The sequence below is a fragment of the Zea mays genome, chromosome 8, assembly GCF_902167145.1.
Source record: "Zea mays cultivar B73 chromosome 8, Zm-B73-REFERENCE-NAM-5.0, whole genome shotgun sequence".
Lineage (NCBI taxonomy): Eukaryota > Viridiplantae > Streptophyta > Magnoliopsida > Poales > Poaceae > Zea > Zea mays.
Window position 1 is genome coordinate 179228783 of NC_050103.1, and position 70959 is coordinate 179299741.

The window sequence follows — 70959 nt, forward strand, 5'->3', positions numbered from 1 at the left end:
TGCTAGTAGACCGGATATTATGCTTAGCGTATGCATGTGTGCTAGATTTCAATCCGATCCTAAGGAGTGTCACTTAGTGGCAGTGAAGCGAATACTTAGATATTTAGTCGCTACGCCTTGCTTCGGGATCTGGTATCCTAAGGGGTCTAACTTTGACTTAATTGGATACTCAGATTCCGACTATGCTGGATGTAAGGTCGATAGGAAGAGTACAACAGGGACGTGCCAATTCTTAGGAAGGTCCCTGGTGTCGTGGAACTCTAAGAAACAAACTTCTGTTGCCCTATCCACCGCTGAGGCCGAGTATGTTGCCGCAGGACAGTGTTGTGCGCAACTACTTTGGATGAGGCAAACCCTCCGGGACTTTGGCTACAATCTGAGCAAAGTCCCACTCCTATGTGATAATGAAAGTGCTATCCGAATAGCGGAAAATCCTGTTGAGCACAGCCGCACAAAGCACATTGACATCCGACATCACTTTTTGAGAGACCACCAGCAAAAGGGAGATATCGAAGTGTTTCATGTTAGCACCGAGAACCAGCTAGCCGATATCTTTACCAAGCCTCTAGATGAGAAGACCTTTTGCAGGCTGCGTAGTGAGCTAAATGTCTTAGATTCGCGGAACGTGGATTGAATTGTAGCATACATGTGTTTATGCCCTTGATCATGTTCATTCTGCATTTTGTTGCTTATTGTGGTGCTCAAGTTGTACAAGCACTCCCCGGACCTCACAAGTCCTTATGCAAGTGATGCACATATTTAGGGGGAGATGTGTTACAACTTGACCCTTTGAGACTAACCATGTGCTTGAGTTTGCTTGATTTAGTCTTGAAGGAGGATTGAAAGGGAAAAGGTGGACTTGGACCATGCAAGACTTCCACTGCACTCCGATGAGCGGGTAACTTATTCCAAGTTCATCTTTATGATCTTATTGCCTTTTACTCTTAGTTGAAGATTTTGGTGAGGCAATGGGGTTAAAGGGCCAAAATTGATCCCGTTTTGGTGCTTGATGCCAAAGGGGGAGAAAATAAGGCCAAAGCAATAGATGGATCAGCTACCACTTGAGAGATTTTGAAAATAGTAGAATAGAGCTTTTGGTTTGTCAAAACTCTTTTATTGTCTCTCTTGTCAAAAGTTGGCTTCTTGTGGGGAGAAATGTTGATTATGGGAAAAAGGGGAGTTTTTGAAATCTTGAATCAATTTCTCTTGTAATGACTCTCTTCATGTTTTAACAAGTATGTTTGACTTAGAGATAGAAATTTGAGTTTGATTTGCAAAAACAAACCAAGTGTTGGCAAAGGATGATCCATATATGTCAAAATTGAATCAAAACAATTTTGAGTTCTTATTTGAATTGATTTTGTACTTGTTCTACTTGCTTTATGTTGTGTTGGCATAAATCACCAAAAAAGGGGAGATTGAAAGGGAAATGAGCCCTTGGGCCATTTCTAAGTATTTTGGTGATTTAGTGTCCAACACAAGTGCCTAAGTGTAAAATGGTGGACAAAGTACGAATTAAGGATAACGATATGTTTCTCAGACTTAGTACATTGTTTTATGGACTAATGTATTGTGTCTAAGTGCTGGAAACAGGAAAAATCCAATTGGAAATTGTCTTGGCTCGAGCAGCCAAGACTCTTCTCAGTCTGGGAGCACCGGACTGTCCGGTGGTGCACCGGACAGTGTCTCTCTTTTATTGTCTCCCTTGTCAAAAGTTGGCTTCTTGTGGGGAGAAATGTTGATTATGGGAAAAAGGGGAGTTTTTGAAATCTTGAATCAATTTCTCTTGTAATGACTCTCTTCATGTTTTAACAAGTATGTTTGACTTAGAGATAGAAATTTGAGTTTGATTTGCAAAAACAAACCAAGTGTTGGCAAAGGATGATCCATATATGTCAAAATTGAATCAAAACAATTTTGAGTTCTTATTTGAATTGATTTTGTACTTGTTCTACTTGCTTTATGTTGTGTTGGCATAAATCACCAAAAAAGGGGAGATTGAAAGGGAAATGAGCCCTTAGGCCATTTCTAAGTATTTTGGTGATTTAGTGTCCAACACAAGTGCCTAAGTGTAAAATGGTGGACAAAGTACGAATCAAGGATAACGGTATGTTTCTCAGACTTAGTACATTGTTTTATGGACTAATGTATTGTGTCTAAGTGCTGGAAACAGGAAAAATCCAATTGGAAATTGTCTTGGCTCGAGCAGCCAAGACTCTTCTCAGTCTGGGAGCACCGGACTGTCCGGTGGTGCACCGGACAGTGTCCGGTGCGCCAGGCTGGCTCGAGCGAACTGGCCGCTCTCGGGAATTCATCGGCGACGTACGGCTATAATTCACCGGACTGTCCGGTGTGCACCGGACTGTCCGGTGAGCCAACGGTCGGCCGGGCCAACGGTCGGCCATGCGATCTGCGCGGGACACGTGGCCGAGCCAACGGCTAGAAGGGGGCACCGGACATGTCCGGTGTGCCAACGGCTCTCAGGCTGGCAACGGTCGACTGCGCCACTTTTGGAAGGAAATCGGGCACCGGACAGTGTCCAGTGTGCACCGGACTGTCCGGTGCGCCAGGCGACAGAAGGCAAGAATTGCCTTCCCGGATTGCTCTCAACGGCTCCTAGCTGCCTTGGGGCTATAAAAGGGACCCCTAGGCGCATGAAGGAGCACACCAAGCATTCCTTGAGCACTCTTGATCACTCACACTCCGTTCTTGCGCACTTGTTCGACATTCTAGTGATTTGAGCTCCGTTCTAGTGTGCTAGTATTTTGAGCTTAAGTCTGGGTCTTGTGTGTGCGTATTTGCTGTGATCTTTGTGTCTTGTGTGAGTTGCTAATCCCTTCCTTACTCCGTGCTTCTTTGTGAACTTCAAGTGTAAGGGCGAGAGACTCCAAGTTGTGGAGATTACTCGCAAACGGGATTAAGAAAAGCAAAGCAAAACACCGTGGTATTCAAGTGGGTCTTTGGACCGCTTGAGAGGGGTTGATTGCAACCCTCGTCCGTTGGGACGCCACAACATAGAGTAGGCAAGCGTTGGTCTTGGCCGAACCACGGGATAAACCATTGTGCCATCTCTGTGATTGATATCTTTGTGGTTATTGTGTTTTGTTGAGATTCCTCTCTAGCTATTTGGTGATTATTGTGCTAACACTTAACCAAGTTTTGTGGCTTAAGTTTTAAGTTTTACAGGATCACCTATTCACCCCCCCCCCTCTAGGTGCTCTCAACAAGAACTTTGGGTACCCAAACACAAGTCTTTGATCCCTTGTGTTTGCCCCCAACATACTTGGCAACTACCTTGCCGGATTTGTCAGTTAAAACATAAGATGCATCAAAAATTTTAAATGAAATGTTATGATCATTTGATGCACTAGGAGTTTTCTTCTTAGGCAATTTAGCATGGGTTGATTGCCTAGAGCTAGATGTCTCACCCTTATACATAAAAGCATGATTTGGGCCGGAGTGAGACTTCCTAGAGTGAATTCTCCTAATTTTGCTCTCGGGATAACCGGCAGGGTAAAAAATGTAACCCTCGTTATCCTGAGGCATGGGAGCCTTGCCCTTTACAAAATTAGACAATCTTTTAGGAGGGGCATTAAGTTTGACATTGTCCCCCTTTTGGAAGCCAATGCCATCCTTTATGCCAGGGCGTCTCCCACTATAGAGCATGCTTCTAACAAATTTAAATTTTTCATTTTCTAAGTCATGCTCACTAATCCTAGCATTAAGTTGAGCTATGTGATCATTTTGTTTCTTAATTAAGGCTAGGTGATCATGGATAGCATCAACATTAATATCTCTACATCTAGTACAAATGGAAGTATGTTCAACGATAGATGTAGAGGGTTTGCAAGATTTTAATTCTACAACCTTAGCATGCAATATATCATTTTTACTTCTAAGGTCGGAAATAGAAACATTGCAAACATCTAATTCTTTAGCCTTAGCAAGCAATTTTTTATTTTCAATCCTAAGGCTAGCAAGAGAAATATTCAATTCTTCAATCTTAGCAAGCAAATCAACATTATCATTTCTAAGATTGGGAATTGAAACATCACAAGCATTTGAATCAGCCTTAGCAATTAAACTATCATTCTCATTTCTAAGGTTGTCAATAGTCACATTTTTCTACTTTTAGAGCGTAAGCATTTTTAACCTTAACATGCTTCTTATTTTCTTTAATAAGGAAGTCCTCTTGGGTGTCCAAGAGATCATCCTTCTCATGAATAGCACTAATCAATTCATTTAATTTTTAATTTTGTTGCATGTTTAGGTTGGCAAAAAGAATGCGTAAGTTATCCTCCTCATTGCTAGCATTATCCTCATCACTAGAGGTTTCATATTTAGTGGAGGATCTTGATTTTACCTTCTTCCTTTTGTCGTCCTTTGCCATGAGGCACTTGTGGCCGACGTTGGGGAAGAGAAGACCCTTGGTGACAGTGATGTTTGCGGCGTCCTCGTCGGAGGAGGAGTCGGTGGAGCTTTCATCGGAGTCCCACTCCCGGCAAACATGGGCATCGCCGCCCTTCTTCTTGTAGTATCTCTTCTTCTCCTTTCTTCTCCCCTTCTTGTCGTCGCCCCTGTCACTATCACTAGATAATGGACATTTTGCAATAAAATAACTGGGCTTACCACATTTGCAGCAAACTTTCTTGGAGCGGGATTTGTAGTCCTTCCCCCTCCTTTGCTTGAGGATTTGGCGGAAGCTCTTGATGATGAGCGTCATCTCCTCATTGTCGAGCTTTGAGGCGTCGATTGGTTGTCTACTTGATGTAGACTCTTCCTTCTTTTCCTCCGTCGCTTTGAATGTGACCGGTTGTGCTTCGGACGTGGAGGGGCCATCAAGCTCGTTGATCTTCTTTGAGCCTTTGATCATCAATTCAAAGCTCACAAAATTCCCTATTACCTCCTCGTGAGACATTAGTGTATATCTAGGATTTCCTCGAATTAATTGAACTTGCGTAGGGTTAAGAAAAACGAGGGATCTTAGAATAACCTTAACCATCTCATGGTCATCCCATTTCTTACTCCCGAGGTTGCGCACTTGGTTCACCAAGGTCTTGAGCCGGTTGTACATGTCTTGTGGCTCCTCCCCTTGGTGAAGTCGGAATCGACCGAGCTCCCCCTCGATCGTTTCCCGCTTGGTGATTTTGGTCACCTCGTCTCCTTCGTGCGCGGTCTTTAGCGTATCCCAAATCTCCTTAGCACTTTTCAACCCTTGCACCTTATTATACTCCTCTCGACTTAGAGAGGCGAGGAGTATAGTTGTGGCTTGGGAGTTGAAGTGTTGGATTTGGGCCACTCCGTCCTCATCATAATCTTCATCCCCTACGGATAGTACCTGTACACCAAACTCAATAACATCCCATATACTTTTGTGGAGTGATGTTAGGTGATATCGTATCAAATCACTCCACCTAACATAATCTTCACCATCAAATGTTGGTGGTTTGCCTAATGGGACGGAAAGTAAAGGTGTATGTTTAGGAATGCGAGGATAGCGTAGGGGATCTTACTAAACTTCTTGCGCTCATGGCGCTTAGAAGTTACGGACGACGTGTCGGAGCCGGAGGTGGATGGCGACGAGGAGTCGGTCTCGTAGTAGACCACCTTCCTCATCTTCTTCTTCTTGTCACCGCTCCGACGCGACTTGTGTGAAGGGGATTCCTTTTCCTTCCCCTTCCCTTTGTTGTAAGACTCTCCCGATGGAGCCTTCCCGTGGCTTGTAGCGGGCTTTTCGCCGGTCACCATCTCCTTCTTGGCGTGATCTCCCGACATCACTTCGAGCGGTTAGGCTCTAATGAAGCACCGGGCTCTGATACCAATTAAAAGTCGCCTAGAGGGGGGTGAATAGGGCGAATCTGAAATTTACAAACTTAATCACAACTACAAGCCGGGTTAGCGTTAGAAATAAATGCGAGTCCGAAAGAGGGCGCAAAACAAATCGTAAGCGAATAAGCGGTGCTGCCGGTGCGGGCTTTGCTCCTCCGATGAGGTCTTGAGCTCGTTCATCGGCGGTGATGTAGAGGTCGGCTTCCCAGAATAGCTGCTCAGAGGTGGTCGGCACCTTCTGTAGTATGGCTCGGACGAAGGCCGAGTCATTGGATCCCCGGTAGAAGTCCTCGATCACTGCTGCTTCCGCGACCTTGGGGATACGATTTCTCATGGTCTGAAATCTTTTGAGATACGACCGGAGAGTTTCGTCCCCTCGGCGCTTGATGTATTTGAGGTCTCATGGTTGCGCTGGTTTGTCGGAGAGAGATTGGAAGTTGGCGGTGAAGCGCTGACTGAAGTCGCTCTAGTCGTCGATGCAATGTCGGGGTAGGTGTCGCAGCCATTGCAGCGCGTCATGCCCAAGGACAATAGGCAAGTACGCGGTCATCACATCTTCGGTTGCCCCAGCGGCTCGGGAGGCAGTGGTGTAGACGGCCAGCCAGCCTCCCGGATCCTGCTTGGGTTCATATTTGTCAACGTTGGAGACCTTGAAGTTAGGGAGCCACTGAATGGCCCTGAGGCATGGAGTAAGCGCCAATACTCCACACGCATCCTCTTGTCGTCGATGATGATGTCTGTCCCGGGGAGGGGAGTGGTTGTCGTGGTGTCTCGACTGTTCCTGGGTGGTGCCACTAGTCGAAGCCGTTGCCGACTCAGTCCTGGTGGCCTGACTCCGTGTCGGGATGTCGTGATCCCCGTCATACTCTTCTCGGCGACGGATCTCGTTCTCGTGTCGTCGTTCGCGCGAAGCATTGATGGAGCTCCGTGCGTCTCGCCGACTGTTGATGGTGTGTTGTAGATCGCTCGGTGGGTGGTAGAAGGTGGTTGGCTTCTCGAGTGAACAGCCGCCGATAGCCCTCGGCGTCTAGAGTCCGGGGGAGGCCATCGGCTATCCGAGCCAATACCCCACCGACTTCACTCGGTGTGTTCATGGCTCGGGCGAAGTCGGGGTTCAGGTTGCGTCCGAAGAGTGGATTCTCCCGACGTTGCCTTATTTCCTGCTCAGCATGTTCTTGAGCCTGCCGACGGTCACGTCGTCGAGAGTTCCTTCTTTCTCTGTGGACCCGTTCTTTCGGAGTTTCTCCCACTTCTGAGACCTCGTTTCGTGATACGGGCTGCGCCGGATCCCGTTCTCCAGCCTCGTGATGTCACCGAATATTTCGGCGTCGGTTCCTCCGTCGGCGAGATTCCCGATGAAGAGGTTCTTCTCCTAGTGCAGTCGGTTCATCGTCGGAGATATGATTCAATTCTGTTCTTCCCCCGATGAAGAGGATGTCGGGGTAGAATGGAACAGTTGTCGCGATGGTCTTCTTTCTGCTCTCCTTTGAGGACGGAGACACAGAAAGAGCAGCTTGATGATCTTTGGCCTTATTCGCTTCCTTTTTCCTTGTGATCCGTGTCCATTTTTCCGTCGGAGAGGTGGACATTGGAGTTCTCCGGGTAGACGGACCCTCGGCTCCTAGCTTGCTGAAGGTGGTCTTTTCTTGGAGCGCTGGAGGTTGCGCTTTTTCCTGCTTCGCTCCGATTTTCTCGGAGATCTTTGAGGAAGACTTTCTCTCCGGTGGATCCGCGATGCGATGTAGAGTTCCCTCTTCATCTGCTACGGATGAAATAGTTACGAAGCAGAACACGGACCGGGGCGGAGAATGATCTTGTGCTGCAAGGTGACGGCCATTGAGCTAGCTTGGATCGGTGACACACCCCCTACCTGGCGCGCCAGCTGTCGGTGTTTTGGGTCCGACCGCGCACCCGGGGTTGCCCCTCAAGGTGCTTTTTGGAGTAGGACGGTGTTACCGACTGTAGGTCGATGGTTTGTGCTAATGCACGAGAGGTAGTGGACAGTTTTATATAGGTTCGGGTCGCTTGGAGATGCGTAACACCCTACGTCCTGGTGTGAGTATTTTATGTGGTGGGTTACAAGGAGGCTCTCTAGTGTTGGAAGTGTAGAGAGCCGGGTGGATGGCTAAGTAGTGGGATGGATAGATGTCTTTGAAGGGGTGCCCCCTAGGCCTTATATACTCGACCGTGGGGCGTTACATGTGGATATGATAACAACGTGTGCCTAAGTAATAGTGAACCGACTGAGTCTATCTTCCTATAATCCTGCCGACCTATCTCCGCTCTGTTCCGATACGCGGGGCCCCTGCGCGGGGAGGTCGGGTCACTGTTGCGATCATTACTCAAATTCGTCGGGCCATCTGGGCTTGCGTCGATCCGATCTTGTGTTGATCCATTTCACTAAGCGTTCTTCCCCAGGCCCACGAAGGAATGACCTCGCGAATTATTGGGCCCACGGAACTTTCGTGAGGTCTTTTATCCTTCTGGTGGACTCGGGGGATATCCGTCCTCCACAGCACCGAACCATCTACAACGAACTCGACGCTCTAAGTCTTGAAGACAAAATCATTGGACCTCGGTTCGATGGTGCACTAGACCTCGGTCTAACGATTGCTTCAGCTCCAATAGTAGACCGCAACAGCTAGCTGACGTGGCATAGGGTCCGGACGTCCGGTGGCGCACCGAAGCGGTCCGGTGCCAGCCTAGATGGAAGGTCCAAATCAACATCCTAGAGATAGCGACACTGGTGGAGGTCTGGTGCTCCCTCGTAGAGTAGAATTTCAACAATTCTTCCAATGACTCTATTGGCTATTTGGGGCTATAAATATCTCCTTCAGCCATGTCGAGTACCTAAGCATCCCTAGAGCAAAGGAACACTCCTATACACTTGCACACATTTGGTTCATTCTAGAGAGATCTGAGCACTCATTTGTGTAAAACTAGACATCCTAGCAATTGTGTGCTCCTGAGATCTGTTTTTTGATGTTGTGTGATGCATTCATACTTTTATTAGGCCTTATGGGGTATTTAGATTCTCCAACTCTATGTCATATCAAATATTTTGAATAATAGTTAGAAATATTAAATATAGTCTAATTATAAAACTAACTACACGGATGAATACAAATACATTAAACCTAATTAGTCAATGATTTTCTCATGTGATACTACAGTAAATATTTACTAATTATTAATTAATTACGTTTAATAAATTTGTCTTATCATTTAGTCTTCGTCTATATACTTAGTTTTATAATTATATTATATTTAATATTAATAATATTATTTTAAACATTCGATGCGACATTAGTATTAGCTAGACTGGAGGTAATATCACTATAGTTCCATTATTTATTAACGTCATATCAGCATGGCAAGTTAGTGACATGCTCACGCATCCTCACTCCGCTACCGTACCGCTGCTAGCTACAAAAAAGCCTACAATGCGTCAATGCGGCCGCCGCGATTCCGCGAATGGCAGGCTACCGCAACGCCTCGTTGCCTGCCGCACACGTCCAATGATTCAAGTGGATCGACAACCGGACAAGCCCGGGCACGTGTCCGGACAGCACGCTGGGAGGTGGCTCCGCTCCACCACTGTTCTTCAGCTTGGTCCGGGCCCTCTGTTTGTATAGGGTCAATCTGTCTTAATGGTTGACCAAGTCAATCAACAGCAGTGGGCTAGAGCCTACTACTACAACTGACTTGGTCGGGCCACTGAACAAATCACGCCCGAACCAGCCAGCTTTTAGTGAAAAATCCAACATAATATATGTCAGTTTTTTCGCTTGGTTTTAATCTATATCAGCTTTAGCATTTTGTCTCTATAAACTAGAGGTACAACTAACTTTAATCTAAAGCGAACAATTATCAATGATGGAACCACTGTAACATCCTTTGGAACGTAAGAATTTTATAGAAATTATATAAAAATTTCACAAAATCAGTTTATTTTCTCATGAAAACATAGGAACAGGAAAAAAAATCCCACGTTCTAAAAGGAGGCCTATACTATGTCGTAAACACAATTGCCATTTCTCACCCTTCACCTTGATTCATCATTCACGCCAGTACGCCACGCCTCCGCGTTCCACGTTCCTTCTCGTCTCTACGTCACCGTAACCTCCTCCACCCATCCCCGTTCTCACGCGGCTCGCTCAGGGCTCGAGCGTCTCCCCATCGGAACCCTAATCCTCTCTTTCCCTACTCGCGGAAGCCAACTCCACCGGCAGGGGAAGCGGAAGGGAAGCACCTCGGCCCCGGCAAGATGGTGCTCGCACAGCTGGGCGGGAGCATCTCCCGCGCCCTGGCGCAGATGAGCAACGCCACGGTGATCGATGAGAAGGTGCTCAACGAGTGCCTCAACGAGATCTCGCGCGCGCTCCTACAGGCCGATGTCCAGTTCAAGATGGTCCGCGACATGCAGGCTAACATCAAGCGCATCGTCAACCTCGAGGCGCTTGCCGCAGGCACCAACAAGCGCCGCATCATGCAGCAGGTAAGGGGCGTACTCGTTTGTCGCCTCATCTGCCCAATCCGCGCCCAATTCGTCAAGAGCTTCGAGGGATTTCTGTGTAATTCGGGGTTAACCTGTGCATCTCGTTGATTGCGTTAATTGATATCAGTTTTTGTTGCTGTAGGCTGTCTTCACGGAACTCTGCACCATGTTAGATCCCGGGAAGCCTTCTTTCACTCCCAAAAAGGGCAAGCCAAGCGTAGTCATGTTCGTTGGTCTGCAAGGTCAGTCTTCGTGTCGCTACATTATGTCTGATGCTATGGTAGTTGCACGTTTGCTCGTGTGACGTTTGGCAAATGGTTTTATTTGTTCAAGAAGATCATGAGTTGTTAAAACTTGTTTTTATTACGATCTAGCATAATTAGATTGTTTTGGACTTTGTGGATTCGTTTTTTTACAATAAACTGGCCACTGTCCTGCACCGATATTAATTTAAATGAAACCGTTCAAATCATTTTACAGCTCATAATGATGTCGACAGTGAGATTAGTTACCTCCAGTAATCCAACTCATAAACTTCAATTACTTAACCTCTTACATATATTAGTATTTTTTTCTTGAAGACACAAGAGAGCTGCGCATAATTATATTATAAGAAAGAAAAAAGGATGAAGGGGCATTACAAACAAACAAACCACACACACCCAGATCAGTGTGCCTTTGTACAAAGAGAACACCACGACCAAATCTCAAACTACACTTGGTACAAGCCACAAGGGCTGTGAGGTAAGAAATTCCTTGAAGCCAGCCAGCATTCATAGATGAATCTCCCTACTAGCAAGTAACAAAGCTCTTGCGATGTTTGGAGATGCCCCATGGGACACACACTGATTACGGTGACACAAGTCCAATCACCAAGAATGACGAGGGTTAATTACATTGTTAATTCCCCAGTTTTGCTCATGCTTGTGTGGGGTTCATACTGTATCAAGGTCGTAAATGCCTGATGGCTACTCCCGATAGGGCCAACATACTTAGAAAATTGCACACTTTGTTATCTAATTATTGATTCTGTTATCCTATATTGGGTAATGTTTTTTGTCCAGCAAGTTTTTTCTGTAAGTTGTATTTTTTGAATGTTTTTTGCTTTCTAGAATATAGCATAGATAGTTCATTACTTATAAGAAGTTACGTGCACATCTCTTTTTAATATTAGACAATTTCTTTGAGTACACACCTAAAATCCAGGGTTTAGTTGAACATATGGGCTGTTTGAATTTTGAAAAACAGAAAGATGGATGCTACGGATCTATGTGTGAGATATAATGATAAAGCATCACATATCTTTATTTTCTCTAAAGCTTCATTGCACAGCAAGTGGTGCTGGGAGCATATCTCATGTAGTTGTAGTAGACCTATCTAATACCTATGGCACACACAAAGATTAGCCAGATACTAAATTTAACCATGATGGGACAATTCCTGTTTTTATCCCTTGTGTGTTTGGCATTCTTCTCACAAGATAACGTCATTTTTTTTCAGGTTCTGGTAAAACTACTACTTGTACAAAATATGCTTATTATCATCAGAAGAAAGGATTCAAACCAGCACTGGTTTGTGCTGATACATTTAGGGCTGGTGCTTTTGATCAGTTAAAGCAAAATGCAACGAAGGCCAAGATTCCCTTTTATGGAAGGTGCTATAACTCTCGTCGTTAGTTTGTTATTCATGTTCTTATTTCTGTATCTAACAGTCACTTTGCAGCTACATGGAATCTGATCCAGTGAAAATTGCTGTTGAGGGTGTGGAGAGGTTCAAGAAAGAAAACTGTGATCTCATCATTGTGGACACAAGTGGAAGGCACAAACAAGAAGCAGCACTCTTTGAAGAAATGCGGCAAGTTTCGGAAGCAACAGTATGTGCACTTGAAATCACAAATAAATTCCAGATTTCAGCAATATTTTGAGCAGTAGCAGACCCAGGATTTCAACCTGGGGTAGTCCTAGCCAAAATTTGTATATGCAATATGGTAAAATTCACAAAAATAAAGGTAACCAAACAATTATTCAGTAGCTTGTCACATGTTTTGTGTTTCTCACCTATTCTTCGCTAGACAATGCAAAGAGTACTCTTTTGACACTTGATGTCGCCACCAATATCCAATAAGATCAATGCCAATTTAAGGATTAAGAACAGCCAACCATAAAATCCATGTTTCTTTGTTTCAACAAGTTTAACGGAGAGCTCACAGATTTCACATATATACAATGCCTAAGCCCAATTTTACAATCCAATGTCCAAATCTTAACTTTATTAGATTTGGATAGTCAGTAGGATAGAGAAATAAAAATAGTATGGGATAGAAAGGGGTGGGTTATGGATTGGGGAACAAGACTTGTAAACTAATCCATTGTTCGGCAACAGTTAGCTGAGTTGGGACTTTATGTGGGGCCACTTGCTTATAAATAAAAAATAGACAAAGCACTCTGCCATTTCCTCCCCTTTCACTCCAAAGACACCTTTCCTAATCCTACACGACCCTATCCATCCATCAAAGCTAGTATATGGCTGCTGCAGCTCTGTTCTCCATGGTTGGAGCTGGATGCAAGGATCTCTGCCGGATTCCTTAAGGGCAGCGCATGGTTAGGCACCAAATCCCCAGCGCATCCTTAAGAGAATGGGATTTGGAAGGTATTCAGAAGCACTCACCCCCCCCCCCCCCCCCCCCCCCCGCGGAGCAGCGCATGGTGACGACTGACTCAGGATTGTGTGACCAGCCAGTTGCTTGCCATGCCTGGAGCGCTGTGTGCACGGCCACACGGGGTGGTGGGGTGCTGCTCATTGTCTCAGCGACCATACAGGGGCTGTGGTGGCATCTGGCAGGGGGATTCGCTAGAGGCCGTGTGCGCTCACTCATTACCGGGGAGCCCAAATTCCCTGCGGACGCAGGGGTCACCGTTGTGGCCTCGGCGAGTCTGTGCGGTTTTGCAGCCAGGCATGTTGGCAGGAGATGCATTGGTGCCTCCGACTGGGCCGTTGCAGAGTGGGCAGTTGATCGGCTTGTTAGTGATGGGGGACCAGGTTTCAGGGGTTTTCTCGTCCGTGATCATGTTTCGGTCTCTTCTTAATATAATACCGGGAGAGCGGTCTTTCCCTCCCTGGCCGAGTTTTTTTAGTTGAGCCAATTTTTTATGAGCTGCAGAGTACTAAAAATGTCTGGGCCAGATTTCAGGGTAGTCCTACCTAACTGTACTACGCTCTGGGCATGCCCCTGTTTTGAAGAAATCTAATGAAAATTTACTGCCATTCTTGTATTTTTCTTTCAGAAACCAGACCTGGTGATTTTTGTGATGGACAGTAGTATTGGTCAGGCTGCATTTGATCAAGCACAGGCATTTAAACAAAGTGTTTCTGTTGGTGCTGTGATTATTACAAAAATGGATGGTCACGCAAAAGGCGGTGGTGCCCTTAGCGCGTTAGTATTCTCTCTTTTGGTGCATTATGGCCTTGGTTTAGTTTCCTGTTTCATAGCTTACAAAAATTGCTTCCAAAGAACCTGAAGTAGATGCTCTCCATTGGAATATTTCTTGGCTTCGCTATGGTCCAGATTCATTTTTCACAAGATAATTCCACATTATTTTGTTCTAGGAAATGATGTAATGAGCACTCAATTTTGTTCATTCATTATTTAATTTTTAGCAAGTATTGGAGCTAGATGGGATTATGGGATAGTGTTGTGTTACTCTTAAAACAGCTTCTGCATTCACATTTCAGGATAAATGTACTTCATCCTGGACTTCTGTGCGGACAGCACTATCTTGTCTATGATGTCTTTAATTTCTGCTGTCTGCAACATTTTTGTTCCTTCATATGTGTGTGTTTAGGATACCTTTCACTGAACAACTTACTTAAGCAACTCATAACACTTCAGAGCCTATTAGCAGCTTAACATATCTTGTATCCTTTGTTCTTTCCAGGGTCGCAGCAACAAAAAGTCCTGTTATATTCATTGGAACTGGCGAGCACATTGACGAGTTTGAAGTTTTTGATGTGAAGCCATTTGTTAGTCGCCTGTTAGGTCAGTGGAAATATAAATAAGGCATGCTTTTACTTGTTTATATGTGTGTGACATTCCACTAACCTTGCTTTGTTTGATTCACAGGAATGGGAGATTGGGCAGGCTTTATGGACAAGATTCATGAAGTCGTACCTACGGATCAACAACCTGAGCTTCTGCAGAAACTGTCTGAAGGAAGCTTTACTCTCAGGCTTATGTATGAGCAGTTCCAAAACATTCTGAAAATGGGTCCTATTGGACAGGTTAACTACTTCAGTCCTTGAAATTTCTTTGAACATCTTGTCAAAACGAACATGAATCATCCATTAACATCACGGGTCAGGATTTTAGTCCTTGAAATAAAAAATGATTTTGGTTTATTTGCAGGTCTTCTCTATGTTGCCTGGGTTTAGCGCCGAACTAATGCCAAAAGGACATGAGAAGGAAAGCCAGGCTAAGATTAAGCGCTACATGACAATGATGGATTCCATGACTGATGCAGGTAATTTGTGGTGCAAGAACCATCCTATATATAAATTTATTTACTTGAGTAGTGTGCTACAATTGTATTTTTCACCCTTGAGTTTTCGTCCCAGAGCTTGACAGCACAAATCCTAAGCTGATGACTGAATCACGGATCATTCGGATTGCACGGGGGTCTGGTCGTCCTGTCAGGGATGTCATCGACATGCTGGAAGAGTATAAGCGGCTTGCTAAAATCTGGGGCAAGATGAAGGGTCTCAAGATCCCAAAGAAAGGGGAGATGAGTGCACTGTCCCGCAACATGAATGTTCAGCACATGAGCAAGGTCCTTCCTCCGCAGATGCTTAAACAGATTGGTGGCATGGGCGGTCTGCAGTCTCTGATGAAACAGATGGGATCGAAGGAGATGAGCGGAATGTTTGGAGGCATGGGTGGCGAGCGGTAATTTTACGTCCTGTTTTTGGTGGATCGTCGCTGTGAACTTGTGATGCTAAATTGAGAGGGTTTAGTGCTGCGGTCTGATCATCGTCAGAGGTTTCCATGAAGATCAGCCTGCGCCATGTTATGGAACAGGCTTGCTGTAGCTCCCCATGCCTGAAATTTAATTTATATGATTATGAACAGTACATTTGTCCTCGAAAAAATGTATAAGATATAATATTTGACAAATGGAATATGCTTATGTAGTCTTCCAGTCTTGTTATGCCGTTGGGTTGGCAAGGATGCGCCATGAAGCTTCGTGCCAGGGCGAGCCTGTTTGAATTGTGCGCTTTGTGTTGGGTGGAAGTTTTAAATTAAACTGATCGGCTGCAAAGCAACCAACTGATGCCTGATCGAATTAGCGCTCCAGAATTTCGACACATATAATTATAATCATATGACTTTTTTGTCATATAATTATAGTTATTGATCACATAAATGGTCATTATATGGGCGCGCATACGATCTGAATGTTTATTTCGTCGAACACGCTGATGACCGACTTGAGACGTTCATGCATGCGTGCCTGTAGCCCTGTACTCGGAGCTGTCTGCCTGGTACGCCCCTCGCTCCCGATCGAGGACTAGACCAGCACCGGTGGGCGTTCGCGTCGCGACGTGCACGCTACGACGCAGCAGCTTCTCTTTCTCGTCCTGTGAAAAGCCCTCGATCGTGGCCTGCGTGCGCCAGCGACCGATCCCGATCGTCGTGACTTTGTGACAAGGTCCAGGTCAATTTAAGCCCGAGCGCGCGTGTGTGTGTGAGCGTACGATGCTCGAAAGGGCATGCAATAGCGGCCGTCGCGGGGGTGGACTGGTGCTTTACCTGATTACCTCCCGGATGGGATGCGGGGCGGAGGGGAAGCTGCGCAGGACCGGGCGTATAGACACGACTGTGCCGTTTGTTCGTATATCGGTAACGTAATGAATAACCGGTAACGTTAATTCATGTTTGTTTAAGTTCAATCGTAATTGATACCACACTACAAATAAATACCGTCTTATTCAAATTTGTTATCTTCGGTATTCGAGCGTGAATCGTTATCATTACCATTTACGTTACATTTTTGTGAATCAAATAGCACTATAGACGTAAAGTGTGTTTGGTTTACATATACTAATTTTCCTTTATTTTATTCTATTTTAGTCGCTAAATTATTAAATATGAAAACTAAAACTTTTCATATTTATTAATTTAGCGACTAAAATGAAATAAAATGAAGAGACTAAAAATTAGTCTCTAAAAATAAAACATCACTGTAGTGTGGTGAATGAAGTATAATACGTCCTCCGTCTTAAAATAGTAGTCGTTTTAACACTTGATTTTAAATTCTATATTCAAATAAATGATAATGAATCTAGACATATATAAAACACACACATCAAGTATTACATTAATCTATTAATTATCTAAAACAAAATTTTAATTTAGGACAGAGGGGGTAAAAGACAATGGTAAGTGTGGTAATGGATCTCGATCCAAACGTTTCTTCATATTATTTTTGAGCCTTTAGTTAATTTTAGTTCAAAATTAAATAGGATGAGAGATTGATTCTAATTCGTTTCGATATTTAAATTTTATAGCGTAAAATTTAAAGTTCATTATCACCCCTAGACAATGAAGTTCCTGAGATTTTAGATGCCCGGTACAAAATTTAAAATAGACGCCCTTGTTAATATTATATATAAATTTATCAATAAAAACTCAATATGATCTATTAAAATTATAAACTTAATAAGTTATTTATGCTCCCGCGAGGTGTCTTCTATCGCCATCTCAGCTGCCGTGGTGTTTTTAGTTTAAAAAAAGCAACTTTATTCTAAATGAGTTGATTTATCATGGGTTTATCATATGAATTTTGATAGAAAACTATATTTCTTAAGCCAGTAATTGTTAATGAGGTAATATCGGAGCAATCCATTCAATTTCACTAACCAAATAATAAATAATAAATAAATAAAAAGTTCATATAGCACTTGTTCTTTTAACCATACACACTATACGCTCATTATATATACAAATAGAGTAATCTTACACTATTGGTATTATTTGTGCGTATAAGATGGGCCTTATGGTCCGAGAAGTCCGGGATCGGCACTGATAATAGATAGGAGTGCACGGATGAACATATGGCACAAGTTGAATTATTGTAGAAAACTATAAAAATAAAACGAAATTGATGGTAGTCGTCACGTCGCAATCCAATGCTCCGCCTCTTACCTCCTGCACCTCGGTCAACTGTGATCTCCTACACCTTTATGACGATGGTATGTGTGGCCGAATGTAAATTGGGTTTTTAGGCTGTTTGCTTCAAAACAGTACGTTTGGATTAAAGTTAATGAACAACTTGTTTATATGCTAGTATCTGCTATAAAAGATTCGAGAAACCTGAGCTCTTAAATTAAAAGTAGAGAAAACACTATAGAGGTCTCTCTCATTTGAGCGTTTTGATTTAGAATGCTCTAACTTAAGAGTGTGTTTGGTTTTGAGAAATAAGATGATCTATCTTCTTTCAACTCTTTAATTTTTTTTATTTTTGGTTATAGAATAGAATGGCTTTTAATCCATCACTATCTTATCCTTCACACGCTAATAATTAATGTAGGAGGAATATAATGGTTGTATCAAAATTCATGGTGCACCAACTATGAAGTGGTTTCAGGAACCAAATGCACAATAAATTTAACGGGAGAGAAGCGTCGTTTAACCTGCTAATTGCCAGTTTTCCAACAAAATAAAGGCAAAAGAAACTCATCCAAAAAGACAAAAGAGAAAAAGAACTAAACAAAACAGAACAAGTCACTAAGTCAGACACGCGAGGATGCACGGCCAAAATGGCGGTGGAGAGCGCCCAAACCCTCGAACCCAGCAAAGTGCCACACGGCCGAAGCGACCATCCTCGTCACGACGCGCCCTGACTCCAATAAGTGCTACCCGCCCACCCCATCCATTCCCTCGGGGCCTCGTCCCAAGAGTCCAGACTCCCCAATGCTCCGCCACCAAACTAGCGTCCACCGACGGAAGGAACACGGCAGGCAATCCTGCACTGCAACAACGACACCACCTCGAGGCCTCCACCGAAAAGACCATCTCGGCCCCCGGTCTGGATCTACAACCTCCCCAGAGGCGCCCCTGGATTCTGGACCCGGAACTGGCTAGTTTCGCCATTTCGTAGTCCGATCAAAACCTCCCCAAACCCAACGCACCGGCTAGTCGCTCCGCTCGCACGTCGCGCCCGACGCCCCGACCTCGGCTGCTCGTCCAGTCGTCCTTCGTTTCCCTTCCCTTCCCTTCCCTTCCGCCAGAAGTCTCCACGCTCCCTTTCTCCCGTTTAAAACCTTCGCTTGGTCTCGACTCTACTTGGCCGGCCATTTCTTCGTCTCGCCCAATCCTCGCTCACCTCAAATCCTAGGGCCCCGCTTCTCCTACTCGGGAGGCTCAGATCCAATGGGCGCGGCGCCGTCGACGCCGACGTTGGACGTGGCACCGTTGACGCCGAGGTTGGGCGCGGCAGGCGCGCCACCGTCGCCCAGCGCGGCGGAGCAGATGTTCGCGGCGCTGGTCGGCGAAAAGGCCTACCCAATCTCCTCCGAGTTCTGGAACCAGCTGCTCGAGCTGCCCCTCACCCTGCAGTGGCCGCGCGACCGCGTGCTGCAGGCGTGCCACGCCTTTGGTGAGTGTGGCCTCCTCGAGATCCACGCCCCACGTGAGGAATCGCGGCTGTGCTAATTGCTTCCTTGTGCTGTCGCGTCAGACGATTTTAGTCCCGCTTCCTTCGAGTGTTTTGATCCGTGGGGCAATGCGGATCATGATCATATGTTTTGCGTGTACGGGGATCGTGGCCTGCGCCGCGCGGTGGGTTCAGGCCTCTGAGGCGAACTGCTAGATTGGTCAGTGTGTTTACGACATGTTTGCTATGGTGATTGTGTCGTTGGGAGTTTTTTAGGTGTCGATTTCTGCGGATTTTGAGGTTTTTGTGTTTATTATGATGGGATCCTGCGGCGCTTAGTCGCCGTTCTGGTGATGCATGCGGGCTTGTTCATAATTCGCGAGGCATGTTCCCAATTACTACGAGTCTAGCCTGACTGGCCTTGATTTTGTTGCAATTTCTGGCATATTGGCATGTTTTGATCGGGTTGGTAATTTCTGAGTTTCCGTGCGCCTGGCTGACCTGTTTTGTTTTTACTTGAACTAGTTCAGCGAGTACACTGTGCATCCCCCGTTTTTGGTATGATGACCGCTTGAGCAGAAGGGAAGTGATGATCAAACGTGAACATTAGGTGCTAGCTCCAATTTGGATATTTGATGGAAACACTGTGATTTACTGTATAATTGGTGGTTGGTTTTAGAGTTCATGGTGTCAACTGTCAAATGCTTGTGCCTTGAACCACCTGGGACCAGCTATTGTACTTCATGTTCCCAGTAATTAGTGACATTGCTGATGTGCCAATGCAATGACGATACACTGTTTCATTCTCCCAATTTAGTTAGCTTAATGCTCTGAAGATTCTGTCTGCTTTAACATTTACATGATTAGATTTTCAAATATATTTAACTCGTAGTTATTTATGCTTATGGGTCTTCATTATGTGCATTTGCAGCCGAGAATAACTACAAAACAAAGCATCTTGCAAAGATTTTGATCCATTTGGTTTGTTGCTTGCAAGAGTGCACCTCAACAACTTCTGTATCTTCTGTCGTATATCAGAGGGCAATCAACGCGGCATACATATCATCCATATTTCTCAAGTTCATCATTGAAAATGCAAAAACTGACAGTTGGCAAGAGCTATGCCTTGACATTGACAGGAGTGAGAAGGGGTTGGAAAAAATTCCAGCAGGTAATCGATTATCCACATCCACTAAGATTCTCTGTCTCTGGTCTATTGCAAAGCGTGTTTCTTCTGTAAACTGTAATATCTATATTGCTATACGAGTGAATTGGCCAAAATTCTTATGATCTTTGATGTTCCCTTGATCCTTGAAGAAAACACGGTGGAGTATTTTCTGATGAGAGGTGTGCTGGACTATATTGGTAGTGTGGATGTAAGGTATCTTATTCATCACTTGTATATATTAATGTTTCCTGTTTCCATGTATGGTTTATTTATATTTGATCTAACTGCTATTTGTACTGTATTAAGTCCGGAGTTATGCTACCTACATCATGAACTCCTGAACTTGATGCTAGTTCTTATGTCAACTCAGTTGTGTTCTGGACCATCTCCAGAGCCAAAGGATGTGCATCCTTTCATTGATGCAGCTATGCTTCAGGTTAAAGCTGAAACTAGCTGTGCATCATATATGATAATTTATTCCTGACATTCTTGGGATAAAATTTGAAGTGTATCTCCATGCGGCCTGTTTCATCTGCAGGACAGCTCCATCGTGGCTTCAGTGGTGCAAAAATTGTTGCTCAATTTTGTTACACGTCCAAAAATTCCTCTAAATGCTTCGCACCCTGTTTTCTCTGATGATGGTAGGCCTGGTGTTCTCCAACGAGTTGGCTCAGCAGCTGGTAATGTGGATCCGTTTCTTCAACAATATTGTCTCTAAGAATCTGAGTTACTATATTATCTTCATAATGTGTGTCATGTCAATGCCCTAAGGAATATGGCGCCTTCTAAGTTCAGACTAAATATATTTAGAATATATCAACAGTCTTTCATTTTTTTGTACTCATGATGGTTTTGGTTGATGCTCCTCTTATGCTCTACAAGAATTATATTGTGCAACCCTTGTTCCTAATTTGCAACACTTTGCTAATTAGGAGTTATAATGTTCACATTAGGTCAGATGACGTTAGAATACATACATTTTTTTTTACTATTAGTCTATTACGGGATAGCTTAGATTGAAAGTTCTTGCATCATTTGAGCCATTGGGCCATTCTTATAATCCTTAGTCTCTACTGAGGGACTCCCTTATCTTGTTCTGCAGCAAACTTTGTCTTGTTGCCATATTACTACCTCGTAAGCTCAACTCCTGAGGGTGCGACAAGTCAATTGGCAGATAACAGTTTACTTGTTCTTCTTATCATGATCCACTACCGAAAGTGCATTTCAACTAATGAGTCCATTCCAACCAACAATGTATACACGATGGACTCAAATACCAATGACAAGGATGCTCCAGTTTTTCATGATAACCCTTACTGCAAGGCATTAAACAGTGCTAAGGACATACAATGTAAGATGTGACAGTACTATAGAGAAACCGTTGCACTAATATAGATCTCTAATAATTACAGAAATGAATTATTTTGCAGATGATCGTGCTGATGTTGAAGGAAATGCTCAAGATCGACCTGTTGTCAGGTTGTCTTTTGCATCGTTGTTTGATGCTTTTGGAAGGTAGGTAACAGTCACCTACTGATCCTTAAGATACTGCACATATTTTAATTCATTAGCTGCATGTCAAATTTGGAAATATGTGTGTTCGTTCTAAAATTTTAATGCAGTGTTCCATTTTTTCTTGAAAAACAGAACACATGGATTATAAGTCATATCAAATATTGATCTTCTGTTAGAATTTTGTCACAAGTTGTGGTGGTTAAAAATGAATATATACTTCCTCTCAGTTAATATGTTACATTTATATTTTGGTGTGTTTCAGGGCTTGTCTAGGGTCTATTATAATTTGGATCAATCATAAATGTTTTTTTATCATATTCCATTATACTCAATTTATCTTCTACTAGAAAAATCTTCTTACAGTATTCTTCATTAGTTTCTATTATCCTTATTCCTTACAGGTGCTTAAATGATGAGAGCTCGGTTCTGTTGCTCTATTCTTTGGTCTATGGGAACTGCGACTTTCAGGAATATGTCCTGGTTAGAACAGACTTGGACACTTTGGTACGTTTTGTTGACCTTATATTGAACTGTTGCTGGAGTGAATGAACATTTAGGTCTGAATGGAATATGATTTGGATTAATAAAACATCTGCACCTTTTAAATACTTTTTGCAGTGACTCTATATTATCATTTATTATGATTATGATTTTTTTGACAAAGGGTCGAAGCCCTATTTCATTAGGAAATAGGAAAAGTAGTTCATTAAAGGCACACGGCCACTTCAGAAGGACCTGCCAACAGACTACCCTAACTATTGGCAAAAGTAGTTAATGATATTTTATTTTGTTAATAAGACCCACTTATGTGTTGATATCACTCAGCATAAAAAGGTTAAAAATCTGATTGTTTTTTATGTAATCACATAATAACTGTATATATAGATTCTTATTGATGCATGTTAATTTCTTATGTCAATCATTTGAATAGCTGATGCCTATCTTGGAAATGCTCTACAATGCATCAAGGAAGACTTCAAATCAGATTTACATGCTGTTGATTATTCTCCTTATCCTCAGTCAAGATTCAACCTTCAATGCTAGTGTGCACCAATTGGTAAGCCAACTAGTTAATTTCTTAATTTGTTTATTTGTAAAACTGTTAATAATATAACGTGCAACTCCAGGTGCTTCCTGCAGTTCCTTGGTACCATGAGCGCCTGATGCATCAAACGTCACTGGGATCTTTGATGGTTGTAATACTAATTCGGACCATTAAGTACAACCTCTCCAAGCTAAAGGTAGGTATCAGAATCTTTGTTGTTCTGTACAGGAAAGTTGAAACTAGGTCTTTGGTCTACCAATTGGAAGTTTCCTTTTGAACTTCCCTACTATTTGCTGCTACAGTTTTTATTTTGCGTGCAACACTATTTGTAGTACTAACTGTTTAATGATAAGCTTGTATACACTTGCAGGATGTCTACCTTCACACAAACTGTCTTGCTATTTTAGCAAACATGGCTCCTCATGTGCATAGGCTGAGTGCTTATGCATCACAAAGGCTAGTTAGTCTCTTCGACATGCTTTCTCGCAAGTATGCTAGCCTTTACTCTTTCCCTAGATTTATTTACTTTACGTTAGTCCTAACTTCAAGTTGAACCTAAAGTAATCTTGCTTGTTTCTATGTACCATGCAATATAGGTATGCCAAACTAGCTGAGCTAAAAAACGACAAGTCTCTGAAAGTTATATATGATCAGATGGAAGCAGACATAGCAGATGATATGGTAGTCTAGATTTATTTTGTTCCATGATGCCTTCTTCATCATTGCATGTGTTTCTCTTCTTTTTCTAAATAATTATTTATTTTTGCAGTCTATAGAGCTTCACATATATACAGATTTCTTAAGAATTGTTCTGGAGATAATTATTGCCATCCTTACATATGCATTGCCCAGAAATCCTGAGGTATGTATTGGCCTGCAGTTCAGTTTACTGGACAGGAGGACTAGCACTGCTAACATTTTTCTACAGGTTGTGTATGCTGTATTGCATCGACAAGAGGTGTTTGAGCCATTTAAAAACCATCCACGTTTCAGTGAACTGCTTGAGAACATATACACAGTATGTTACCGATTATCTCTCGTGATCTTTCAGAAGTACACAATTCTATTTTCCAGATTCTCATCACATTGTATGCTACGAGTGTTTGATAGGTATTGGATTTCTTCAATAGCCGAATGGACATGCAACAATTAGATGGGGAATGGTCTGTGGATAAGGTGCTTGAAGTCATCAACAAAACTTGCCGTTCATGGCGTGGAGAAGGGATGAAGGTAGTAGTTTCATCTTCTTTTACTTCTGGGCTTAAATTTATGTATTTATGATGGCAAGGTCTTCTGGCAATAATATTGGCTGACAATATACAATTCATTATTTTTCAGATGTTTACCCAGTTACGGTTTACATATGAGCAAGAAAGCCACCCTGAGGAGTTCTTCATCCCATATGCATGGCGCCTTGTCCTATCACGGGGGTAATCATTTGCTGTTATATAGATGATTCACAGTTTTTTACTCCCTCCGTTTATAAATATGACACTGTTGACTTTTTTAAAAACTTTGATCATTCGTCTTATTCAAAAAAATAATGAGTTATCATTTATTTTTTTTGTGATTTGTTTTATCACTTAAGGTAGTTTATGCTTGCCTTAAAATTTTACATTTTTTAATATTTTTTTCCAAAAAAATCAGCGGTGTCATATATTTATGAACAGAGGTAGTAGATAGATCTTTAGCAAGCCTTCTTTAATTTTTCCCCGGTGGTACCACCCCACACTTGGGCAAGTGGAAATACTCCTTTGCCAATGTAGAGATATCTTGATGTTATATATATGTATTGCATCTTACCTTACAAGGATCTCATAAGCTTTTCACATGTAAATTAGGCACGGTAATGGCCAACTCAATTAGACACTTAAGAGCAGTGATTTTTCATGCCCACACGTCACGCTCTATTTCCAAATTCAACTCGCTCTGATTTGTCATGACTATTTTGTGTATTCACAACTCACAGATTCTCCTTCAATCCCGATGCCATAAATCTCTTCCCTGTGGAGATTCACCTTGAAGTGAGTTGCTCTCTTCTTTGCTGAGTTGACGCTTTTAATATCAGTCAGATGTATGCTTTGATCTAAAATGCAGCACCCAGAACATCAAATGAATAGTCAATTATGATGCTTGCTTCTTTTATTTAGTCTGCATGCATCTGTTTTATCAAATATTATATGCGATCTTTTCTCACTAACATTTTTCTTTTTCTGCAAAAATGATTCTCCCAGGAGGCACCGGCCGGTGGACAAAAGGTTTAATATGAATGGTCCGAACCAGAGTTCTGACAAGAACATAAAGGCATATTTTTGTTTCATTGTGGCAAAGAGCACGATGTAAATAGGCCGCATATACCATATACCAGGTAGTCAAATGTACACATTCTTTTGTATTAAATCATTATATGTGTAAGACGAAAGGGGGTGGACGGATTGCGCAAGGGTGCAGAGATTGTGCTAGTTATAGGGGGGAGATTACTATGTAGGGTATATGCAATTCTTTCGTAAGTTATCGTTGTATTGTACCCTTAGTTCAAAAGGCTTGTAACCACTTATTTATTGAAAAGTTGTAGAGTCTGCGATCTAAGGGCATGTACAGTGGAGAGACACCAAAACGGTTCTCCAAGCACAGGAGACAACTAAGAGACTCTATTGTACAATGGAGTGTCTATAAACGTAGTCTATTAATAAATACAGAATTAAATGTATTTGTATAGCATCAGATCGATAGAACAGACGACAAATTCGTACAGTGGGAAGTGAGGCGTCTGTTGTTACTTGGTTTACGAGCCAGAGGCGTCTCTTCACGGAGAGACGGCTCTAAGATTATTTTGTAAATAACCCCCTAAAACACCTTAAGAGCCCCCACATTAAACACCATTGTACATGCCCTAATCTTTCTTCGTAAGCCCAACGCACCAGCATGGGGTACTAATCTTTTATATTTTTAGTTTTGTTTAAATTTTTATTAGAGAAGAGAAGCTAAATCTTATATATAGAGGATGGAGAACCTCTTCTAAATACGGTGCTTTAAAGAACGTTGTTAGAGCGTGTTAGAGTGTATAAAGGAGAGAATCTTACGTAATTAGAGAATTCATGAAATTTTAGAGGTCATTGTTGTTGGATTCGGTCTAACTATTTGTCACGTCAGTGTATTAGTCGGCTTTGGGCTGTCGTGCCTAGGTATGGCCCTATAGCTCCTTAGAGCAACTCCAATAGTTATGTAAATTTTAGCTCTATAAATCACAGATTTAAGAAGTTGCTAAATGGCTTTTGGAGTAAAAAAATATGAGTTCTCCAATAGTTCTCTAAATATAGGTTGTAATTTTGTTTTGTATCTATCCACATAAAAAATAAGTCACAAAAACTATATAATGCAGTCAATATTTTTGTTTAGTGAGTTGTTAAATGGTTGCCAAATGTAGAGAGAAAATGAGGTTAGATGACAAGTTGTTAAATTTAGAAAGTTCATTTAGAAAACTGTTGGAGAATAGTTTTCATGTTAACTAACTAAATTATTGATTTAGAAAGTCTTTTAGAGAACTACTGGAGTTGCTCTTAGGCTATCTTAGATTCTTATGCCATCTCTAGTAACTTTCCTACTGTATCTTCTATGTTTATTCTCTATTTCAAACTTTATTCTAGATATATATTTCAAACTTTATTATATATATATATATATATATATATATATATATATATATATATATATATATAGTGTTGCGTCTCCTAATTTATAGGCTGAAAAGATAGTCTTAGAGACAGTGGTGGATTCATTCAGAAACAAACTAAGGGGGTGTTTGGGAACAAAGTTTTTCTGCAGTATTGAAGCAATAATGTAGTACTGAGCAATATTGTGGTATTATATACTTTGAGGTGTTTGACAACTCGTCTGAAATCTCTGTATACTAAACTGTAGTATTGTAAATACTGCACTTGTTTTGCAGTTTTGGAAACTTTGGTCTCAGCCAAAGTTTTTCTCTGTAAATAGAGTGCCAGCTGGGTCCCGCTCTGGCTGATTGGTCTCAACCAAAGTTTTTCCCAAACACCTTTATGTATTGGATACAGTTGTATTCGAAAACTGAAGCATTGTAAACTGTAGTAATGTCATGACTAAAGTATACTTTAGTATTTGAAAAACTGCAGTTTGAAAAAACTGTGTTCCCAAACAGGGCCTAAGTGAGGAGCTGATTTTTAGTGACAAGTGATGGAGGTAACATAAGCTAGTATGTGACTTATTCTTTCTTTCTTCTTTCTCCTCCCTTTCTAGGCGTGTATTCTCTGACGTAGATTGCACGACCCCGATGTCAGAGGATCCACTGTCTTCTTTCTACCCTTTTATCTCTTTCTCTAATGGGGTGGGGGCTTATTTTTCTTTTTTCCTCTTCTTTTTTTTCTATTTTCCTCTACTCTTCACCTCTATATATACAATGGAGCTTCATGGCATAGATTTCCCTAGTGCACAGGGTAAAATACAATTTTATTAATAACTATTTAAAATTTACCATGTATTTCTTTTTAAATTGTATAATTTCCTTTACGTTTGATAGGCCAGGATTCTTTTTGAGGTAGCTTGGCCCTTGCTTATATGCTATGTAGCTTGTATTACATCCAATGTCTCCGGTTCATTAAATATTCATCTATGTCCATAAAAATACATTGAGCTGTGTAATACCGATCTATATTAGCCGCGCCGACTCGGACCAGCATTACGGTCTTTGCTCGCAGCTCAAGCGCGACCCTACGATCATGCTGTGCCGTGCTCGGCTCCAGCCCGTTTAGTCAACTATACTGGCAGGCTTTCAGCAGTTGTTGCAGAGGTTTCTACTCTATCTGATAGACTAATTATCTGATAGGCTCTATCTGATAAAAGCTAGTACTCGGGTGTGTTTGAATGCACTAAAACTAATAATTAGCTGCTAATATTAGTTATATACATCCAAACAGCCCAACTAAAAGTGTAACTAATAATTAGCTATATCCCAAATATCCATTAGTTCCCTAGCTATCTCACACCGGCTAAAACCAGCTAACCAATCCCCTGTTTCTCCATACTGACCGGACCGCGAGAGGCATCACGGCGCACCTCCACACCGATGCCGAGCCCCGTAGGGTGGAGCGGCTAACCTGAAAAAAATGGTTGAAATCTATTGAACGGCAGCTGAAACGAAGGACGGCTTCGGCTAACCTGAAACCTTCTAGCTATAATCCAAACAGCACCAAACTAATAGTTAGCAGCTAATAATTAGTCAACTATTTTTGTTAGCAACTTATTAGCCAACTAACTATTAGTTATAGTGCATTCAAACATCCCCAAAGTATCAATTGGAGATTGTGCCATAGCGTGGAAGACCATACATGTTTGGACACCATACAGGTTCTAGCGCGCGAAATAAAGCAAAAGCTGCCGACAGAATTATTACGAAAGATAAGCAGTTGCAGACTGTTTTCAACCGGTGTCCTCCAACAGATGTGCCCCTCCACGTCGTCCATGTATGGACATGGCTTTTGGCCTTCCTTCTTTTCGGTGTCTCCTCCTTTTGTGTAAGGCTGGTGGCAATAGGGGCTAGAAGAGAGGCGAGAAGGGCCCTCTACCACCCCGCGCGAGGCGATAGACAGGCGAGAGGGAGAGAGAGGGCGACGACACTCACGCCCGGCGAGAGCGGGCGATATCGCCCCGCTCTCGCCCGCGTTGGCGCGCGCGTCTGGGCGAGAGGGAGGCGAGAGGGGGGCGACGCACTGACGGGGCGAGAGTGCGGTGGCGCGACGTGATTGGTCCACGTGTGCCACGTGGACTAGCCGTTTTTTACCGTTTGGAGTCCAAAAAATTCGAAAAAAATTGCAAAAAATCACAAATTTCATTCCCAATCCATCTATAAATATCCCTACATGTTGGAGGTCATAATTAGATTTATGTAATTTTCTATTAATTGTTATGTAATTTTTTAATTGTCATGTACTTTTCTTTTAATTATTATACACTTTGTAATTTTAAATTCAATAAAAAATATTATGTTGTGTGATTTGTAAGCGTTGAAACAAATCTGTGTGAATTATTTAATCCTGAAATAGAAAAGCTGATGTGGCTGTGGGCTGAGGCTATAGCCTGCTACAGCCTGTGCACTGGAGCAGCAGAGGCGAGAGTGGAGGCGAGAGCTGACGTGACGGGGGTGAGAGAGAGGCTGTGCACTGGACTCAGCCTAAGTACCATTACAATAAAGAATAAAGAACACGGTTCTCATTTTCATTCTCGTACACAATTTTACTTTCACACGTTATCAGCTCGGATGAATAACTGTTTCCCTAAAATACTTTGAGGGACCGTTTGGATCATCCCTTTATTTTAAAGAAATTAAAATCTATTTAATAAATTAGGCTTTTAGAATTTGACATTCCACAATTTTCCAAATTTTAGATATAAACTTATCTCAAATTTATAGGATGAGTGAAAATTGATTTTATGTACTATTAGTCTATATTTCTACACTGCAATTTATAACATACTTTTCGTGTCACTCTTCTATTATAGAAATATAGCACATAAACATCTTCCTTATATATGCCTAAATTAATATCGTTAGAATTAATATTATTAGAATGAAATTCGATTCCATGAATCCAAACGAGGCGTAACGGTAATTTTCGTTTGTAATCATCGCATTCAAGAGCAGTCACGCATCTCACATATGCGCACCGCTCTCAGTTACTGCCGCCTTCGTCCAAAAAAAATCCCTAAAATATGGTTGCAAGCCAATAAAAACACATTATCTATCGAGACGCTCAAACATCAGTAATCAGCATAATACGTTCTTCATTGGCTTGGCTCAACAAGCCGATTCAGGTTTTGTATACTAGAGGGTAGAGGCGCTCCATTTCATTGGTTTGTACGAGTAACAAATCTGCTGGGTCGGTCAACATGCACCCCGAGATACTTGTCCAGGACATTCTGGAATATCTGCATTAGGGAAGAGAACAATATCGTAAAACATGTTAAGTATGTTTCACACTGAAAGTTCTGCAAAAGGCTTCGTCAGATGGTTTCAATTTCAATATAAGATCACCAAATATTTCAGCACAAGCAGCTCAGCAAGGGCTAGTTTGCTTCAAAATCTCCATTGATAGGTCAGAAGCACAGATTGATCATATTGTTATTTAAGCTAGTAATTAGCGTGTCAATGAGTAAAGATTGTGACTTAGGGGATGTTTGAATACACTAGAGCTAATAGTTAGCTAAGAATTGCTAGTGGAATTAGCTAGCTAACTATTAGCTAAGTTGCTAAAAATAGCTAATAGCTAAACTGTTAGCTAGAGTGTTCGGATGTCTTCGGCTAATTTTAGTAGCTAACTATTAGCTCTAGTGGGCCTGTTTGGATCCACGGTACTGAAGTTTAGCACTACACTTTTAGTAAACTTTAACACTTAGAGATCCAAACATGAATGCTAAAAGGTGCTAAAAGATACTAGAAATAAAGTGCTAAACTTTAGCACCTATTAGCACAATGGTGATGAAGTTTAGCACGTGGGATCCAAACGAGCCTTATGTTTGAATGCACTATAGTTAATGGTTAGCTACTGCAAAAGGACCTCTAGCTAAGTTGATTAAATGATCTGAGTAGCACTACTTAGGTTCTGGGTTCGAATCTCCGTGGGAGCGAATTTCAGGTTGTGGTTAAAAAAATCCCCTTGTCTTTCTCACGCCAAAGCACAGGTCTAAGTCTCGCCCCCCGGTCGCGGTCGTTCTCATATGGGCTACGGTGCCATTGTGTATGAGTGGAACAGGAATTTGAGGGTTTTCTTGACCTGTGTGAGAATGTCTTCTACTTAATACCATACCCGGGCTGTCTTACCCCACAAGTCCAATTTTTTTAATAGTTAGCTACTAAAATTAGCTAAAGACATTTAAATAGTCTAGATAATCGTTTCCCGACTACTGATTCTTTTTTGAGCTTTATTTTTCGATCAAGTTGATCTGCAAAAGTGGTACTTTCGGAAGGAGGACAGTCAAGGAAAGATCAAGCTATGGATGGAGGAGCTGAGCTCTACTCTAGAGAAGGTCTGGAAATGATGCTATTAACTATTTTTAGCAAATTAGCTAATAGTTAGCTAGCTAATTCCGCTAGCATTTTTTAGCCAATTAATGCATTCAAACACCCCCTTAATGATATGTATTGAAATGGAAATATTTTACAAATGTGCAAGTACCTGAAAAGAAAACAATTCCTTCCCGTTCAGAAGCGCATCCATTGCAGCGTACTGGTCGTCAAACACGCTATAGAATATCTTGTAGAACTCAGACCTGCATCAAGCCATTCAACAGTTTAGTAGACTTTAAATGTGGTCCAAATTACGATTGACAGGAGAGTACTGACTGTTCTTCTTTTGTTGTTTGTTGATCCATCTCATCAAACTTCCTAGTCAGTATCTCTGCTCCTACCCCAAGCATGTTGAGAATCAAATTTTCTAACGTCCTTGGGAAAGTATGCTGAAAACCATAGAAGTTTAGGAGTGCTCCGCTTAACAACAAAATATCGTTGCAGCGTGCAGTCGTGCACAGATTGGATTCGGAAAAATAAAAGAAATGCAACAATATCAATCGATTGTTTTTAACTTTGTAATGCATACCACCATTGCAAGCAGCATAGTCCGCAATTCAAGTGGTTCAACTGGCAAAATGATTTTTGCAACAGGATCTTTGTCCAAGAGGGATGAATCGTCTGCAGCAGCACTCGTATCTGTGTCATCTCTTTGGTTGGAGGATTTATTCTGGGATGTGGCTTCTATTTTGTCCATTTGGCTAACCGCTTCAGCACCATCATGGACCAGTGAGATGAGTTCATAGAGTGCTTGCAGAGTGGAGGGTTCCAGAGTTCGTAGTGGTGAATCTTTTTGCAAATTGAATAGCTGGAAACCTGATAAACATAAATTATAAATTGATAAATTGTTTGCTGTCATCAAAAGGGAATAGGATACAAAGAAACATAATAAAAACAAATACAAATGTAGCCGTTAAATCAATTCTGAATAAAAAAGTTGCAAAAAAAAATGTATGCTGATACCAAAGTATAAAGCTACCACAACACTGTAGAAGTTATTGCATCAATGAATAAATTAAAATAATTCATAGGATGAAAATCTTAAGCAGTTTCAGGTGGCTTGCAGTATTGACCTGTCAATGTTTTGGCCATATGCTGAATATCCGTGCAATCTTTCAAATGACCAAAAGGACTCTTCTGCGCCATTATGCTCTGTCTCACGAGAAATGGACAAGGTAAAACAAAATTATTGATTAGTAGAAATGTGACCACATTTCACTTTTAGGAAATAGAAATCAAGACCCAAATATATGAAACAAAAAATCACAAGGTGCATGCATGCATGCAAAGTAGATGAGTCACATAAAGTTTAACCAGCTCAGATCAAGGAGTGAAATACAGTAATACACTAGGTGGCTGTGGAGGCACAAACTGCCATGCAATCATATTTCCAGTGCAATCGGCGTGCAATCAAACTGCCAAAAATTATTTTAAAAATTAAAAAAACTATAGATGTACTTCGTTATTTAGCCAATAAATATAAAAAAAGTTCTAACTCATCCTATGTTAAGAGCTATAAAAAGAGAATTTTATTCAATATGAATGATTTAAATATAATATATTTTTCACTTCTTTATATATATTAACATATGATGAATTAGAACTTGAAATTTGATATATTGGTAGAGTAAATAATGAAATACATGTACAATTTTTTTGAGATTTTTTTCATGCCTTTTGGTAGTTTGATTGCACGGCGATTACATTGAAAACTTGGTTGGACAACAGTTTTTGTCGACTGTAGAGACCAATAATAGACATAAAGTTTTCAGGCAATATATAAAGAGGTGCCCTTTTTTCTTGTTCTACTACAATAAAAAGAGGGTAACAGGGCATACCATCTCCTGGTCCACCAATCTTCACTAGAAAAATCAGTTGTAGAGGTAGAAATCCACAAGTGTGTGTGTGGAAACAAGGGAAAAATAGTCAGGTATTGGTTAAAAAGAGGTAAAGTGAAGTAAACATTTAAAACATAAATACTTGGTTACGACTTAATTTCATCAATATCCTTCAATTCCAAAATCATATTTATCAATATAAAAAATATATCCCTCATTGTCATGTGGCGGCAGGACTATAGCCATTAGTCAGCTATTAGCACTTATGGCCCTGTTTGTTTAGGTTTCTGGTCAGCAAATGGCCATCAAAATCGACTTCTAGTAGCCAAACACTTCGCTTCTCAGCCCGCTTCTGTTAGAAAATCAACGTGAATAGACAATCCGTCAAGTCGTCGCGACAGGAGGAATCCACCGTTTCCTAAACCCTAAACCGTGCAGATTCCTTCATCTTCCTCCGCATGCAGCCCCGCGATATTCAGATTCTCGTGACAGTTAGATTATCCAGGAATCCAGATTCTCATAAAGCCGTTCGGAAAAAAGATGTCCCAAACAGACCCTATGTGGGGCAGGCAGCAGTTATTGTGCCTCCTCCAGAAGCCACCTAGGCTTATAAAGTAGAGTCCTATGTGTCAAGGTTTTCTAGTTAGAGGGAAGGTTGATTTAAAGAGTGTGGATTGTTTAGGGGTATTTCTAGGAGATATAATCATTCTGCACTAGTCTAGTTTTTCATGGTAGGGTAGCTTGTGGGAGCTATTCTATGAGCTGACCTTAGATGGTTATATCTACTAGCACATACCAAAAAGGTAATTAAAGTGAAAAATATGTTTTTATCCCTGTATTGTTTACTAAAGGCTAAAATGGAAAAAGTGGAAGGTCGCTAGGAAGTACAAAAGTACTGGTACATGTGTCACCATGGACAACCACTCTTGACTCTTGAGCTAATTATGTATAACATTTAGAAGGAAATGTACATAGCTGAATGAGTTACAAAATACCTGCTCATAATTCGGCGTAGATAGTAGGCATCCATATGTTCTAACATTTGAGTCATTATTCTTGACTTCCACCAAAAGTTAACTGCTATTGTTAAGTCGTCACTGTCAACTTGGTGATACCTGTTACAAGAACACTAAGTGTTAGCTGGACTAATGCACTACTGATTTATCAGATATAAAGGACATATAACAAAAATAAACAAATAGACACTGTTATTCAATATGTCTGAACTGTCACATATATTATGTACCTTAGGAGACAAAAGATATCTCAAACAAGATCACTACATTCTACATTCAGACAAGTCCATATCGATGTTCAAATAAATTTCAGCTCATAATTATAAGATGCAGATTAAAGGTGACTTGATATCAATTTTGTATAAAAAATCCAAGTATCCAGATCTAGGATGACAAAAAAACTCAGGTTCAAGTGTTAGGCTGTGAGCCTCATAGTAGTAAACTAGTAATAATCAATAATAAAATATAGAAATGTACCAGCCTTCTGGTATGAAAACAACATCGCTGCAGTTTAGAATTACTGTTTCAGAATATTCCTTCATGTATCTTGCCCTTGTATATATTGAATAATCTGGCTCCTCCACACTAACAGAGCTGCCAAAAGATAGCAAGATAAGAAGAGATATTTTTTACTGCCAAATTTTGTTTTTCTAAAAAAATAGTTCAAATTAATTAAGCACTTCATGAGCAGAAGATTTTACCTGTGGTTGGAGGCCTCGCCATACACAGGCAACGGGTATAAGAATGGGGATGCAGATGGAGGCCACAAAGTAACTGTGAAATATATAGGCCCAAGAAACCATTAGCCTAGGTCCCTCTAGATAACCATCACATGGTGCTACCAATAATCAATAACACAAAAGCTAGATAAGAATCATTTATAAATTAGAATGATGGAAGTCCAAAATTAAAATTTGAAAAAAAAGGGAAAACAGTGATTTTTTTAATCCCATCTGCAGCTGCAGCAAAAGAAGTTCCTAGTTCCTACACTGTCCCAATTTGATACATACACCAAAACACAGTGAACTCGGAAAACATGGGGGAATCTAAGCAATATCAAAGCATTGCCTTTGTAACAATGCCCCAGAATGGCTATTAGAAACAATTGGATCATATGAGAAAAATTCCCAAATAAATTAATTCTTAAGGGTTATTGTCAACAGTACAAAATGACATCAAATTATAACAGATTTTCTAAAAGCATGACATACGGACCTTTTTTGCGACCAGATACCACACAGAGAAGGTTATGGTGGGGATCGTAATGAGTACTTGATCTCAAGTGACCCTTATTCATCCAAAAGTTTATTGACGAAAATGATTTTCCTCTCAGAAATATAGGCTGTAGCAGTAAAGAGAAACAAATTAATAGAACAATGAACTTCGATGTGCCACTTGAAAGTCATGTGGAGAGTAGACTATTTGACTAAAAGGCAAAACTAGTTTAGACCTCTTGGATGTCGCCTTCCAGAACTTGTAATGAGCATCCTTCTTTGTTCTCTGCATTCATAATAGATACCTGCTAAAAGTAAATTGCTAAGTCCATTTCAAGATAACACTAGCCTCATAAAATGTGAGCTTGCCTGTGCCAAATAGACTTGCTCCAAGTTCTCTGAACTGTTCGAACATGTCTCCCTTGAACTAGCTGGCTCCCCAAGCATTCCCTGCTCTTTGGATGAATCACTAGCTGCATTCATATGATCCAGGTAAGACTTGCACGACTGAATGAACGTGGAGAATGAAACAGACACCTGCGTGGAGGAAACGTAGCATTAGTGCCTCAATTGCAAACCATCCATATGGCTGGATTTATAATTTGCAAGTCCCGAGCAAAAACCAGCCCTCTCATGGCTTCTGAGATCCCCGTAGAACACATGGCCAGTGTTTGACATCATAGCTTCCACAGCCACGTCAGGTCCCACTTTTTCCTGAAGAACAATCGGACCAAGAACGACGGTTGAAGTGAAATGCCTAAAAGAATAATTGTTTTTCAACCCGACGCCTCATACGCATTGGGAGACTTGATAAGCAAAAGAACAAGAGCTGGATTGGTAGAAACCAGCAGGTAATCGAGGCCGCCATGTAGAGGATCCCAACGGGAGGAGGCCGCCCACTCCTTAACCACGCCGCGAAAGACCTGAAGACGCGATTTTAACCACACGGGAACATATCAAGACCTGACGGAAGCAGAACTTCAGTAAGGCGTAGGGTAGAAGGATTACCGCAGGGACGTTCTTGGGCTCGACATCTGCCGCAAACTCGTCGGCAGACGGCGGCGACGAGAAGCGGGCAGCGCGGAGGCCGGCGTCCAACCTAGCGCCCACGAACTCCCTCTCTTCGCCCATAGCCGCTCCGGAGGACGGAGGACGGGCACTAGAGATGCAATCAATGCCTAGTGCAAAACTGCAAGCAAATTATCAAAACTGCAAGCAAATTATCTCATGGTATGTCACATTCTCTACTATTTATTAAGGTAGTAAATGGTAGACTATCATTCTGTGTTCTGTCATTCTCATTCTCCCTCTCCGCACAGTCCATTTTCATGTTCTGACACCATTTCTTGGTCTGTCATTCTCATTTCTTATTCTGTCATTCTCATTCTCCCTACTCGTAAAGCTCATTTTCATTCCCACGTATATCCCACGCCTAGCTAAATTAAATTAGAAAAACACAAATTGTCCCAAGGGGATTCAAACCCGCGACCCCTCAAGACAAATGTGCTCATAGCTATCACTACACCATATGTGTGCTTATACCTACATCTATTACAGTACAAATATCTATTACATCTCTCCCGAAGTCCACCTGCTACCCTTGCACAATGTATAGTAGTAGATAAGTATCACCGAAATTTTTGAATTATATTTTTAGATTGAGGGAGTAGTATTTAAAGAAGAGCCTTGCATGCAATCTATTTTGTTTGAATAATGTTTTCAACTTAAATTCCTTTTTTCGTGTGTAACATTTATTCTTCGTAATATTTTTTCCATGGATCTGACTTGTGAGTCATTTTCATAAACCGACGTCAAAGATAAATCCATGTTTCTTACTTGAAAACCCCGAACAAAACACCACTAGCAGGAGGCGCTCGCGTTGGCGTCGCTCATCGACGACGAGAAGAAGCTTGACGATTGTCAGTTCGACCTCTGGAAGCAGTCCTACGTGGCCGCATGCGCCGCTGTGTACGGCAAGCTCCGGCGCAGCTGCCGCTTGGACACGGTCTAGAGCGGCTGCACCACGCTGTCCATCATCAAACAGGGGGACCTCATGGTCGTCGCCAACGCCGGCGACTTTCGGGCTGTTCTGGGCACCGTATCCGACGATGGCGCCATCACGCCGTCCAACTCATCATCCACCTAAAGCCCAACCTGCCACATAAGTCACTACGGATCAGCCATGAATTCTTGTGCGCTAGGACGACGGATCTGGTCACCAAACACTGGGGATGTATAGCCTGGCGGTGCCCTCTGCGGCGGCACGGACGGTCCGCAGTCTTGGCTAGATGGTCCAGGACCTTGCTACATGGGCACCAAAAACTGTGTTGACACCGATCTAGTCACTAAACATTAGGGGTGTACCGTCTGACGGTGCCCTCTGCAGCGGCGCGGATGTCCGTGGTCGTGGGCCGAACGCATCACGACGTCGCAATATCGTCTTCCTCCTCGCTAGAACCTAGATCTCCCTCCCTCAGGAGAGACCTTAGGGTGCTCTAAGTCCAGGCCACCCGGGACGTCTCTAGTCGACATAAAGTCGCTTAGGAATTAAGAAATCAAGTCGAGGAAGAGATATTGAGTGAAGTGAATCTTACCCCCGCGGATAACCGGATAAGATCTTAGGGTCGTCTTAGGATCGACAGGCCATCCGAGACACGTGGAGTCGAATAGGTTGGAAGTGGATATGCGAAAAGCTACAGTAAAAAATACGCTACATCTACTCGTAGGACAGGAAAGGTAAATAAAGTAGATTGGTTCGATTGTAACGTGTTCGTGGGTTTTCAATCGGTTGTATCCCTTTCATCCCGTTCATATATCATAGCCAACAGACCTCACATGATTAGATGGATAACCACGCACGAGATAAGAATAATCGCCCGAGTCAATCTAGTCGCGGGCTGTGGACCGTCTGGGTCGGACGATGAAAGGGGATACAGTGTCAAGCACGATGCTATCACACAAACATCACATTCACATCGGTAAATCAAGCAGAGTGCTGTTTAACATTCTGGTGGCAGAAGGTTTTCCCATTCATGGCAACATTCTGGTAGTACATTCTTTTTACAGTTACTGGTTAATCACTCAGCTACTTACATCAACATGCTTCAGAGTGTACACACCACAACCAACAACAAAAAAATCCTAGTCAAAGGTAAGCTCCACCTCCATGGCTCCATGCAGTTAAGTCACCACTGCATACGCTGGCTGGATCAGTCAGGCCCTGGTCTGCATTGCATTTGCATCCACTGCATCAGCTCGGCTCATCAGTCGTCAGGAACTGTACACAGCCTTGGAGATCACAGAGAATGGGATGATCGCCCTGTGGCCCTTGTCACCATAGAAACCGACGTTCCCAAAGCTTGCGCTGGAGCTGTTCATGGTGGCGTTCACAACGAAGGTCACAAGCTGCTTCTGCCCGCTTGGAATAAGAAAATGCATCGGTACCACGGAGATTGCAGTTCCATAGGGAGCGCTGTAACTGACGGTGTAGCTCTCGTCGGCCGCCACGTTGGTCACCGTTCTCGTTATGCTTCTTGTCTGGTTGAGCACGGCTATGGTGATTGATGGTAGGTTTAGATCTGCTCCTGTCATGGCGGAGGCCACGCAGCTGTTGCCAGTGTAGTTTGTCACGACTGGGCTAGACCCGTTTATGCCGCAAAGAAAGGAGAAGAAATCATCATAACCTGTAAGAATAATTTACAAATTAGCTGTATAGATATAGAAACGTCCATTTTGTACAGATAAATATTTTTGCTTTTTAAAATGATCAAAATGGAGGTGACTGCAGAACTTACTGCAATCAAATACGAGCCCCGGGTCTAAAGCAGCGGTAGCGTTTACAAAACCATTCCCCATATCAAAAGCTGTCGCTGGAGATTGCGTCGAGTCTGGGTTGCTGTATGTTCGCTGCGCCATGATTGGTTTCCCTTGCCTGTCACTAAGAGTTGTGGTTGTAGACAATGCAGAAGCTATAGCTGCTGGGCTAAAAGAAGGAAACTTCTGCTTGATTAGAGCAGCCAGGCCAGCAACATGGGGTGCAGCCATACTTGTGCCAGAGAGCATCGCGAAACTTTCACCTACAAGGGAGTTTTCACAGATTCTATCAGTGAAAGGAAAATCTGTAGTGCTGGACTCTAATGCAAAGACAATTTTGTTTGAGAAAACTGAATATTGCAAAATCTTGTTTTGGGCGGCTGGGTAGTCCAACAGCAATGGCGCTCTAATCATTTTTAAATGTTTGAAGAATTAATCAGTCAATACATGTAATGTAACAATTTGTTTCAACATTACAGTTTGTGATTCTTCATCTGCAAAAGGTGTGCCATTTTAACAAGGTTAAGAACACAGAATGATCAAAACTTTACATGTTGGTACAATTCACAAGGCCATTTACAAAAGTTTCATAAAACATTTCGAGAACAGAAGCAATTACCAGAAAATTCAGCAGAATCCAATCCAAGTGAACTCCAAGCACCCCAAATCGAATTTCCGGGTGCTACTAGATTGGGTTTCAAGATATCAGCATTTGACAGTGTATTGTCCTCAGGGTCAGGACCCCTAGCAGAATAGAACATTACTTTTGGTGCAGAATTTCCATAATCTGGATTTAGCCCCCCTAATATTTTAGCAACTCCGCCAAAGCTAACAACTTGGCCTGATGTCTCATCTCTCACTAGGGAGTCATTGTAGTAAGCGAGAAATACCTGCAATATTGTGCTACAATTATTCAGCAAGGAAGAACATTGCACCTACAAGTTTTCGCTTTACATTGAGAACATATTGATTGTATATGAAATGTCGGCTTTTGTATGTGTCAACTTAAAATCATATGACAGTCAACATGAAGCCCAAAATAGACAGAATAAAAGGCATAGAACTATCTTCACCAGACCAATTGCTGAAATGGTTTGAACAAAAGTGAACAAAATTTAGGCCATGTTTGGTTTCTTTAGTCTAGGGACTAAAGTTTAGTTAGGGGACTAAAGTTTAGTCCCTAACATGTTTGGTTCTAGAGGTTACAAATAGTAAGAATATACTAAATGACTCATAAGAAGACTAAAATGGCCTTTAACATTCTCCTGCTATTAGTACAATTGAACTAAACGAGGGATAAATGTGGAATTAATATGGTTTAGTCCCTTTTAGCACATATGTGAAGGACTAAAGACTAAATCATTTTAGTCCATATTTTAGTCCTAGTGTTTGGCAAAAAAGGGACTAAATGGAACTAAAAACTAGAGACTAATTTTTAGTTCCTCTAACCAAACACCCCCTTAAGAAACTGACTAAGATTGATGATCAGATTGGCCAATCGTCAACCAAACAAAAAATCACAGAAAAGGAAGAAAGATTAAGGATGATTGGACTGCAACATTAACTTTTGGCTGCCCTACCTTAGAGTCATCAGATGATGGTATTATAAGTCCAGGCATGCGCATTGGAGTTGGGTTCAGCTGGAACCCAAGAACAAATGGGTCTAAATAGAATATAACTCCTGCGGCGCTGACATTATTTGCTGTATCTAGAGCTTGTTTCACAGAAGAAAGACCAAGCACAAATCTTATAGAATAGCTGCACACTAGTATCTTTCCTCTTATCAAATCTGCATCTAGGCGACTCGAATCTTGGCATTCCCCAAAGGACAATTCAGTAGGACTGACTGTATTGTTCTTCAGTGCATGCGGCGCAGCAACTAAAGTATACATGCAATCATCATCCGTTCCAGCTGTGTTTGCAATTAATCAATACAGGTTACAATCATACAGAGGTAACTATATTTGTACATAAAATTACTTCAAAAGAACTTACGGGCAAGACCAACTCCTTGAATGGTCAAATTGTTGCCAAGTACAATGTAGTTGTTGTATACCCTGTCATGGGCAGAAGCTCCAACAGTAAATATCCAAGGACTATATGAAGACATACTCTTAGGGGAAGGGCCAGTATTTCCTGCAGCTTGCACCACAAATATGCCAGCTTTAACAGCTGACAAGAGTGCCATATCTATTGGATTGAAGAATGTTGCGAGTCCAGGTGGCCTCCGATTAGGAGTAATGGACAAACTTATGATGTCAACATTATCTTCAGCTGCCTGTAAATGCAATTTAGAGAGTTATTTCGTGTTGCATGTCAACATGCAGGTTTCTCTACTGCAGCATTTTGCAATGCTTCTGTACTAGTATTTGGGAAATCACCTCACATCCTTTTTTTTGTTGGGGGGGGAGATGCCTTTCATTCTTGTGTGTAGAGAGAGAGAGAGATACGATCTTGAAGTACAGGTCAAGTTAGACTACAACTCTATCTCTAATACTTCTAGTGTGTTGTAGGTCTTTTATAAAATTCAACATAAATATTTACCTAAAAACCTATTAGACTTTAAGTCTAACTCTGACATACTAATAAACTTGGACATCCAGATTGCTTGAAATCTAAACATAGATTCAGCCTTTTCTTCCATGGTAGTGCTATCTGCCTAATTAACTAGAATAAGTTTGCTAAATAATTACAGGTTATATTTAGAGATGGAACAGTTCTTTTTGTGCTTTAACTGACAGATTTAGAAGCTAAAAAGCAGAACAATACCTGATCTATTGCAGCTACTACATCAGCAGCAAAACCACCAAAGCTTTTATAAAGAGCTTTATAGACAGCAATGCTGAAGAAACAAATTATTATATTAATTTGGGAAATAAATCAGAGGTACATTCCCAAAATAGAGGGCAATGATCTTACTGTGCACGAGGAGCCATGCCACTTGCATTTCCAAATTGATGCCCAGACACAGCAACAGGAATTCCGTGATTTCCAGCAGCAATGGATGCCGTATGCCTGCAGCCACAAATCTTAGAATCAGAGGAAATTTTTATTCAAGTAATACCACATGATTCCTATGGCATGGTTTTTTATTTCTTTTTCAACGCATTTGGTTTTAATTAGAACTAAAAATGCATCCAAGGGAGTGCTCGCATATGCAGCAATAGCTGACCTGAAAGAAAGAAATAACAAAATGAAACAACAATTCTAGCAGAATTTCTGCATCTTATCTGACAACGATCTCTTACAAAATAACATAATCAATGTTCTATAACATAAACTCCTGTTGAGCAAGTACGTAATAGGGAACTTATGCCTATGAAGAATTATTACACGATGGCATGTGAAGTCTAGTATTTAGATCTAGTACTATAACAAAGTAGTCTGATACCCAAACAATAAAAAAATCTGTGGCATACAGGTGCGCAATCAAAAAATGTGTATGGATGTCTGCACAACTAGGAGCTACCAGATCCAAGTACAATAGACACAGTAACAGAATATCAGTAGAAGGGTAAATTTGTCTAGGTATCAACTTCGAAAGGAGCTACTTACGTCCCATGGCCATCACTATCAGATGGTGAAGCAAGATCTTGAGACGCATTGAAGACTCCTCTAGTTATTGCAGATGCTGCAAAATGCCGAGCCCCCACGAGCTTTCTATTGCAGGATCCAGATGGGAAATCATTTGTAACCTCACAAATGCCAGAGTAGTGAGCAGGTACTGGATAACTATCAGTTGATAGATCATCTGCAAAGCTAGGGTGGGTTGGATCTATTCCTGTGTCGATGAGGCCAATGACGACACCCTGACCCGCGAATTGCGGACCACCTTCTTGCACCCAGGCTCCTTGCGGCAGTCCAAGGAATTCAGGGGTATGAGTTGTTGCTGTCCTAACTGAGTAATCCAGCATCACATTTGCTACTTCTTTTCTCCTAGATAGCTTATCTGCCTTTCAGTACAAGCAAAAAAAAAAGTAAACTCAATAAAACATGGATAAATCCAAATAATCTTTAAATGAACTGGTAGTTCCACAAAACAAGAATTAAGAAATGTTAATGTAGGAAGTCATGAGTAAACAAAATGGTTTTAAGCATAAAAGGTGACATCAACCAGGACAACATTGCAAATATCAAAACTAAATAAATTGTCATGAATTTCCTTATTTTTTATAACATTGATTGATGCAGAATCCAATAACAAAAAGTCGCCCAACCCCTTGGTGCTTAGTCTCAGAGCTTTCTCTCCACAAAGTAGATAGGTTACTTTTGAACTTGTAGTGTCCTGTTATCGTCTGTCTATTATCAATTCATCCAAATAATATACATTAAATAGGATACCTGTAGAGGAGTGATGACAACAGCAAAACCATTAATCAAGTAGCGGTAGCTGTACAGCTTTATATAACGCTCTCCCCTTAGAGTCCTCTTCAATAATGAATTTTGGAGGTGGACAATATAAGAGCCATAATTCATAGGTTTGGGTGAACCCTGTCTGCATGATCATAGAGTGGGCATTAGTGAGAGTAAAAGTGCAAAACACATTCAAGAGATGACACAGTCAGGGAAAATGCAACCAATTGAAAGACATGCTTTCGTGTTAGCATATCACAGACAAACAAAAGGGCCAAAGGGGAGACATTCTCCAATTCCATCTTAGTATAAGAATTCTGTCCATTGATGCAATAAAAGGAACGCATATAACCAATTTGTGAACAACTACCCAGATAGCAACAAATGAACAGTATGGCAGAAAAGGTTGAATGATGAAAATTGTTCACTGGTCTTTCCACATCATTCCATCAAGAAAGAAATGCGCTGGAGGCTACAAATCATCAGAATAAACTACTCTCAAAATCCATAGGAATATACAAGTTCCAACTTGGACCAAGGTCCATCTTCTGTTGTAGTCTGCATAGCGGAATAGGATGATACCTTGAAAAGGAGGATTATATATGTATTTATGTATTAACAGCAGCCCAGGCCCATATACCGTTCACGCGGTTACGGGTGTGGCAGTGTTCTGGTCGGATCAAATCCCATGCCCATAGCCGCAAAATAGTCTAACTAGAGACACGGACACCTCCAATGTAACGAGCAACTTTACAGCAGCGAAACGAGCCGTCGGCAGACTAAAAGTATGAGCGCTGGAGCAACTCAATCATCTCCACTACAGCACAATCAAGAAAGCTCAAAACTCCATCAAATTTTGCATATCACATCAGAAACACGCCGAACAAAAAAAAACACAAACAATCCGTAAAGTTCGATTAAAGAACTGTTGCCCACCTCGGCTTCCTGAGGACGCTGGTGGTCGGGGTGTCTCCTGCTCCTCCTCCTCCTCCTCCTCCTCCTCCTCCTCCTCCCCCGCCGCCGCCGCGGCCGGCAGCATTAGCAACCCTGCTGCTCCCGAACTTCTCCAAGTTAAGGCGCCTGTGGAAAACCGGCGCCTGCTTCATGGTGACAATGTACACCGCTGTGCCATCATCGAAAGCGCGGACGCCGGCGCTGCCCGCCAACACCCCAAGAACCGTCACCGCGTACAGGAACGCGGCGGCGGCGGCCCGGTGCTCATCCCTCCGCGTCACCCTCATTCCCTCGAAGCTCCTCGGCGCTCACCTCCCACGAGGCGCCAAGAAACACCAAGAAAGAAAGACTAGTTGCGTCCACCGCCCATGGGAGTGAAAGATCGAACCTTCAGGCGCAGGCTGCGCAGCGAAGCGCTACCGGGATGGCAGGCAGCAAATTAATGGCGAGGGGGAGAGGGGGGAGAGAGAGAGATGTGCACTACGCGCCCGCGGCTGCGCCGCTCAAGGAGGAAGCGAGAGCGCCCAGTAGAGTGCGACTTTGCGAGGCTAGAGGAGAAAGGGATGGATCAAGCAGGAAGAGAGCGGAGAAATACTCCTACAGTCCTACTTGCAATGCTCCTCCCCCAGCAAAACCCTCCGTGTCTACCAAACGTCCAAACCCCTCTTCACTCAGCTCGGCTGCTCGCACTGCAGTTTGCGGCCAGTGTTGTGTTGTGTACTTGTACTGCGGTCTGCGGCCATTGTTTTGGGCGTCTGCTTCTACAGCTCTCTTTGTGTGTGTTGGGCTGTTGGCGAGAAGAATTCACAAATCACACCAGCTCAGAGAACCATGTAAAAAGTAAAATCGGCTTTCTTAAAAAAGAAAGTAAAAATTGGTGGACACACACGGCTAGAGATCAGCATCACTCTCTCTCTCTCTGGTCAGGTTTCAGGCTGCAAAAGGTTAAAACAGTGTCGGCTGCACTACAAAAACCACTGTTGCAGCTGCAAAATACTGTTGCAGCTGCAATCCCTAGAGAGAAAATACTGTAGAAGCCGCAGCCGCAGTCGGATTAAAGCCGCAGCGAACAAGCCGCAGCCGCACTCCGGTACTGCCGCACTGCGGTGTTGTAGTTGTAGTACACTACTACAACCTGAGTTTCATAGGATTCATTGGGCGTGTTCGGCTGGCTACAAGCCGACACTGTTGCAGCTGTTTGGATTGCTGCAGCTGCAATCCATAGAGAGAAAAATACTGTAGAAGCCGCAGCCGCAGCCGGATTGCAGCCGCAGCAAGCCGCAGCGAACAAGCTGATTCATGGAGCTAATCTTTTCCTTCTGCTCTAAGGCTACCCGCACTGACGAGCTGTAAACTGGACGCTAACAATATGCAGTAGAAAACGCTGCAGCCGAGAACTCTACTGCCGACTGCACACATGCAGAGGACACGGGAAACTCTGAATGTAGCGTTTGTACTCTTCCACTCTAAAAGTCTAGAGACGACGCGTGCAGGTCCGTCAAAGCAAATGAAAGCAGGGCACGTGCATCTAAGTGAGGGATAAAGTGGAAAAAAAATAATATAATATGCAGTAGTTGGTATAGAGTTGAGATATAGAGTAAATATGACCGCAGAGAATTGTGGTATATAGTAGATAATCTTGCTGACGAGGATAGAATATTCCTTTTAGAGTATGAATTTATATGAATTTAGAGTAGTATGAGTGCGGATAGCCTAACTTCCGACAGCTGCAGTAGTATACTGCAATTCTGCAAATTACTACGTGACTTTAAAAACTGGAAATATTTGGCCCGTGCATTCTCAAAATGGAATGAATGTCATACACATACCAAACGGACGATTCTCGTACACGCGGGTTTTCCTCGACACAGAACTGTATGGTACTTACTAATTGTACATGCTATTTTTTCTTTCCTTTTTTAACCTCGTAATTTCCCTGTTTAAATTAGCCACCACGTTAGAGCATCTCCAAGCTAGATAACGACTCCTTAAAATCAGTTTTAAGGGACATTTAAATAAGGGAAATTTGGATCCATACCATTAAAAGATCACCACTTTGGATCCATATCATTACTATCTCACTTACATGTGGGTCCACATGAGTCAATGACATGTGGGATCCATGGTATATATCTAAAGTTTGGATCTTTTAATGGTATAGATCCAATTGTTCCTTTAAATAATTAATCAGCTAGCGGGTAGATTTTAATCCTTTTTTCAACAGATACCTTAAAGCGTCAGATTGTTTCTGGGGAGGCTAAAAACCCTCCTCACTTGTAGCTATAAATGAGGGAGTTTTAAGGGTTATGAAAAAGTTAGGAGCGCTTTAGAGGAACTGTTGGAGACACGTTTTTATGTTTTTCCCAAAAAATTGGATTTAATAGAGACTTCTGGGAGATCTTGGAGATGCTCTTAGGCAAGTCTAGAGGGTGGTCCTAACATTTTTGGACCCTGAGCGAAAGTTAATATTAAGGTCCCTTCTATCTCTATATATGTCTATATATATAATATATATATACTTATATATGAAAACTTATGAATACATAATCATTCATCTCAAATAGTTTTTCACTAATTTTAGTTTTAAAAAGATTTTTTTCGGTGGATAGAACAATCATGGATACCATAAATAAGATTCTATATGCAATAGAGACATTAGTATAACAATTCACCTCGAAAATTCCTATAGGAAACAGTACTCCATAAAAAATCTCTTATCTTAGCTTTTTTTAATCACTTGGTGACAAGGTAAGATAAGAGTTTGGAACAAATTTTTTGACTTTTGAACCCTATATAGAATAATCCACGATCAATCATGAATCCGTGAGATTAAAAAAAATACACACATATATAATACAAGGACTATTACACCATACACTATAACTACATGCATCTAACGAACACGCACTCAGTTTGCGACGATTTGTTTCCTCTAAGACAACGACAAACTCATTGATTTGTTTCTTAGATTTCCAACAAACTATAGTTAACAAATAGACTATCTGTCGGCGTTTCGACCCGGGGGTCCCTGGACCGACGAGTAAATTGTCGCTGCGTGTCTCAGCCCAGATGGATCGGCGCGAGACGGAGCACAAGGGGGAAAACAGTGAGGGGAAATCGCGGCCTCGTGTTGTCCTGCGTCCAGGGTGGATGCGCTTGCAGTAGGGGTTACAAGCGTTCGCGAGGGAGGGAGAGAGAGAGGGCGTGAGACTGCGCGTCAGCCCGTTCTCCCGCGCGACCACCTTTTCGTACGAGGGCCCTGGACCTTCCTTTTATAGACATAAGGAGAGGGTCTAGGTGTACAACGGGGGGTGTAGCAGTGTGCTAACGTGTCTAGCAGAGAGGAGCCAGAGCCCCATGTACATGCCGACGTGGCTGTCGGAGAGGTGTTGGAGCCCTGTTCATGTGGCGTCGTGGCCGTCGGAGGAGCGCTTGAGCCCTGTAGAAGCACAGTTGTCGGGGCTGTCGGATCCTTGCTGACGTATCCTTGCTTCCGTAGGAGGCTGAGAACCGCCGTCGTCATGGAGCACGCGGGGTGCCATCATTACTTGTTTTACCGGGGCGAGCCAGATGGGACGTCGGTCTTGTTCCCCGTAGCCTGGGCTAGCTAGGGGTAAGGTAATGATGGCCCCCCTTGTGGCGTGGTCGGTCCGAGCCCAAGGTCGGGCGGGGCGGAGACCGTCGTCCGAGGTCGAGGCTGAGTCCGGCCCTGGGGTCGGGCGAGGCGGAGACCGTCGTCCGAGGTCGAGGTTGAGTCCAAGCCCTGGGGTCAGGCGAGGCGGAGACCGTCGTCCGAGGTCAAGGTTGAGTCCGAGCCCTGGGGTTGGGCGAGGCAGAGACCGTCGTCCGAGGTCGAGGTTGAGTCCGAGCCCTGGGGGTCGGGCGAGGCGGAGACCGTTGTCCGAGGTCGAGGTTGAGTCCGAGCCCTGGGGTCGAGCGAGGCGGAGACCGTCGTCCGAGGTCGAGGTTGAGTCGAGCCCTGGGGTCGGGCGAGGCGGAGACCGTCGTCCGAGGTCGAGGTTGAGTCCGAGCCCTGGGGTCGGGCGAGGCGGAGACCGTCGTCCGAGGTCGAGGTTGAGTCCGAGCCCTGGGGTCGGACGAGGCAGAGATTCCTATGGCGCCCGAGGCTGGACTTGGCTGCTTCAGCCTCACCCTGGCGGGTGGCACAGCAGTCGGAGCGGCGCAGGAGGCACTATTTTCCTGTCAGGTCAGTCAGTGGAGGGCCAAAGTGATTGCGGTCACTTCGGCCTTGTCGACTGGAAAGCGCGCGTCAGGATAAGGTGTCAGGCGATCCTTGCATTGAATGCTCCTGCGATCCGGTCGACTAGCGAGGCGATCTGGCCAAGGTTGCTTCTCCATGAAGCCTACCTGAGCTGGGCCTCAGGCGAGTCGAAGGTGCGCCCGTTGCTTGAGGAGATCCTCGGGCGAGGCGTGAATCTGCCTTGGTCTACCGTTCCTGCCCGAGGCTGGGCTAGGGTGAGGCGAGATCGTGTCCCTTGAGTGGACAGAGCCTTGACCGGAATTGCGCCCATCAGGACTTTGCAGCTTTGTGCTGATGGGGGTTACCAGCTGAGATTAGGAGTCTTGGGGGTACCCCTAATTATGGTCCCCGACAGTAGCCCCCGAGCCTCAAAGGGAGTGTGGGTACTCGCTTGGAGGCTTTGTCGCACTTTTTTGCAAGGGGGGCGGCCTTTCTCGGTTGTATTTTGTGTCGGTGGGTGCGCGCGAGCGCACCCGCCAGGTGTAGCCCCCGAGGCCTCGGAGGAGTGGTTTGACTCCTTCGAGGTCTTAATGCCTTTCGTGATGCCTCGGCCGGTCTGGTTGTTCCCTCATGCGAGCTGGTCGTTGCCCGGGTGCATAGTCAGGTTCCAAGTTTTCGGGCTGGTATGTTGACGCTGTCAACGGTTTGGGCGGAGCCGGGTTTGCGAGAGCAGCCCCCGAGCCTCTGCACAGGGCAAGAGGACGGTCAAGGACTGACTCGGCTTTTTTCATACGCCCCTTCGTCGCCTTTCCGCAAGGAGGAGGGGGGGAAGCGCCATGTTGCCCTCGGAGGGCGCCGAACATGGTGTCTCCAGTGAGTTGCTAACGGGTGATCCGAGTGGACGCTCGTGCCCCGTTCGATAAGTGAAAGGGAATTAGGCTTACACCTAGTTCCTAAATAATTTTGGTGGTTGAATTGCCCAACACAAATAATTGGACTAACTAGTTTGCCCAAGTGTGTAGATTATACAGGTGTAAAAGGTTTATCCTCAGCCAATAAAAAGACCAAGTTTTGGATTCAATAAAGGAGCAAAGGGGCAACCGAAGGCACTCCTGGTCTGGCGCACCGGACTGTCCGGTGTGCCACCGGACAGTGAACAGTACCTGTCCGGTGCACCAGGGGACTCAGCCTTAAACTCTCCACCTTCGGGAATTCCCAGAGGCGACTCGGCTATAATTCACCGGATTGTCCGGTGTACACCGGACAGTGTCCGGTGCGCCAAGGGAGATCGGCCTCGGGAACTCGCCAGCTTCGGGAAACGCCAACGGCTCGTCCGCTAAAATTCACCGGACTGTCCGGTGTACACCGGACTGTCCGGTGCGCCTCCGGAGCAACGGTCTTCTCCGCGCCAACGGCTCTCTGCCGCGCATTTAATGCGCGCTCTGCGCGCGCAGGGGTCAGAAACGCCCATGCTGGCACACCGGACAGCAAACAGTACCTGTCCGGTGTGCACCGGACACCCAGGCGGGCCCACAAGTCAGAAGCTCCAACGGTCAGAATCCAACGGCAGTGATGACGTGGCAGGGGGCACCGGACTGTCCTGTGTGCACCGGACTGTCCGGTGCGCCATCGAGCAGACAGCCTCCCAACGGCCACATTTGGTGGTTGGGGCTATAAATACCCCAACCACCCCACCATTCATTGCATCCAAGTTTTCTACTTCTCAACTACTACAAGAGCTCTAGCATTCAATTCTAGACACACTAAAGAGATCAAATCCTCTCCAATTCCACACTAAGCCCTAGTGACTAGTGAGAGTGATTTGCCGTGTTCATTTGAGCTCTTGCGCTTGGATTGCTTCTTTTCTTTCTCACTTGTTCTTGAGATCACAACTCCATTGTAATCAAGGCAAGAGGCACCAATTGTGTGGTGGCCCTTGCGGGGAAGTTTTGTTCCCGGCTTTGATTTGAGAAGAGAAGCTCACTCGGTCCGAGGGACCGTTTGAGAGAGGGAAGGGTTGAAAGAGACCCGGCCTTTGTGGCCTCCTCAACGGGGAGTAGGTTTGCAAGAACCGAACCTCGGTAAAACAAATCTCCGTGTCTCACTTGCTTATTCGCTTGGGATTTGTTTTGCACCCTCTCTCTCGGACTCGTTTATATTTCTAACGCTAACCCGGCTTGTAGTTGTGTTTATTTTTGTAAATTTCAGTTTCGCCCTATTCACCCCCCCTCTAGGCGACTATCAATTGGTATCAGAGCCCGGTGCTTCATTAGAGCCTAACCGCTCGAAGTGATGTCGGGAGATCACGCCAAGAAGGATATGGAGACCGGCGAAAAGCCCACTACAAGCCACAGGAGCACTTCATCGGAAGAGTCCCGCACCAAGAGGAAGGAGAAGAAGAAGAGCTCCTCCAACAAAGGGAAGGAGAAGAAATCTTCTTCTCAACACAAAGAGAAGAAGGAAAAGTCTTCTTCCCACAAGCCGCATCGGAGAAGCGACAAGCACAAGAGGATGAGGAAAGTGGTCTACTACGAGACCGACACTTCATCAACATCGACCTCCGACTCCGATGCGCCCTCCGTCACTTCTAAGCGCCAAGAGCGCAAGAAGTATAGTAAGATCCCCCTACACTACCCTCGCATTTCCAAACATACACCTTTACTTTCCGTCCCATTAGGCAAACCACCAACTTTTGATGGTGAAGATTACGCTAGGTGGAGCGATTTAATGCGATTTCATCTAACCTCGCTCCACAAAAGTATATGGGATGTTGTTGAGTTTGGTGCACAGGTACCGTCGGTAGGGGATGAGAACTATGATGAGGATGAGGTGGCCCAAATCGAGCACTTCAACTCTCAAGCAACAACAATACTCCTAGCCTCTTTGAGTAGAGAGGAGTATAACAAAGTTCAAGGGTTGAAGAACGCAAAGGAGATTTGGGATTTACTCAAGACCGCGCATGAAGGTGATGAGCTCACCAAGATCACCAAGCGGGAAACGATTGAGGGGGAGCTCGGTCGGTTCCGGCTTCGCAAAGGGGAGGAGCCACAACACATGTACAATCGGCTCAAGACCTTGGTGAACCAAGCTCGCAACCTCGGGAGCGTAAAGTGGGATGACCACGAGGTGGTTAAGGTTATTCTAAGATCACTTATTTTCCTTAACCCTACTCAAGTGCAATTAATTCGTGGTAATCCTAGATATACTAAAATGACCCCCGAGGAAGTTATCGGGAATTTTGTAAGTTCTGAGTGCATGATCGAAGGCTCAAGGAAGATCAACGAGCTTGATGATGCCACCACATCCGAAGCTCAACCCGTTGCATTCAAGGCAACGGAGGAGAAGAAGGAGGAGTCTACACCAAGTCGACAACCCATAGACGCCTCCAAGCTCGACAATGAGGAAATGGCGCTCGTCATCAAGAGCTTCCGCCAAATCCTCAAGCAAAGGAGGGGGAAGGATTACAAGTCCCGCTCCAAGAAGGTTTGCTACAAGTGTGGTAAGCCCGGTCATTTTATTGCTAAATGTCCTATATCTAGTGACAGTGACCGAGGCGACGACAAGAAGGGGAGAAGAAAGGAGAAGAAGAGGTATTACAAGAAGAAGGGCGGCGATGCCCATGTTTGTCGCGAGTGGGACTCCGACGAGAGCTCAAGCGACTCCTCCGACGACGAGGACGCCGCCAACATCGCCGTCACCAAGGGGCTTCTCTTCCCCAACGTCGGCCACAAGTGCCTCATGGCAAAGGACGGCAAAAAGAAGGTTAAATCTAAATCCTCCACTAAATATGAATCCTCTAGTGATGACAATGCTAGTGATGAGGAAGATAATTTGCGTTCCCTTTTTGCCAACCTTAACATAGCTCAAAAGGAAAAATTGAATGAATTGGTTAGTGCTATTCATGAAAAGGATGACCTTTTGGATTCACAAGAGGACCTCCTTATTAAGGAAAACAAGAAACATGTTAAGGTTAAAAATGCTTACGCTTTACAAGTTGAAAAATATGAAAAATTATCTAGTGAGCTAAGCACTTGCCGTGAGATAATTGACAACCTTAGAAATGAAAATGCTAGTTTAAATGCTAAGGTTGATTCTCATGTTTGTAATGTTTCAACTCCCAATCCTAGAGATAATAATGATAATTTGCTTGCTAGGATTGAAGAATTAAACATTTCTCTTGCTAGCCTTAGATTAGAGAATGAAAATTTGATTGCTAAGGCTAAAGATTTTGATGTTTGCAATGCTACCATTTCCGACCTTAGAACTAAGAATGAAATGTTGCATGCTAAGGTTGTAGAACTTAAATCTTGCAAACCCTCTACATCTATTGTTGAGCATGTTTCTATTTGCACTAGATGTAGAGATGTTGATGTTAATGCTATTCATGATCACATGTCGTTAATTAAACAACAAAATGATCACATAGCAAAATTAGATGCTAAAATTGCCGAGCATAACTTAGAAAATAAAAAATTTAAATTTGCTAGAAGTATGCTCTATAATGGGAGACGCCCTGGCATCAAGGATGGCATTGGCTTCCAAAGGGGAGACAATGTCAAACTTAAAGCCCCTCCTAAGAACTTGTCTAACTTTGTTAAGGGCAAGGCTCCCATGCCTCAGGATAACGAGGGCTACATTTTGTACCATGCCGGTTATCCCGAGAGCAAAATTAGGAAAATTCATTCTAGGAAGTCTCACTCTGGCCCTAATCATGCTTTTATGTATAAGGGTGAGACATCTAGCTCTAGGCAACCAACCCGTGCCAAGTTGCCTAGAAAGAAAACTCCTATTGCATCAAATGATCATGATATTTCATTTAAAACTTTTGATGCTTCTTATGTGCTTACAAGCAAATCCGGCAAGGTAGTTGCCAAAGTTGTTGGGGGCAAACACAAGGGCTCCAAGACTTGTGTTTGGGTACCCAAAGTTCTTGTTTCTAATGCCAAAGGACCCAAAACCGTTTGGGTACCTAAAGTCAAGAACTAAAATTGTTTTGTAGGTTTATGCATCCGGGGGCTCAAGTTGGATACTCGACAGCGGGTGCACAAACCACATGACCGGGGAGAAAAGGATGTTCTCCTCATATGAGAAAAACCAAGATTCCCAACGAGCTATCACATTCGGGGATGGAAATCAAGGTTTGGTCAAAGGTTTGGGTAAAATTGCTATATCACCTGACCATACTATTTCCAATGTTTTTCTTGTTGATTCTTTAGATTACAACTTGCTTTCTGTTTCCCAATTATGTCAAATGGGCTACAACTGTCTTTTTACTGATGTAGGTGTCACTGTCTTTAGAAGAAGTAATGACTCAATAGCATTTAAGGGTGTGTTAGAGGGTCAGCTATACTTAGTAGACTTTGATAGAGCTGAACTCGACACATGCTTAATTGCTAAGACTAACATGGGTTGGCTCTGGCACCGCCGACTAGCCCATGTTGGGATGAAGAATCTTCACAAGCTTCTAAGGGGAGAACACATTTTAGGATTAACGAATGTTCATTTTGAGAAAGACAGGATTTGTAGCGCATGTCAGGCAGGGAAGCAAGTTGGAGTCCATCATCCGCACAAGAACATCATGACGACCGACAGGCCGCTTGAGCTACTCCACATGGATCTATTCGGCCCGATTGCTTACATAAGCATCGGCGGGAGTAAGTATTGTCTTGTAATAGTGGATGATTATTCTCGCTTCACTTGGGTATTCTTTTTACAGGAAAAATCTCAAACCCAAGAGACCTTAAAGGGATTCTTGAGACGGGCTCAAAATGAGTTCGGCTTAAGGATCAAGAAAATAAGAAGCGACAACGGGACGGAGTTCAAGAACTCTCAAATTGAAGGCTTCCTTGAGGAGGAGGGCATCAAGCATGAGTTCTCCTCTCCCTACACGCCACAACAAAATGGTGTAGTGGAGAGGAAGAATCGAACTCTATTGGACATGGCAAGAACCATGCTTGATGAGTACAAGACACTGGACCGGTTTTGGGCCGAAGCGGTCAACACCGCCTGCTACGCCATCAACCGGTTATATCTTCACCGAATCCTCAAGAAGACATCATATGAACTCCTAACCGGTAAAAAGCCCAACATTTCATATTTTAGAGTTTTTGGTAGCAAATGCTTTATTCTTGTTAAAAGAGGTAGAAAATCTAAATTTGCTCCTAAAACTGTAGAAGGTTTTTTACTTGGTTATGACTCAAACACAAGGGCATATAGGGTCTTTAACAAGTCCACTGGACTAGTTGAAGTCTCATGTGACGTTGTGTTTGATGAAACTAACGGCTCTCAAGTAGAGCAAGTTGATCTTGATGAGATAGGTAATGAAGAGGCTCCATGCATCGCGCTAAGGAACATGTCCATTGGGGATGTGTGTCCTAAGGAATCCGAAGAGCCTCCAAATGCACAAGATCAACCATCCTCCTCCATGCAAGCATCTCCACCAACTCAAAATGAGGATGAGGCTCAAGTTGATGAAGGGCAAAATCAAGAAGATGAGCCACCTCAAGATAATGGCAATGATCAAGGGGGAGATGAAAATAATCAAGAAAAGGAGGATGAGGAAGAACCAAGACCGCCACACCCAAGAGTCCACCAAGCAATACAACGAGATCACCCCGTCAACACCATCCTCGGCGACATTCATAAGGGGGTAACCACTCGATCTCGTGTTGCACATTTTTGTGAACATTACTCTTTTGTTTCCTCTATTGAGCCACACAGGGTAGAGGAAGCACTTCAAGATTCGGATTGGGTGATGGCAATGCAAGAGGAGCTCAACAATTTCACAAGGAACGAGGTATGGCATTTAGTTCCACGTCCTAACCAAAATGTTGTAGGAACCAAATGGGTCTTCCGCAACAAGCAAGACGAGCATGGTGTGGTGACAAGGAACAAAGCTCGACTTGTGGCCAAAGGATACTCCCAAGTCGAAGGTTTGGATTTCGGTGAAACCTATGCACCCGTAGCTAGGCTTGAGTCAATTCGCATATTATTAGCCTATGCTACTTACCATGGCTTTAAGCTTTATCAAATGGACGTGAAAAGTGCCTTCCTCAATGGACCGATCAAGGAAGAGGTCTATGTTGAGCAACCTCACGGCTTTGAAGACAGTGAGTATCCTAACCATGTTTATAGGCTCTCTAAGGCGCTTTATGGGCTCAAGCAAGCCCCAAGAGCATGGTATGAATGCCTAAGAGATTTCCTTATTGCTAATGGCTTCAAAGTCGGCAAGGCCGATCCTACACTCTTTACTAAAACTCTTGAAAATGACTTGTTTGTATGCCAAATTTATGTTGATGATATTATATTTGGGTCTACTAACGAGTCTACATGTGAAGAGTTTAGTAGGATCATGACACAGAAATTCGAGATGTCTATGATGGGGGAGTTGAAGTATTTTCTAGGATTCCAAGTCAAGCAACTCCAAGAGGGCACCTTCATTAGTCAAACGAAGTACACTCAAGACATTCTAACCAAGTTTGGGATGAAGGATGCCAAACCCATCAAGACACCCATGGGAACAAATGGGCATCTCGACCTCGACATGGGAGGTAAGTCCGTGGATCAAAAGGTATACCGGTCGATGATTGGTTCATTGCTTTATTTATGTGCATCTCGACCGGACATTATGCTTTCCGTTTGCATGTGTGCAAGATTCCAATCCGACCCTAAGGAATCCCACCTTACGGCCGTAAAACGAATCTTGAGATATTTGGCTTACACACCTAAGTTTGGGCTTTGGTACCCTCGGGGATCCACATTTGATTTGATTGGTTATTCGGATGCCGATTGGGCAGGGTGTAAAATCAATAGGAAGAGCACATCGGGGACTTGCCAGTTCTTGGGAAGATCCCTGGTGTCTTGGGCTTCAAAGAAGCAAAATTCGGTCGCTCTTTCCACCGCCGAAGCTGAGTACATTGCCGCAGGTCATTGTTGCGCGCAATTGCTTTGGATGAGGCAAACCCTGCGGGACTATGGTTACAAATTAACCAAAGTTCCTTTGCTATGTGATAATGAGAGTGCAATCAAGATGGCCGACAATCCCGTCGAGCATAGCCGCACTAAGCACATAGCCATTCGGTATCATTTTCTTAGGGATCACCAACAAAAGGGAGATATCGAGATTTCTTACATTAACACTAAAAATCAATTAGCCGATATCTTTACCAAGCCTCTTGATGAACAATCTTTTACCAGACTTAGGCATGAGCTCAATATTCTTGATTCTAGAAATTTCTTTTGCTAGCTTGCACACATAGCTCATTTGAATACCTTTGATCATATCTCTTCTATATGCTATGACTAATGTGTTTTTAAGTCTATTTCAAACCAAGTCACAGGTATATTGAAAGGGAATTGGAGTCTTCGGCGAAGACAAAGGCTTCCACTCCGTAACTCATCCTTCGCCATCACTCCAAGAAAAGGACCTTGTCTTTGGGGGAGAAAGTAAAAGCCCAAAGCAAAAGGACCGGATTTCGTCTTTGGTATAATCTTAACTCATTTACTTATGACCAAAGGGGAAGAAATTACTTCGAGGGCTCTAATGATTCCGTTTTTGGCGATTCATGCCAAAAAGGGGGAGAAATGAGCCCAAAGCAAAAGGACCGCACCACCACCACCAAATTCAAAAACTTAGTGCTTTCCAAAAGTATTTATCATTTGGTATCCTATTGTGTTCAAAAGGGGGAGAAAGTAGTATTTCAAAAATGGTATATCAAAACCCTCTTGAACACTAAGAGGTGGATCTCTTTTAGGGGGAGTTTTGTTAAGTCAAAAGAAAAGCATTTGAAACAGGGGGAGAAAATTTCAAATCTTGAAAATGCTTTACAAACTCTTATTCATTTACCTTTGACTATGTGCAAAAGATCTTTGAAATGGATTTACAAAAAGAATTTGCAAAAAATGTGGTGCAAACGTGGCCCAAAATGCTAAATAAAGAAAGAAACATTCCATGCATATCTTGTAAGTAGTTATATTGGCTCAATTCCAAGCAACCTTTACACTTACATTATGCAAACTAGTTCAATTATGCACATCTCTGTTTGCTTTGGTTTGTGTTGGCATCAATCACCAAAAAGGGGGAGATTGAAAGGGAATTAGGCTTACACCTAGTTCCTAAATAATTTTGGTGGTTGAATTGCCCAACACAAATAATTGGACTAACTAGTTTGCCCAAGTGTGTAGATTATACAGGTGTAAAAGGTTTATCCTCAGCCAATAAAAAGACCAAGTTTTGGATTCAATAAAGGAGCAAAGGGGCAACCGAAGGCACTCCTGGTCTGGCGCACCGGACTGTCCGGTGCACCAGGGGACTCAGCCTTAAACTCTCCACCTTCGGGAATTCCCAGAGGCGACTCGGCTATAATTCACCGGACTGTCCGGTGTACACCGGACAGTGTCCGGTGCGCCAAGGGAGATCGGCCTCGGGAACTCGCCAGCTTCGGGAAACGCCAACGGCTCGTCCGCTAAAATTCACCGGACTGTCCGGTGTACACCGGACTGTCCGGTGCGCCTCCGGAGCAACGGTCTTCTCCGCGCCAACGGCTCTCTGCCGCGCATTTAATGCGCGCTCTGCGCGCGCAGGGGTCAGAAACGCCCATGCTGGCACACCGGACAGCAAACAGTACCTGTCCGGTGTGCACCGGACACCCAGGCAGGCCCACAAGTCAGAAGCTCCAACGGTCAGAATCCAACGGCAGTGATGACGTGGCAGGGGGCACCGGACTGTCCGGTGTGCACCGGACTGTCCGGTGCGCCATCGAGCAGACAGCCTCCCAACGGCCACATTTGGTGGTTGGGGCTATAAATACCCCAACCACCCCACCATTCATTGCATCCAAGTTTTCTACTTCTCAACTACTACAAGAGCTCTAGCATTCAATTCTAGACACACTAAAGAGATCAAATCCTCTCCAATTCCACACTAAGCCCTAGTGACTAGTGAGAGTGATTTGCCGTGTTCATTTGAGCTCTTGCGCTTGGATTGCTTCTTTTCTTTCTCACTTGTTCTTGAGATCACAACTCCATTGTAATCAAGGCAAGAGGCACCAATTGTGTGGTGGCCCTTGCGGGGAAGTTTTGTTCCCGGCTTTGATTTGAGAAGAGAAGCTCACTCGGTCCGAGGGACCGTTTGAGAGAGGGAAGGGTTGAAAGAGACCCGGCCTTTGTGGCCTCCTCAACGGGGAGTAGGTTTGCAAGAACCGAACCTCGGTAAAACAAATCTCCGTGTCTCACTTGCTTATTCGCTTGGGATTTGTTTTGCACCCTCTCTCTCGGACTCGTTTATATTTCTAACGCTAACCCGGCTTGTAGTTGTGTTTATTTTTGTAAATTTCAGTTTCGCCCTATTCACCCCCCCTCTAGGCGACTATCAATAAGGGTCGGCTAGTGGCCTAGAGGCGCGCTCCAAAAGTACCTGCAGGTGATTTGCCGGACCCGGTCCCGTTCGATAGGGTCCGAGGGCTCGATGCCTCCCTCTGATGGGATTCCGTTACAGAATCGCTCCTGTTGGTCTCGGAAATGTCCTAGGGTACCTCGGGAGCGTAGCCCGAGCCTTGGTTATGTATCGAACGTACCCAGAGTCATCCCTCACTCTGCGTGCTCTGGGGCGACTGTCGAACCCTTCGAGAGGCCAGCCTGCGAACCCCTGATCAATAGTGGGCGCGAAGCCCGAGTGGCCTGAGGCGGCTGTCGAACCCTTCCGAGGGGCCAGCCTTCGAACCTCTGACCAGTAGTGGGCGTGGAGCCCGAGTGCTCTGAGGCGGCTGTCGAACCCTTCCGGGGGGCAGCCTTTGAACCTCTGATCAGTAGGAGGGCTCGGGGCCCGCTTCCTTCGTGGAGAAGGATCCCTTTCGGAGTATCCCCCTTTCCCGGTCCTTGTAGCAAGAGAGAGAAAGGGGAAGAAGAAAAGGATACGAAATTGAACGACGTGGTGCACCTTTTTTGACGCGGTCATTATGGCGGAGGTGAAGCGTCGCCCGCTTCGCCTGCCAAAGGTGTCGCCTGCCCTGCCGCAGAGTTAATGCGACGGGACGAGTGGTTCGTGGGGCAGCCTTGTGCATGCGCGAGCCGTTCGAGGAACGGGACACGGGCGCGTCGTCTTCACGCCGTGGGAGAGGGCTCTCTCGCTGTTCCAGGAGGGGACGTGAGCCTGCAGATGATTTGACTGCTGCTTCTGCCCGCCTGCCGCCATTACTGTCAGCCCACTTCTGGCCATGTTGACCGTCGCTCCTTCTCCCACGGCTGACTGACCCGTGACCGGCGTGCCTGGTTGGCACTGCTGGGCCGTGCGCAGGGTTGCCTCGAGTCGCGGCACCGGTTCCGTAGTCGAGAAGGCACGGCGCTGGCACAAGTGGCGCTGCAGTTTTTTGCACGTAGTAACTGGCGCGCTGGTTACATGACGTGTGGGCCTGGGCCACCATGCTGGATGCGTCAAAGTTGAAAGGGTGCGCCCCCTTGGTGTAGTTGCATGCCGCATGCATGGCGGTCCGCCCTTTCGCCCGCTGGTCTGGGCGAAAGTGGAGGAGTGCATGTAGCCGCTGGGCAGTTACACGCTCCGTGCATGGCGGTTTGGCTTCTTCTGTCCTGGGCCAGCTTGCATGTCGTGTGGGGCCTAGCCCCCGTGTCGTAGGGGGAGGACCTTAGAGCGTGTTGGTGAAGACTTAGTCCGCGACGGCTGAGGACGCAAGTGGGGAGAGTCGTCTTTAAAAAGGGATCGACCTCCTGGGTGGTAGCCATGCCTTCGCACTTTCCTCATGCGTCGCGTCCTTCCTCCTTCCAAGCCCCCGGATGGGGAGCGCCCACGCCGCCTTGCTCTTGCTGTTGTTGGAGGAGCGCGGCCTTGTGGAGATTTGGTACCTTTCAGCCATCGCTCGGCTCCAAGGATTTTCGTCGTGCAACCCGGCTGCATCCCCTCGCCGATGGTCACCCAAGACGGTGACCACCAGTTTGATGGTGGGGAGAAGCAAGCCGGGCTGCGGCCTCTGCCCCGCCCTCAGCTTTAAGGACCTTCGTCATCCTTGCTGGGGAGGAGGGCGAGGCGAGCCGGGGCCTGCCTCGGCGTGGGCTGACGTCCCGCTTCTTCCTCCAGCTTCTGGGGGTGGAAACCATCCTCCAGCTCTACAGAGGAGGCGTCCTCCAGCCATGCCGGGGAAGGCGAACTGCTGCTGCCCAGCCAGGGTGCAGCATTCCGTCCTCTGGCCGGGCGACGGTGGCCAGCCGCACCGGGGGGGTCTCACGACACGTCGTACGCCGCGAGGGCGGTACTCGTGTTCTGGGACGGTCCCATTCTTGTTCTCGTGGCGAGGACGAGAGTGAGGACCTACCGGTGCACTTTGGGGCGGCCGGCGCCCGCTGGTGCGGTGTTGGCGGACAGGTGGACACCGCCGTCGGTGCTGAGGTGGTAGCAGCTGGAGAAGTCCTCATCGCCGATGGATCGTCGACGCCATCTCCACTCCGGGCCTCCGGCTCTTTGGCTTTGATAGCTTGTCCTCGCCCCTCGAGTGGAGACGTGGGCGAGGGCATTGCCGCAGCAGTGTCTGCCTTGAGGTCATCGCTGCTGCTGTTTGGCCGCCCGGAGCGGAGGTCGTTGTCGCTGCTGCATGAGTGGGCGGCGGTGAGCCGCTTGGAGTTCGTCGTCCCGTGGGCCTCCTGGTATGGAGGTTGTTCGTACCTGCAGGAACGGAACCGGAGTCCCGTTTGTAATGGCACCTCGAGTGCTGGCGTATGTTCATTGCGGCTGTCGGGGCCTGAACATTTGTGTATTTGGCGTAAAGCCGTGTTTCTTCCCCATTTCGTGCACCAGGACTCGCCTGTCGGCTAGCTGGACCGCTTAACCAAGTGTGAGTTGCCCTGTGCGGAGGTGACGAGTGAGGTATCCGTATCCTGGAGGTGTAGGAGTCCCTCAGCTTGGTCGGCCTTGCCGCTCAAGGCTTCTCTCACTTAGTGAAGGAACCCTCGGCTGCTCTGCGATGAGCCGAAGCCTGGGGAAGCGGTGTCAGCGTGGACAGAGGCGAAGTTGGTTGGAGAAGAAACTTCGTCGGCCCAGGAGTAGGGGACTTCCCAGGCCGAGAAGGCGTTGCAGTGGCTGCTGGGACCTGGCCAGGTCGTCCACTGGTGGGACCAACCCTGGAGTCGGGCTGCCGAGGCCATGAGCCGGGCTGGTGTCCTCAGGCCACAGCTGGCTGAGGCTACGGAGCGGCCGGTCCAATCGTCTGCTTGGGCCGGGTTCCTGGAGGAGACCCTAGCGGCGATGGCCCAGGCGCGGTGCTGACATCTTCCTTTGAGGTGGAGATCCTCCGACCGTGTTGTTGTCCGAGGCCGGGTCGGATTCCGCCGAAGGTGGAGTCGATGCCGAGGGTGCTGCTGCTCCCCCTACTGACGTATGAACCTGCAGGAACAGTTTGTCTGTAGTGTGCGTATGTTTTTTGTGGCCGCCGAGGCCAAAACATACCGTCGTCGTGTTGTAAAGCTGCGTTTATTTTCCCCTTGTTTCGAGTATCAGGACTTGTTCGTCGGTAACAGAATCGTTTATCCGAGCGAGAGTTACTTATCGCAGAAGGTGATGAGTGAGGTATCCGTATCCCGGAGGCGTAGGAGTCCCTCAGCTCGGTCGGCCTTGCCGCTTACGTGTACTCTTACTTGTCCGTAGGATTCTGTTATCGATATAGTCGAGATGGCACGAAAAATCGTTTCGGTCGAAAAACTTTCGAGCGCTAAGACTCGTTCGAACAGCGGAATCGCTTATCCGAGCGTGAGTTACTTATCGCAGAAGGTGATGAGTGAGGTATCCGTATCCCGGAGGCGTAGGAGTCCCTCGGCTTGGTCGGCCTTGCCTGCTTACGTGTACTCCGTCGTTTTCAGGATTCCACTATCGAAGTAGTCGAAAAGCACGAAAGATGTTCTGGCAGAAAGACTTTTTCTGAGGAAAATTTTGACGCAGAGGGGGTTCCCCTCTTCTAGCCCCCGAGGGAGGGTCGGGCTTTGCCGGGGCAAGGCTGACCCTTCCTTGATGGTTAGTGAGAGCACCTAGAGGGGGGGTGAATAGGTGATCCTGTAAAACTTCAAAACTTAAGCCACAAAAACTTGTTAAGGGTTAGCACAAGTATGGCCAAGTGGCTAGAGAGGAGTCAAAACACAATAACCACAAGAAATCAATCACAGAGATGACACGGTGGTTATCCCGTGGTTCGGCCAAGTACAAAAACTTGCCTACTCCACGTTGTGGCGTCCCAACGGACGAGAGTTGCACTCAACTCCTCTCAAGTGATCCAATGATCAACTTGAATACCACGGTGTTCTTGCTTTTCTTTTCTCAATCACGTTTGCGAGGAATCTCCACAACTTGGAGCCTCTCGCCCTTACAAAAGATGTTCACAGAGAATCATGGAGTAAGGAAGGGGATGAGCAACACACACAAGACTTCAAAAGATCAGAGCAACAGCACGCACACAAGTCGCAACAAGAGCTCGCAACACAACTCAAAGAGTTCACAACTCCACAAGAGCTCTATATGCTATCACAATGAAACAAATGCGCGAGATCGATGTCTTGGTGCTTAGGAGTGTTGTAGGAATGCTTGGTGTACTCCTCCATGCGCCTAGAGGTCCCTTTTATAGCCCCAAGGCAGCTAGGAGCCGTTGAGAACACATCTGGAAGGCTATCCTTGCCTTCTGTCGTCGGGCGCACCGGACAGTCCGGTGCACACCGGACACTGTCCGGTGCCCGATTTATTTCCATAAACAGCGAAGCCGACCGTTGCCGACCGTTGCAGATCTGGCGCACCGTACAGTCCGGTGCACCGGTGCTTCCTTCCGACCGTTGGCTCGGCCACGTGTCGCGCGCCGATCGCGCGGCCGACCGTTGGCCCGGCCGACCGTTGGCTCACCGGACAGTCCGGTGCACACCGGACAGTCCGGTGAATTTTAGCCGAAGTCGCCGGAGAAAAACCCGAGAGCGGCTGGTTTGCTCTGTGGTGGTCTGGCGCACCGGACACTGTCCGGTGCACACCGGACAGTCCGGTGCCCCAGTCCGAAGCAGCCTTTGGCTGTACACAGCCACTCTCCACTTCTTTTCTTTTCTTCTTTCTCCTGTTTCTAACACTTAGACAAGATGTTAGTACACAAAACTAATGTACTAAGGCTTAGAAACATACCTTTACTTGTGATTTTCACTTTGTTCATCCATGGGCATATTTTCACATTTAAGCACTTGTGTTTGCACTCAATCACCAAAATACTTAGAAATGGCCCAAGGGCACATTTCCCTTTCAATCTCCCCCTTTTTGGTGATTTATGCCAACACAACATAAAGCAACTAGAACAAGTGCAAAATCACTTCAAATAAAAACTGACTTTGAGTTTTATTCAATTTTGGCATATATGGATCATCTTTTGCCACCACTTGGTTTGTTTTTGCAAATCAAACTCAAATCTCTATCTCTAAGTCAAACACACATGTTGAAGCATAACGAGAGTCATTCCAAAGGAGATTGATCAAAGATTTCAAAAACTCCCCCTATTTCCCATAATCAACACTTCTCCCCACAAGAAGCCAACTTTTGACAATAGAGACAATAAGAGACAATAAAAGCTTTTGACAAAACAAAAACTCTATTCTACTATTTTCAAAATCTCTCAAGTGGTAGTTGATCCATTTATCACTTTGGCCTTTATTTTCTCCCCCTTTGGCATCAAGCACCAAAACGGGATTAATCTTGGCCTTTTAACCCCATTGCCTCACCAAAGTCTTCAATTAAGAGCAAATGGCAATAAGATTTCATGAGATGAACTTGGAATTAGTTACCCTCTCATCGGAGTGCAGTGGAAGTCTTTCATGGTCCAAGTCCACCTTTTCTCTTTCAATCCTCCTTCGAGACTAAATTATCAAACTCAAGCACATGGTTAGTCTCAAAGGGTCAAGTTGTAACACATCTCCCCCTAAACATGTGCATCACTTTGCAATGAACTTGTGAGGTCCAGGGAGTGTTTGTACAACTTGAGCACCATAGTAAGCAACAAAATGCAAAAAGGAACATGATCAAACGCATAAGTACATGTATGCTATAATTCAATCCAGGTTCCGCGAATCTAAGACATTTAGCTCACTACGCAGCCTGCAAAAGGTCTTCTCATCTAGAGGCTTGGTAAAGATATCGGCTAGCTGGTTCTCGGTGCTAACATGAAACACTTCGATATCTCCCTTTTGCTGGTGGTCTCTCAAAAAGTGATGCCGGATGTCTATGTGCTTTGTGCGGCTGTGCTCAACAGGATTCTCCGCCATGCGGATAGCACTCTCATTGTCACATAGGAGTGGGACTTTGCTCAGATTGTAGCCAAAGTCCCGGAGGGTTTGCCTCATCCAAAGTAGTTGCGCGCAACACTGACCTGCGGCAACGTACTCGGCCTCAGCGGTGGATAGGGCAACAGATGTTTGTTTCTTAGAGTTCCATGACACCAGGGACCTTCCTAAGAATTGGCACGTCCCCGATGTACTCTTCCTATCGACCTTACATCCAGCATAGTCGGAGTCTGAGTATCCAACTAAGTCAAAGGTAGACCCCTTTGGATACCAGAGCCCGAAGCAAGGCGTAGCAACTAAATATCTAAGAATTCGCTTCACCGCCACTAAGTGACACTCCTTAGGATCGGATTGAAATCTAGCACACATGCATACGCTAAGCATAATATCCGGTCTACTAGCACATAAGTAAAGCAAAGAACCTATCATTGACCGGTATGCTTTTTGATCAACGGACTTACCTCCTTTGTTGAGGTCGGTGTGTCCGTCGGTCCCCATCGGAGTCTTTGCGGGCTTGGCGTCCTTCATCCCAAACCGCTTTAGCAGATCTTGCGTGTACTTCGTTTGGGAGATGAAGGTGCCGTCCTTGAGTTGCTTCACTTGGAACCCAAGGAAGTAGTTCAACTCGCCCATCATCGACATCTCGAATTTCTGCGTCATTACCCTGCTAAACTCTTCATAAGACTTTTGGTTAGTAGAACCAAATATTATGTCATCGACATAAATTTGGCACACAAACAAATCACCATCACATGTCTTTGTAAAAAGAGTTGGATCGGCTTTCCCAACCTTGAAAGCATTAGCAATTAGAAAGTCTCTAAGGCATTCATACCATGCTCTTGGGGCTTGCTTAAGTCCATAGAGCGCCTTAGAGAGCTTACACACATGGTCGGGGTACCGTTCATCCTCGAAGCCAGGGGGTTGCTCCACGTACACTTCCTCCTTGATTGGCCCGTTGAGGAAAGCGCTCTTCACATCCATTTGGTACAACCTGAAAGAATGGTGAGCGGCATATGCTAGCAAGATACGAATGGACTCTAGCCTAGCCACAGGAGCGAAAGTCTCCTCAAAGTCCAAACCTGCGACTTGGGCATAACCTTTTGCCACAAGTTGAGCCTTGTTCCTCGTCACCACCCCGTGCTCGTCCTGTTTGTTGTGGAACACCCACTTGGTTCCCACAACATTTTGCTTCGGACGAGGCACCAGTGTCCAAACTTCATTGCGCTTGAAGTTGTTGAGCTCCTCCTGCATGGCCAATACCCAATCCGGATCTAGCAAGGCCTCCTCTACCCTGAAAGGCTCAATAGAAGAGACAAAGGAGTAATGCTCACAAAAATTAACTAATCGAGATCGAGTAGTTACTCCCTTGCTAATGTCACCCAGAATTTGATCGACGGGATGATCCCTTTGAATCATCGCTCGAACTTGGGTTGGAGGTGCCGGTTGCGCTTCTTCCTCCATCACTTGATCATCTTGTGCTCCCCCTTGATCAAGCGCCTCCACTTGAGGTACCTGTTCGTCATCTTTGGTTGGGGGATGCACCATAGTTGAGGAAGAAGGTTGATCTCGTTCACCTTGTTCCTGTGGCCGCACTTCTCCAATCGCCATGGTTCGTATAGCAGCCGTCGGAACATCTTCTTCATCTACATCATCACAATCAACAACTTGCTCTCTTGGAGAGCCATTAGTCTCATCAAATACAACGTCGCTAGAGACTTCAACCAAACCTGATGATTTGTTGAAGACTCTATACGCCTTTGTATTTGAGTCATAACCTAATAAAAACCCTTCTACAGCTTTGGGAGCAAACTTAGAATTTCTACCCTTTTTCACTAGAATGTAGCACTTGCTCCCAAATACACGAAAGTAAGATACATTGGGTTTGTTACCGGTTAGGAGCTCATACGAAGTCTTCTTGAGGAGGCGATGAAGGTAGACCCTGTTGATGGCGTGGCAAGCCGTGTTCACGGCTTCCGTCCAAAAGCACTCGGGGGTCTTGAACTCTCCTAGCATCGTCCTCGCCATGTCGATGAGCGTCCTGTTCTTCCTCTCTACCACACCATTTTGCTGTGGTGTGTAGGGAGCGGAGAACTCGTGCTTGATCCCTTCTTCTTCAAGGAACTCCTCCACTTGAAGGTTCTTGAACTCGGACCCGTTGTCGCTCCTTATCTTTTTCACTTTGAGCTCAAACTCATTTTGAGCCCTCCTGAGGAAGCGCTTGAGGGTCCCTTGGGTTTCAGACTTATCCTGCAAAAAGAACACCCAAGTGAAGCGGGAAAAGTCATCAACAATAACTAGACCATACTTACTTCCCCCTATGCTTAGATAGGCGACGGGTCCGAAGAGATCCATATGCAGCAGCTCCAGGGGTCTTGAAGTGGTCATCACATTCTTGCTGTGATGCGCTCCTCCCACCTGTTTCCCTGCTTGACAAGCTGCACAAGGTCTATCTTTTTCGAAATGAACATTGGTTAGACCTATCACATGTTCTCCCTTTAGAAGCTTGTGGAGGTTCTTCATCCCCACATGTGCTAAGCGGCGATGCCACAGCCAGCCCATGCAAGTCTTAGCCATTAAGCATGCATCTAGACCGGCCTCTTCTTTTGCAAAATCAACTAAATAAAGTTTGCCGTCTAATACACCCTTAAAAGCTAGTGAACCATCACTTCTTCTAAAGACAGACACATCTACATTTGTAAACAGACAGTTATATCCCATATTGCACAATTGACTAACAGATAGTAAATTGTATCCTAGTGACTCTACTAAAAACACATTAGAGATAGAGTGCTCATTAGAAATTGCAATTTTACCTAACCCTTTTACCTTGCCTTGATTCCCATCACCAAATATGATTGAATCTTGGGAATCCTTATTCTTGACGTAGGAGGTGAACATTTTCTTCTCCCCCGTCATATGGTTTGTGCATCCGCTATCAATAATCCAGCTTGAACCCCCGGATGCATAAACCTGCAAGGCAAATTTAGGCTTGGGTCTTAGGTACCCAACTCATGTTGGGTCCTACAAGGTTAGTGCAAATATCCTTAGGGACCCAAATGCAAGTTTTGTCTCCCTTGCATTTTGCCCCTAGCTTCCTAGCAACAACTTTCTTATCCTTTCTACAAATTTCAAAGGAAGCATTCAAAGCACAATAAATTGTAGAAGGTTCATTCACTACTTTCCTAACAACATTTCTCCTAGGCATTTGATGAACAACATTTCTTCTAAGCCCATTTCTACCATGCATAACATGAGAACTAGAAGCAGTCATAGCATAAGAGTCATAAGCATGTGAATCAAAAACATCATGACCTCTAAAAGCATTTCTAGAATATCTCCTATCATAGTACATGAAAGCATGATTCTTCTTAACACTATTAGCCATAGGAGCCTTCCCTTTCTCCTTGGTGGAGATGGGAGTCTTATGGCTTGTTAAGTTCTTGGCTTCCCTCTTGAAGCCAAGCCCATCCTTAATTGAGGGATGTCTTCCTATTGTGTAAGCATCCCTTGCAAATTTTAACTTATCAAATTCACTTTTGCTAGTCTTAAGTTGGTCATTAAGACTAGCCACTTCATTATTTAACTTTGCAATAGAAGCTATGTGTTCACTACAAGCATCAATATCAAAGTCTTTACATCTATTGCAAATAACAACATTTTCTACACAAGTTGTTGATTTACTAGCTATTTCTATCTTAGCATTCAACTCATCGTTAATGCTCTTTAATTTTGAAATTGTCTCATGGCATGAAGATAATTCACAAGTAAGCATTTCATTTCTTTTAACTTCTAGAGCATGAGATTTTTGAGCTTCTAAAAATTTATCATGCTCTTCATACAATAAATCCTCTTGTTTCTCTAAGAGTTTATCCTTCTCATTCAATGCATCAATTAATTCATTAATTTTGCCAATCGTAATTCTATCTAGACCTTTAAATAAACTAGAATAGTCTATTTCATCATTGTCACTAGAATCATCACCACTAGAAGAAGCATAAGTAGAGTTTCGAGTACTTACTTTCTTCTCCTTAGCCATGAGACACGTGTGACGCTCGTTGGGGAAGAGGGCCGATTTGTTGAAGGCGGTGGCGGCGAGTCCTTCATTGTCGGAGTCGGAAGAGGAGCAATCCGAGTCCCACTCCTTGCCTAGATGCGCCTCGCCCTTTGCCTTCTTGTAATGCTTCTTCTTTTCCCTCTTGTTTCCCTTTTCCTGATCACTATCATTATCGGGGCAGTTAGCGATAAAATGACCAATCTTACCGCACTTGAAGCATGAGCGCTTTCCCTTCGTCTTGGTCTTGCTTGGCTGCCCCTTGTGACCTTTTAGCACCGTCTTGAAGCGTTTGATGATGAGAGCCATCTCTTCATCATTAAGTCCGACCGCCTCAATTTGTGCCACCTTTCTAGGTAGCGTCTCCTTACTTCTTGATGCTTTGAGAGCAAAAGGTTGTGGTTCGTTGATCGGTCCATTCAAGGCGCCGTCCACGTATCTTGCCTCCTTGATCATCATTCGCCCGCTGACGAATTTTCCTAAGACTTCTTCGGGCGACATTTTGGTGTACCTGGGATTCTCACGAATATTATTCACCAAATGAGGATCAAGAACGGTAAAGGACCTTAGCATTAGTCGGACGACGTCGTGGTCCGTCCATCGCGTGCTTCCGTAGCTCCTTATTTTGTTGATAAGGGTCTTGAGCCGGTTGTATGTTTGAGTTGGCTCCTCGCCCCTTATCATCGCGAACCGTCCAAGCTCGCCCTCCACCAACTCCATTTTGGTGAGCAAGGTAGCGTCATTTCCCTCATGAGAGATCTTGAGGGTATCCCAGATTTGCTTGGCGTTATCCAAGCCACTCACTTTGTTATATTCATCCCTGCACAATGAAGCTAGAAGAACAGTAGTAGCTTGTGCATTCTTATGGATTTGCTCATTAATGAATATAGGACTATCTGAACTATTAAAGTGCATTCCACTATCTACAATCTCCCATATACTAGGGTGGAGAGAAAATAGGTGACTACGCATTTTGTGGCTCCAAAATCCGTAGTCCTCCCCATCAAAGTGTGGGGGCTTGCCGAGTGGAATGGAAAGCAAATGTGAATTTGAGCTTTGCGGAATACGAGAGTAGTCAAAGGAAAAGTTAGAATTAACCGGTTTCCTTTGCTCGTAGTCGTTGTGGTCGTCGTCCTTTTGGGAAGAAGTAGACTCATCACTGTCGTCGTAGTAGACGATCTCCTTGATGCGCCTCGTCTTCTTCTTCTTCCCTTCCTTTCGTCTATGACCCGAGCCGGAGTCGGTAGGCTTGTCATCTTTGAGCTCATTGACGAAGGACTCCTTCTCCTTATCATTGATCACGATTCCCTTCCCCTTAGGATCCATCTCTTCGGGCGGCTAGTCCCTTTCTTGAAGAGAACGGCTCCGATACCAATTGAGAGCACCTAGAGGGGGAGGGTGAATAGGTGATCCTGTAAAACTTCAAAACTTAAGCCACAAAAACTTGTTAAGGGTTAGCACAAGTATGGCCAAGTGGCTAGAGAGGAGTCAAAACACAATAACCACAAGAAATCAATCACAGAGATGACACGGTGGTTATCCCGTGGTTCGGCCAAGTACAAAAACTTGCCTACTCCACGTTGTGGCGTCCCAACGGACGAGAGTTGCACTCAACTCCTCTCAAGTGATCCAATGATCAACTTGAATACCACGGTGTTCTTGCTTTTCTTTTCTCAATCCCGTTTGCGAGGAATCTCCACAACTTGGAGCCTCTCGCCCTTACAAAAGATGTTCACAGAGAATCACGGAGTAAGGAAGGGGATGAGCAACACACACAAGACTTCAAAAGATCAGAGCAACAGCACGCACACAAGTCGCAACAAGAGCTCGCAACACAACTCAAAGAGTTCACAACTCCACAAGAGCTCTATATGCTATCACAATGAAACAAATGCGCGAGATCGATGTCTTGGTGCTTAGGAGTGTTGTAGGAATGCTTGGTGTACTCCTCCATGCGCCTAGAGGTCCCTTTTATAGCCCCAAGGTAGCTAGGAGCCGTTGAGAACACATCTGGAAGGCTATCCTTGCCTTCTGTCGTCGGGCGCACCGGACAGTCCGGTGCACACCGGACACTGTCCGGTGCCCGATTTATTTCCATAAACAGCGAAGCCGACCGTTGCCGACCGTTGCAGATCTAGCGCACCGGACAGTCCGGTGCACACCGGACAGTCCGGTGCTTCCTTCCGACCGTTGGCTCGGCCACGTGTCGCGCGCCGATCGCGCGGCCGACCGTTGGCCCGGCCGACCGTTGGCTCACCGGACAGTCCGGTGCACACCGGACAGTCCGGTGAATTTTAGCCGAAGTCGCCGGAGAAAAACCCGAGAGCGGCTGGTTTGCTCTATGGTGGTCTGGCGCACCGGACACTGTCCGGTGCACACCGGACAGTCCGGTGCCCCAGTCCGAAGCAGCCTTTGGCTGTACACA

General features: G+C 44.5%; 4 protein-coding genes across 4 annotated transcripts; 2 read left to right on the top strand and 2 right to left on the bottom strand.

Annotated features, from left to right (window-relative positions):
• Window positions 1-9936: 9936 nt before the first annotated feature.
• LOC100274376 (uncharacterized) lies at window positions 9937-15491 on the top strand. The gene is given in 9 exon segments (NM_001148736.1): window positions 9937-10327; window positions 10470-10569; window positions 11828-11981; window positions 12050-12200; window positions 13612-13760; window positions 14263-14363; window positions 14448-14605; window positions 14730-14844; window positions 14939-15491. Coding segments are annotated over 9 exon segments (1491 nt in total). The 5' UTR covers window positions 9937-10096; the 3' UTR covers window positions 15271-15491.
• Window positions 15492-18575: 3084 nt separating this feature from the next.
• LOC100383666 (dyggve-melchior-clausen syndrome protein) lies at window positions 18576-25229 on the top strand. Its single transcript, NM_001176309.1, has 18 exons — window positions 18576-18978; window positions 19907-20146; window positions 20293-20356; window positions 20450-20579; window positions 20682-20823; window positions 21246-21494; window positions 21574-21658; window positions 22060-22162; window positions 22590-22715; window positions 22786-22899; window positions 23074-23192; window positions 23300-23384; window positions 23473-23565; window positions 23632-23721; window positions 23814-23933; window positions 24042-24133; window positions 24673-24727; window positions 24938-25229. Exons 1-18 carry the CDS (start codon window positions 18753-18755, stop codon window positions 24965-24967), a joined length of 2163 nt encoding a protein of 720 aa, NP_001169780.1. The 5' UTR covers window positions 18576-18752; the 3' UTR covers window positions 24968-25229.
• A 4037-nt stretch (window positions 25230-29266) lies between these two features.
• On the bottom strand, window positions 29267-36088 carry LOC100276329 (uncharacterized). Its single transcript, NM_001374053.1, has 15 exons — window positions 35875-36088; window positions 35712-35789; window positions 35494-35580; window positions 35236-35403; window positions 35103-35171; window positions 34868-34994; window positions 34354-34426; window positions 34130-34246; window positions 33632-33751; window positions 32637-32655; window positions 31872-31950; window positions 31328-31614; window positions 31075-31187; window positions 30908-31001; window positions 29267-29660 (listed from the first exon to the last, which is right to left on the bottom strand). The coding sequence occupies exons 1-15, from the start codon at window positions 35995-35997 to the stop codon at window positions 29580-29582; spliced, it is 1635 nt and encodes a 544-aa protein (NP_001360982.1). The 5' UTR covers window positions 35998-36088; the 3' UTR covers window positions 29267-29579.
• Window positions 36089-37819: 1731 nt separating this feature from the next.
• LOC103636612 (subtilisin-like protease SBT2.3) lies at window positions 37820-44760 on the bottom strand. Its single transcript, XM_008658970.3, has 10 exons — window positions 43969-44760; window positions 43021-43174; window positions 42235-42632; window positions 41599-41694; window positions 41449-41521; window positions 40675-40957; window positions 40260-40591; window positions 39299-39569; window positions 38661-38942; window positions 37820-38549 (listed from the first exon to the last, which is right to left on the bottom strand). Exons 1-10 carry the CDS (start codon window positions 44271-44273, stop codon window positions 38137-38139), a joined length of 2607 nt encoding a protein of 868 aa, XP_008657192.1. The 5' UTR covers window positions 44274-44760; the 3' UTR covers window positions 37820-38136.
• Window positions 44761-70959: the final 26199 nt, after the last annotated feature.

What these genes read in the sequence shown, in the direction of transcription:
- LOC100276329 (NM_001374053.1), bottom strand. Translation starts at nt 35,997, where the DNA reads ATGGGCGAAGAGAGGGAGTTCGTGGGCGCTAGGTTGGACGCCGGCCTC. An exon ending in GGCGAGGCCTCCAACCACAG is followed by an intron (nt 34,247 to 34,353) that starts GTAAAATCTTCT and finishes ATCTTTTGGCAG; the next exon opens with CTCTGTTAGTGTGGAGGAGC. An exon ending in AGGAATTGTTTTCTTTTCAG is followed by an intron (nt 29,661 to 30,907) that starts GTACTTGCACAT and finishes TCCCTAATGCAG; the next exon opens with ATATTCCAGAATGTCCTGGA.
- LOC103636612 (XM_008658970.3), bottom strand. Translation starts at nt 44,273, where the DNA reads ATGAGGGTGACGCGGAGGGATGAGCACCGGGCCGCCGCCGCCGCGTTC. An exon ending in TTGTCATCACTCCTCTACAG is followed by an intron (nt 42,633 to 43,020) that starts GTATCCTATTTA and finishes TTGTACTGAAAG; the next exon opens with GCAGATAAGCTATCTAGGAG. An exon ending in CATCATCTGATGACTCTAAG is followed by an intron (nt 39,570 to 40,259) that starts GTAGGGCAGCCA and finishes ACAATATTGCAG; the next exon opens with GTATTTCTCGCTTACTACAA.
- LOC100383666 (NM_001176309.1), top strand. Translation starts at nt 18,753, where the DNA reads ATGGGCGCGGCGCCGTCGACGCCGACGTTGGACGTGGCACCGTTGACG. An exon ending in GTTGGAAAAAATTCCAGCAG is followed by an intron (nt 20,147 to 20,292) that starts GTAATCGATTAT and finishes TGATCCTTGAAG; the next exon opens with AAAACACGGTGGAGTATTTT. An exon ending in GAACAGACTTGGACACTTTG is followed by an intron (nt 22,163 to 22,589) that starts GTACGTTTTGTT and finishes TCATTTGAATAG; the next exon opens with CTGATGCCTATCTTGGAAAT.